The sequence below is a fragment of the Bombina bombina genome, chromosome 3 (assembly GCF_027579735.1).
Source record: "Bombina bombina isolate aBomBom1 chromosome 3, aBomBom1.pri, whole genome shotgun sequence".
Taxonomy (NCBI): domain Eukaryota; kingdom Metazoa; phylum Chordata; class Amphibia; order Anura; family Bombinatoridae; genus Bombina; species Bombina bombina.
The window spans coordinates 790,092,827-790,164,915 of NC_069501.1; the positions used below are offsets into that span (position 1 = coordinate 790,092,827).

General features: G+C 37.4%; 1 protein-coding gene across 1 annotated transcript; it reads right to left on the reverse strand.

Moving 5' to 3' along the window:
* Window positions 1-15,871: 15,871 nt before the first annotated feature.
* Window positions 15,872-53,640, reverse strand: LOC128651929 (lysozyme g-like). The gene is made up of 4 exons (XM_053704893.1): window positions 53,467-53,640; window positions 39,468-39,664; window positions 17,129-17,267; window positions 15,872-16,404 (listed from the first exon to the last, which is right to left on the reverse strand). The coding sequence occupies exons 1-4, from the start codon at window positions 53,552-53,554 to the stop codon at window positions 16,274-16,276; spliced, it is 555 nt and encodes a 184-aa protein (XP_053560868.1). The 5' UTR covers window positions 53,555-53,640; the 3' UTR covers window positions 15,872-16,273.
* Between the last annotated feature and the right edge of the window lie 18,449 nt (window positions 53,641-72,089).

The following is a 72,089-nucleotide window of genomic DNA, read 5'->3' on the forward strand; positions in this document are numbered from 1 at the left end:
TGATTGACAGAGGGTGACTGAGTCATCTTGAGAATGTAAAGAGTTAATATTTCTGACTGCAAATAAGAAAAGATGATTGACAGAGGGTGACTGAATCATCTTGAGAATGTAAAGGGTTGATATTTCTGACTTGCAAAAAGAATAGATTGTAAAATGTGATATAAGGTGGCACAATTTGACTTGCTATTCCAAATTGGATATATATCTAATTTTTAAATTTGCTGGTCATTAAACACACCTAAATCTAAATATTCCTCTTGGGAAAATGAGCGTAAAACATAGTTGATTCAAAAGGTATATACAGTTTTATTAATATTTCTTTTAAAACCAATAGTGTATCGCTATAAAACTAGACACCGGTGTCTTCTAAAATTCAGAGTATCAATGATAATAAAATATACAAATGTACCTTTATATCTTTTTTTTTTTTATAAACCTATACAAAGTTGCTAACAAAACCTTTTCCCTATAAGAATGGATTGAGCTCCAAATTTTATGCAATTTACACAATATATATTCTCAGAGTTAATATTGCAGTGAGTCCAGTTATTAGGGGCACACGTTTGTTAAAAGACCAATTGGTCCAATGTTACCTTATAGTGTATCTGACTGATTGCACTATACCGGTGAGTCTGTGGTTAAAAGCGGATTGTAGTGCAAATGATCCCCAACAGGTCTGGTGTGAGATGGTGTCTGAGCTTCTGCTTCTTAAGTTGGTATTACGGTTTTTATTTCACCGTTCCTTTTAGATCCTTGCTCAGTGAGTTTCAAATATAGATGATCCTCCTTTCGGTCAGTGACCGATCGCCTCCTGCTGATGTGAATTTCAAATATAGATGATCCTCCTTTCGGTCAGTGACCGATCGCCTCCTTCTGATGTGACCGCTCCTCCTGGGGTGTCTCTTGGCGGTTTTTCTTTCTGCGGTCTGTGGTTAACCGCTTTCTGTTACTGCTCCCGATTAGTGAGCCTTTTTTGTGTTAGGGGTCACTTGTTGCTCCTCAGTGCGGATAGGTGGTGTACTGCTAGTGGTTGGAACTAGCGGTAATTCTTACCAGACCTGGAAGATGTATATAAATTTTCAAAAGTGCACAAAATGCTCCGTTTGCTCCTTATTCACCTGTTCACCACAATCAGTGTGGCTGGTTCTCTGGTATCAATGCGTTTCGGCTTGGCAACCTTGAATCTCAGAATCTTGAACCTGCAAATTTTAAAAATTAGATATATATCCAATTGGGAATAGCAAGTCAAATTGCGCCACCTTATATCACATTTTACTTGCAAACATTTGGGATAACGTTTTTAAAGGTGAGCTATATATATATTTAGACTGTGTGATATATATCACACAGTCTAAACCTTTTTGTCCTAAGAAAAGATGATTGACAGAGGGTGACTAAGTCATTTTGAGAATGTAAAGGGTTAATTTTGTGACTGCAAATAAGAAAATATGATTGACAGTGGGTGAGTGAGTGATCTTGAGAATGTAAAGGGTTAATATTTCTGACTGCAAATAAGAAAGATGATTGACAGAGGGTGAGTGATCTTGTGAATGTAAAGGGTTAATATTTCTGAGTGGAAATAAGAAAAGATGATTAACAGAGGGTGACTGAGTCATCTTGAGAATGTAAAGGGTTAATATTTCTGAGGGGAAATAAGAAAAGATGATTAACAGAGGGTGACTGAGTCATCTTGAGAATGTAAAGGGTTAATATTTCTGACTGCAAATAAGAAAAGATGATTGACAGAGGGTGACTGAATGATTTTGAGAATGTAAAGGGTTAATATTTGTGACTGTGTAAATAAGAAAAGATGATTGACAGAGGGTGACTGGGTCATCTTGAGAATGTAAAGGGTTAATATTTCTGACTGTGCAAATAAAAAAAGATAATTGACAGAGGGTGACTGAGTGATCTTGAGAATGTAAAGGGTTAATATTTTTGACTGCAAAGAAGAAAAGATGATTGACAGAGGGTGACTGAGTGATCTTGAACCTGTGTACATTTGTGACTATAAATGTGTGTGACTAAAAATGTAATGGCTTCTCCAGGTACAATTACATTGTTATTGAAATGTGAGTGAGGGTATGTCTATGGAGCGCATGTGAGTAAGGGAGTGTGTGCCAGAGGCCAGCAATACTTTGCAAAGCAATAAGTTGAACCCCTTAAAGGGATAGTTGTTGGTATGAAACTATTTTACATTCTCTCAAGATAAGGCGATAACTTATTAACATTATTTTACTTCCAAAAATGTTATAGGGGTTTTAAATAAGGACTACCAACAATAGGGGAGCCATATTTTATGGTGTTAAATCCCTGTTTTAACCATGGACTTTCCCAAGCCAGCACTTACACATGAGCTGTGCTCACCTACATGATACAATGTATAAACCTTGAGCCTACAAATCTGTATACATTTAGCATGTTTCATACGTGTGTAACTGTTTGTTTTAAACAGAGATGTATGTCGTCAGGGGTTTAAAGCAGATGGAAGCGATCCTGATTGCTTCCATCCACTTTCAAGGTATTGCGTGATGCCTTAATATTGAGTCATTACTGCAATACCTTTTCTGTGGCCCTCTTTGCATCGACCAACGATGGTGCCGATCGTTGGTGGGTGGGAGCAGCTGCAGGGAGGCCGGGTTTAAAAAACCTGTAATACCAGCACTGTAGGTAAGTGAGCGGTGACAATAACGTGCAAGTTAGTACTGCGCCCCTCATAACGCAAAACTCGTAATCTAGCCGTATGTTTATACCACTTGTATAGAAACTTGATTTGAACTGTGTGTACTGTATATATAAGATTGCTGAATAATGAAAAATTTTAATATATATATTTCTACCATTTAGTTTCGGGGATTTCCATGTAGAATCTGTTGGCGCTTTATAAATAAATAATAATAATAATAGAATCCCAGTATAATTAGAAATTTAGGACACATTTCTAACGTAATTTTCAGTCAAGTAGTGGAATTAAAAAAGGATTTTTTTCTTTGACCTCTTTTATTTAAAAATCTCTTTGTGACTGAACATAGGGCATCTTTTTTGTCAGATATACATAGTAAATGTGAGTGTGTGCTTTTGTGTGTGTATGCAAGACTAAGTGCCTGTGATAATGTGTATGTGAGAGAAAGTGTGTGCCTGTGATCGTGTGTGTGTGAGAGAGTATTTGCATGATCTTGCGAGCAATGCACTTTTTTTATTACTACATTTTTACCTTATAATTATGTGGTGTCCTGCTATACAGATGATAAGGAGTAATTAACTCTTGCTTGCTTTTTTAGTACTTGCTGTAATGGTATTCTTATTATGCCAAATATGTGCTTGAGAGTAAGGGAGGTAATGAGGAGATTAATGATTTAACTTGCTGAGTGAAATCTCAGTGTTTTGGCAGAAACTAAAAACTGAATACTCAGAACTGAGGAAGAGTGCGCTCACAGAACTACTTCCTTTTGCCTTAATCTACTTATGTAAAACCAGTTTTTCGCTTATGTTGCAACTAAAAAGAAAAGCAAGAAATCGTTTGTGTCCTGAAAACAATCTAATTGTAGCTATAAGTAGCTTAAACCCAAGGTTTGATATGATTATGTCATCAAACCATATTTTATAAGCCTACGTTTTATATTCATGCTTAGGTTTTAGGTTTGTGAAAAAGTTTTGTTTTGATTACTGATAGTTGTTAGAGTATCAGTTCTATGATTAAAAATGCATTCTTTTTTGTTTTATTAATGTAGGTTGCAATATACTTTTTGGTGTAATATGATTAAAAGGAAGAAAAAATATAAATATAATTAAAAGATAAAGACCCCACTTTACCTTTGTGTATGCTCATTCTTGGCTATATATATTTGCATGCCTTTGACAGTTTGTGTGTATAATATTTCTATTGTGTCTTTTATACTACATATTAATAGTTTATATACTCCTCCTCCCTACATCATTTCATAGTTATTTAAAAAATATCCATTACTAACTTTAATCAGGATTTTTCTAGCGCTGCAGAATCTTTTGGCGCTCTACAAATAACCGATAATAGTAATAATAAATTATCCAATATGGTATTGATTTAAATATTAGTGTCTACTCATTCTAAATTATATGTCTGGAATTTAAAACAGTAGAAATGACTTTCCCAAGATAGGGGTACTTAGGATTTTTTTTAGAGATGAAGGGGTATTTCTCCTTAAAAGGTTTAGAAACACTGACTTACAGGAACACAGAACAGTAGTTGTTTGGCTGTGTAATAGTGAAAGTGAAACCAGTGAATGAAAGTATTTTGCAAGATAATTTGTTCTTATTCTGTCTTGCATTATCTCCTGGTACATTCCCAGACATCCCAACCTGTAAAATCTCATTTTAGGGAGGTACCCCCCACACCTTAAACCTGTTATTTAATAAATATAGAAATGATCCACAGAAACCATGCAAATCATTTGTTTAGATTTTTTATTGTGCAATTACACACAAACAATACATTAATAAGTAATACTCTAAGTAGTAAGCACACAATAGACAAAAGCTGCATTTAACACATACATGAAAATTAAATTATAATAGCAAAGATAATTTAACCATTTGTTTCCATGCACCTGTATGTTTTAGCAATCCCCCTATCAAATATCTCATTCTAAACTAAAGCCCCTTTGAATTTCATGTCACACTAGCCTCTTCAGGAAAGCAAGATAATATGTGTTAATGCAGCAGTGTAAGGGTTAAGGTAGAAGTTTTTCAATAATTACTTCTTACTCCATGATTGTAGTTGAGCTGTATTCCTTCAGTTGTCAACCTAGTGATTTATTTTATGCAGGAATTAAGTGAGGATTTTGAGGGGGGGAGTTCAGCTCACTGACATAAAGGGCTTCCACTGAGGGAGGCGGGTGAGTGGCCCATCACTTTCTCATTTCCGGACATTAGTCCACGGTGCGTGCGTGTATATCTCGAAAGACAGTGTACATTTTGTTAATGTAAGTAAATTGTACATTTGTTTCAAATTGCTGCTCTGTCGGACACAATCAATTAGATTGTTTTAGGCTAAGATACGCTCGTATTTCATCAGTATGTCTCATAACAATACATATTAAGTGCTAGTAGTGTCTGTAGTGCAGCTGCCCCCCCCCCCTCATTACCCTATCCCCCTCCCAGATCCCTTTCCCATACCCTATCCCCTCCCAGATCCCTTTCCCATACCCTTTCCCCTCCCAGATCCCTTTCTCACAATGGATCCAAGATAGGATACCCATCATTTCCCTTCCTCCTTCCTTCCCCCTCACTTACTTTTTTTTTCCCTTCTGTGTTGCGTGGCATAGTGGTCCTGCCCTCCTCCCGCCCCTCCAGCGATGGGCCGCCCACCGCCTCCCTTCTTACACTCCCACCCACCAACGATCGGCACCACCGCTCTCCGATGCAGAGAGGGCCACAGAGTGGCCCTCTCATCTTCGGTAACTCTGCAAATCAAATTCTGCAGTGCCTCACTCGTGGGGCATGCAGAAATAGTGTCATCTCGCTATTTTGAGCGAGATAACGTCAGGGTACATCGCTGGTCCTTAAGGGCATAACGACCAGCGTTGTACATTGTACGGCACTGGTCGTTAAGGGGTGAAATATATAAAATATAAATAAAAAAATTCTAGTGATGTGATCCGTTATTTGAATGAAATAGCCTCTACTTCTTATAGTTTGAGCTCTCAATTATATTTGCCTTTAAAAGATGTGCATTTTTTAAAATTAGGTTTATTGTGATGTGGGGGTTTGTCGGTTTAGGAGATAATATGTTAATTAGGTTTATTGCGATGTGGGGGTTTGTCGGTTTATGGGTTAATAGGTTAATTAGGTTTTTTGCGATATGGGGGTTTGTCGGTGTAGGGGTTAAAAGGTAAATTAGGTTTATTGCAATGTGGGTCATTGGCGGTTAAGGGGTTAATATTTTAATTATTTTATTTGCCGATTAGGGGTTAATTACTTTATTATTTTGCGATGTGGTGGTTTGCGGTTTAGGTGTTTGTTAATACTTCGTGCGGGAGGCTAGGTTTTTTTTGTTATACTTCGTGCTGGCGGTTACGTGTTTTTTATTTATTTCATGTGGGCAGTTACGTGTTTTTTATTTATTTTGTGCGGGCGGTTGCTTGTTTTTTTTTTTTTTGAGACTTTCAGTTTGCCTACGCTGCATCCAGGTGGATTCTTTTGGCTGCCTTGCGCAGCCAACATTCATTTGAGGATGTGTGCGCCACTGGCGACGGCAACGGACGCATTACGAACGCAATTATAGTATAGATTGTTCATCAGGGTAATCCAGTTTTGAGAATTCCCCCCTGTGTTCCTATCTGGTACTTAAGTGGTAATGCTTTAGACTCTCCCCTGTAGTGTTGTCATAACAAAGGGGAAATCATGTTCCATAGTAATTTTCTCTAACTTTTTGCAGGTCTTAAACTTACATGCTTTAATGAATCATTAACATATAATTTATTCAACTATAATGGCATTTTAATCATTCTAATTATTTGTAAAATTAAACAAGAGTTAAACGTAGTGAGTTGTAAACAGTTTAGAAAAATAATTTGGTGCTTGAATATCAAAATTATTGCACACGAAATTGAACCTACCACAAAGAGAGAATGTTATAGGTGCGATTAGCATTTGTAGAATTTCATCATAAAATAGGGGACCTAACACTAAGGAGAAGGACTGAACAGACCAGGCAGACTTGGGAAGACTTCATATACGCTGCGGAATCTGTTGCCGCTCTACAAATAACCGATAATAATAATAATAATATACTCTACACAAAAGATGCAGATGGAGGAGATAACCTCTTCTTGGCTAGGTGTAACTTAAAGGGACAGAGTACACCAATTTTCTTATAACTACATGTAATAGACACTACTATAAAGAAGAGTATGCACAGATACTGATTTTAAAAACTTACTTAGAAGCTCCCAGTTTAGTACCGTTGATGTGTTTAGGCTGGGACACATAGTGAAAGGGGATGGGAAAGCAAAAAGTGCAGACATCCCCCCCTCCCTTCCTGCATATAAAAATATAGATTACACAAACAATAATAGCAAGAATTTGTAGACCTGGGTCTACAATTGATACTTTGTGGCTTGGTTTGGAGTCTGAAAATCAGTACAATGTTATTAAAAAATAAGCAAAACAATACATGTTTACAAAAACACTCCCAGATGAGCTAAATAAATGGATCTACAAAACATTTATGCAAAGAAAAATCTAGTGTACAACGTCCCTTTAAGCTGACTACAAAATCTCCAGCATCACACACAGACTTGGGAGCTGATTTATTAAGGGCCGAATGTACCTGTTTCCATGCAAGCCTTCAGGCTCGCCGGAAACAGGAGTAAAGGGGATTGTCAACACCAGAATTTTTGTTCTTTTAAAAGATAGATAATCCCTTAATTACCAATTCCCCAGTTTTACATAACCAACACAGTTATAAGAACACGTTTTACCTCTGCAATTACCTTGTATCTAAGCCTCAGCAGACTGCCCCCTTATTTCAATTCTTTAGACATACTTGCATTTTAGCAAATTAGTGCTCATTCCTCGTTAAAATCACGTGCATGAGATCAATGTTATCTATATGAAACACATGAACAAACACCCTCTAGTGGTGAAAAATTGTCAAAATGCATTTAGATTAGAGGCGGCCTTCAGGGTCTAAGAAATTAGCATATGAACCTCCTAGGTTTAGCTTTCAACTAAGAATACCAAGAGAACAAAGCAAAATTGGTGATAAAAGTAAATTGGACCCAGTAAAATGCTACCAGAAAGGCACCTGGATGGATGGGTTGTTATAAATGTGGGGATTGTACCACATGCAACAGCATGCTTATGGGATCTCAGTTCCATCATCCTCGGACGGTGAAAAGTTATAAGATCTTTCACAGATTAACATGCACCAGCAGTTTTGTGATTTATATTTTGACATGTCCGTATTCTCTTGTATACGTTGGCAAGACCTCAACCACATTTAGAGAGAGGATGGCTAATCACTGCCATGCCATAAGAGTTGCTATTGATAAACATGTATCAGATCAACCTGTTGCCAAGAATTTTATGCAAGCAGGTCATACGGCTGCTAGCCTAAGAACCATGATAATTGATTATGTGCCCCACTGACTAGAGGTGGGGATAGGCACAGAAAGCTCCTAAAAGTTGAGGCTTCATGGATCTATCGACTAGATACTGTAGCACCCAGAGGTTTGAATGTACAACTGGACTATAATGTCTTCTTGTAGCTGGATCTTTCTATGACTGGACGGTCTAGGTCTCATCTGGCACAACTATAACAATAGAACTCTACCTCTGAAATCAATAACAGCCCTATTTACAATATGTATATATTACTTGGGCTATTCAGTTGATGAGTGTGTAATCCGCCTATGCGGGTTTCTACCATACTGCAATAAACATGAAGGGAATTTGGTACGACTTTGAAGTGTACTTTTTAATCCTATAGTGGCCTAATCTGAGTTATAGGGATTGCCTAAATTGTGTTTTTTTATATAAACTTGTGTAAAGTGTTTTTTAATATAGTAAGGGTTGATCTCTGTGATCGGTTGCGCTGTTGTGTGTCTATGCTGCAGTGAGTTGATTGTACTGTGACGTAGTTGGTTTTCATCACAGGGGGAGAGGCTATGCTAATTAGCCATGCGCCCTAATCGTAAGATGAGATATACGTCATTGGTGACATGGCAAGACCGCACTGGCTTAGCTGAACCGGAAGTCAGAGCACATTGGGGTTTAATAGGGAACGGGTGTGTGTGTGTTTGTTAGAGAGCACTTGGATACAGTTTGACTACCCATTGAGAAAGGTACCAGTTTGGTACCGAAATGTCTGGGCTTATTTGTACTTAACATGTTGATGTGATTAAATTGGATTATTCTCAAGATCGGTGAGTGTAGCGTTTTATTCTCTGGAAGGATAAAGGATATTTGTATGTATATATACATTTTTTTAGATGGTGGAATACCTTGGCAAATAATAGCATTGGGTAGAGAATTAGACTGCATGATCTCTGAACGTTATCTAGATAAAGCTATAACTCTTGCAAAACAGACATTGCAAGTCTAAAAGTATTACTGAAAACAGACCTTGCAAGTCTAAAAGTATTACTGAAGTGGCATAGCACAACTGTGAGACTTGCCCAGATATATTCAACATGCTCACCCCAATGTTGGAACACAATATTCTCACTGCTAGCGTCTCTTAGTATCCACACTGCCTCCTCCCCCTCTTGTGCTCTTTTCAATATCATAGATGGCAGAATCCCAGAAGCCCCCAAAAGGCTGATGATTTATATTTTAGTAGCATACCATAGAGAGATTTGTCTATAGGATGCAGGATAGAACAGATGCCTATTGGGAGGTATGGGATAAATGGTTATTATTATTATTATTATCGGTTATTTGTAGAGCGCCAACAGATTCCACAGCACTATAAACAAAGGGGGAGTACAACAAAACAATTACAGGGTAGAGGGCCCTGCCAAGAGTTGCACTGTTGTAGTCAGCTCTTAAGAAGGTGATCTGCAAACAGCTGGACTTTTAGGCTTACATGCTAAGAGGGTTCAGGGGATTGCAGTGGATGAGAGGAACTGGTATTAGGAAAGTTAGCGTAGGTTGTATGCGTCCCTGAACAGTAGAGTCTTTAGGGAGCACTTGAAGCTTTTAAAACTAGAAGAGAGTCTTGTGGAGCGAGGCAGAGAGTTCCACAAGATGGGAGCCAGTCTGGAGAAGTCCTGTAAACGGGAGTGTGATGAGGTGACAAGAGAGGTGGAGAGTAGGAGGTCATGAGTAGAGCGAAGGGGACGGGAGGGAGAGTATCTGGAGACAAGGTCTGAGATGTAGGGGGGAGCAGTGCAGTTGAGGGCTTTGTATGTCAGAGTGAGAGTTTTGTGTTTGATCCTGGAGGTAAGAGGAAGCCATTGAAGGGATTGGCAGAGAGGCGCAGCAGATGAAGAGCGACGTGTAAGGAAGACGAGTCTGGCAGAGGCATTCATTATGGATTGTAAAGGAGCTAGGCGGCAGGTGGGGAGACCAGAGAGGACAGAGTTGCAGTAATCAAGGCGGGAAAGAATGAGAGAGTGGATTAAAATCTTAGTTGTGTCTTGTGTAAGGAAGTGTCTAATTTTAGAGATGTTTTTAAGGTGGAAGCGGCAGGCTGTAGCCAAGGACTGAATGTGAGGAGTGAAGGAAAGATCTGAGTCAAATGTGACCCCGAGACATCGGGCATGCGGGGTAGGGGTAATGATGGAGTTGTCGACAGTTATAGAGATATTGGGGGTGGAGATTTTGGAAGAAGGGGGGGAAAATGAGGAGCTCAGTTTTGGAGAGATTTAGCTTGAGGTAGTGAGAGGACATCCAGGAAGAGATGTGAGAAAGACAGTTAGTGACATGGGTTAGCAAGGAAGGAGATAGTTCTGGTGCAGAGAAGTAGATTTGGGTGTCATCGGCATACAAATGATATTGGAAACCGTGGGACTTAATTAGGGAACCTAGTGATGACGTATAGATTGAGAAGAGAAGGGGACCGAGGACAGAGCCTTGCGGTACTCCGACAGAAAGTGGTGACGGGGCAGAGGAGGCCCCAGAGAAGGCTACACTGAAGGTACGGTTTGACAGGTAGGAAGAGAGCCACAAAAGGGCTGTGTCACAGATGCTGAAGGATTGGAGGGTTTGGAGCAAAAGAGGGTGGTCGGCAGTGTCAAAGGCTGCGGACAGATCAAGGAGGATAAGCAGAGAGAAGTGTCCTTTTGATTTAGCTGTAAGTAGGTCGTTGGTGACCTTAACAATAGCTGTCTCTGTGGAGTGATAGGGACGAAATCCAGATTGCAGCGGGTCAAGAAGGGAGTTTAACATAAGGAAATGGGATAGGCGTGCATATACTAGTTTTTCGAGAAGCTTTGAAGCAAGAGGGAGGAGGGAAATTGGGCGGTAGTTGGATGGGGAAGTAGGATCAAGGGAAGGTTTTTTGAGGATAGGTGTGACCAGTGCATGTTTCATCGATGAGGGAAATGTATCAGTGCTGAGGGAGAGGTTGAAAATGTGTGTTAGCATAGGGGTAAGGGTAGCAGAGAGAGAGGGAAGCAGCTGTGCGGGGATAGGGTCAAGGGGACAGGTAGTGAGGTGAGAGCGCAGTATAAGTGCTGAAACTTCGTCTTCAGTAACAGGGGAGAATGAACTAAGTTTCGGGTTATGAGGGTTGTGGTTGAGTGAGAGTATTTGAGGGGGGGAGAGAATGGAATTGTGTTGAGAGCTGATTTCATGTCTGATGGAGTCAATTTTGTTAGTGAAGTGACTGGCAAAGTCTTGAGCTGACAGAGAAGTTGTATTAGGAAGTGGGGGAGGGCGGAGGAGAGTATTGAAAGTGGCGAACAGACGTTTTGGGTTTGAAGAAAGATTAGAGATAAGAGTAGAGAAGTAGTGTTGCTTGTGGAGATTAAGGGCAGAGTAGTAGGAGTTCAAGATGAATTTGTAATGAAGAAAATCAGCTGAACTCCGTGATTTTCTCCAATGCCGTTCAGCAGTACGGGAACATCTGCGTAGGTACCGTGTCAGAGGAGTATGCCAGGGCTGGGGATGAGTGTGTGATTTCCTAGCAGTGGTAAGAGGGGCGAGATTGTCAAGGACGGATATAAGGGTGGAATTATAGTGGCAGATAGATTGTTCAGGGCAGGAAAAGGTGGAGAAGGATGAGAGGAGTGGTTGAAGGGAATTAGCAAGTTGTTGCTGATCTAAAGACCTAATGCTTCTGTGAAGTTTGGTGTGAGGAGTAGAAGGTGGGAGAGTTGTAGGAAGGGATGATATGTTGCAGGTAAGGAGATGGTGGTCAGAAAGAGGAAAAGGGGAGTTTGAGAAGTTTGAGAGAGTGCATCGATAGCTAAAGATCAGGTCAAGGGAGTGACCGTCTTTGTGAGTGGGAGAATCAGTCCATTGTGACAGACCAAAAGAGGAAGTGAGTTGCAGAAGTTGTTTAGCAGATGAGGCAGTGGGATTGTTAAGGGGGATGTTGAAGTCGCCAAGAATGAGGGCAGGGGTGTCTGAGGAAAGGAAGTAGGGTAGCCAGGCAGCCAAGTGATCTAGAAATTGAGTTGCGGAGCCAGGGGGTCGGTATATGACTGCAACACGTACAGAGAGAGGGGAGAATAAGCGAATCATGTGGGTTTCGAATGAGGGAAAAGTGAGGGAAGAGATAGGGTGTATTTGTTGGAAGGTGAAACGAGAGGAAAGTAAAATACCTACACCACCTCCTTGTCTATTACCAGACCTAGGAGTGTGGCTGAAGTGGAGACCCCCATGTGACAGAGCAGCAGTGGATGCTGTGTCTAGGGGAGAGAGCCAGGTTTCTGTTAGGGCCAGAAGGTTGAGGGAGTGGGAGATGAAGAGGTCATGTATAGAAGTGAGTTTGTTGCAAACAGAGCGAGAGTTCCAGCGTGCACAGGTGAAAGGCGTAGTGGCTTTAGATGCAAGAGGAATGTGAGTAAGGTGTGCAGAGTTTTGTTTCTGAGTCTATGGGATGGTACACATGGATGTGCACGGCTTGTCAGTGGTTGGGGACCAGGATTAGGGGAGATGTCACCAGCAGTAAGTAGAAGCAAGAGGGAGAGTGACATGAGATGAGATACAGATTTGCAGTAGTGAGACTGCTTTTGAGATGAGCTGCAGGGGGTAGAGAGAGTGTTTAGGAATAGGTAAAGTTCATGAGTAGAAAAGTAAGGTGAGTTTAAGAGAGATGGGCTAATGAACAGTGCAGGTGGAGAGGGAGAAGGAGTAATTGAATAGTGTAGTTTGTTATAGAGACAAAGGGTAGCGAAAAGGAATATAAATATATTGAGCATTTTTACAGAATTGGGAACCAGTTAAAAATATAAGACACAGAATTACTGTAACAATTGCATAACGGAACAAAAGGTAGGTGAAACATAATATAATAAAAGTACTGTGTATTCTATGGGGTTAAGGGAATGGAAGGATGTGCTGATCAGTGTTTGCACCTGTCATTTTAGGAGAGTTAAAGTTGTGTGGGAGACTATCTATAAATGAGGAAATGAGCTTGGGGTGGGTGGTGTGAGGGGTAGGGTGGGAGGGAAGCTGTTTTCCAGAAGGCTACCTGTAGAAAGTTAGATGGCTATTGCAGCAATTGAGTGAAAAGGTCTGTGGGTTTTTTTCTGTGTTCTGGGAGAGACTGTGTAAAGGGAGAGAGATAAATTGGTTAATGATGGCCCAGAGAAAGTGTGTTAAAATGGTTTCATATATATATTTAGGGCCTATTGACTGCTTCCAATTACCATCCTCCTGTTGCACAGTAGATAATGCTTAGTTTATTCCCTGCAAAATAATTTCAGTTCTAAGTGATGAATAGTCCCTCCCACCTGCTTCTCCCCCTCCCCCCTTTTTTTCTCCTCCTTTGCAATGTCTAGGGTTACATACCTTCTTTTTGCCCTGCTATGTTGTATTTTATCTCTCAGACTGGTGATTGTATACAGTGATTTACATTTTTTTTAAAGCTATACCTAGAATATCTATTTACATAGATGTTGGATACTTTTAACCTAAACTAATTATGTTGACTCTTTCACAGTTTATGCCACCATACAGAGTCAGTGAACTTTTCTTGTTTGTCTTATTTAAGTAATTATTTTAATGTTTTTAGTAGACCTTTTTTTCTGTACATACAACATTACTCAATGTCTTTCAGACCCAAAATAAGATTTGAGATCTTGCTAGATCAAATTCTTCAGATATAATTTTGTAATGTCAATGTTTTTATTACAGTATTAGTTTAAATTTCAATATTTAAAAAGATTTAAAAAGATGAATGAAATAAGAAATGTCCTTTAAAAGTTCAGCATTAAGTTATATAATTGCTTTTTAATTGTTTTATTAACCATAGTTTACACACAGACATTCAATAACAAATATTTCTCTATATTGTGACATACTTAAATTATTTTAAATGTCAGGGTTTGTTAGTTCATATAACCCCAAATATTTTCTTTTTTTTAAGAACAAAAGTAAATTAATTTTAATATTAAAAAAAATAAAAAGCAAAATCAACATTACATGTAAATCATTAAGGACCAGATTACAAGTGGAGCAGTATTTTACACTCCCGCTCGAGTGTTAACTCCGCTAGAAGTAAGGTATTTAGGCTTGTCAGGTAGCGCTCTTATTACAAGTTGAAAATAAACTGTTTTTGCTTGAGCGCTTAATCAACGTGCAGAAAAAGACGACCTTAGAAAATTGTGTGCAAACTCCTACTCGCATGCAAACCGGATCGTATATTTTAAAAAGCGATAACCCAACATGAAAATATGGATATTTCACATTCAAATGTTCTTCACATAGCAGCATATGTTCTATTTATTTATAAATACATATTTCTACATATTTCTGATGGTATTTTGCACAAATATATGTATTATATTTATATATTTATATACATACCCATTATTATATATAGGTATAGATATATACAGATATATAGGAATATCTATTTATAAATACATTTCTATATATTTCTGATGGTATTTTGCACACATATATTTATTATATGTATTTATATATATATATATATATATATATAAATATATACATATACTCATTATTATATATAGGTATAGATATATACAGATATATAGGAATATCTATTTATACATACATATTTCTATATATTTATGATGGTATTTTGCACACATATATTTATTATATGTATTTATATATATATATATATATATATATATATATATATATATATATATATACACATACACTCATTATTATATATAGGTATAGATTTATACAGATATATAGGAATATCTATTTATAAATACATAGAACATATTCTATATTATATATATATATATATATATATATTTATATATATATATATATATATATATATATATATATATATATATATATATATATATATATATATATGTGTGCGTGTGTGTGTTTTAGCACACCTTACAAAAAGTTTATATATACATCTTTTGGGAGTGCTGCCAATATGACCCAGAAATTATACAACAAAAAGGTATTGTTACACCTCCATTATCAAAAGCACAACATATTTTTTAAACTGCTGCAAAGAAATACCTGCAAACAACTATCCTTTTTAAATAAAATTGGGATCTTAGTCACACAATATGGCCATATTTTGCTTAGCCAGTCATCACTTACAAGGTGTCCCAATATAGACTGGTCCTAACACTGCAGTTCTTTTGCCACAGAATCATTCCTGCTTTAACTCCTCATAATAGAATTAGACTCCCTGGTTCACAACTCTGTTACACAGTCCTGAGCACACCTGAACTTGGGTGGGGTGCTTAAACAAATGGGAGATGGTCAGTCTCCCTAATTAAATACAAATACAATATGTTTTTTTAGTACACCTTACAAAAAGTTTATATACACATCTTTTGGGAGTGCTGCCAATATGACCCAATCATTATACAACAAAAAGGTATTGGCACACCTCCATTATCAAAAGCACAACATATATACTGTATATATATACTGTATATGTATACATATGTATCTATGTATTTATGTGTTTATATGTGTATATTTGCTTGTAAATATGCATAAATACATATATACACATACCTGCATATATATATATATATATATATATATATATATATATATATATATATATATATATACACACACACACATAAACATATATATATATATATATATATATATATATATATATATACATATACACACACACACACACACATAAACATATATATATATATATATATATATATATACACAAACATATATATATAATGTATATATATATATATATATACACACACACCTTTAGACATGTATATGTATGTATCTCTATGTTAAAACTTTGTCTTCCACCTGAGACCTCATATCTTTGAGCCTTTATAACTTTTTTTGTGCAATATTTTTAAAAATAATTTTTATTAGATGGTGTTATTATGAGGTAACTGTACTTTGTAGTGTTTTTTTTTTATGTGTTTTGTGACACTTTTTTCGTTTTGTGAAACAGTTAACCAGAGTTTTGAGGACGTGGTAATTATTCTAGGGTAAATCACTATTGCGCTCGAGTGATTACATTTAATTTCAACTTGTAATACGAGTGGTAAACTCGATGCGCACAAACACCCGTGATAAACACGTTTTGCTTGCGCATAACTTTTAGTGCTCCACTCATAATCTGGCCCTCAATGTGTTATCTTGAGAACTGCTCAGAGGAAAGATCTCCATTTTTTAATTAATATCCATGTTGCTTAAAACGCTGTGCCCTAGCAATAACATCATTGGCATAGTCTCGATCAAAGGTGTATTTGTCTATATTTTCATCCACCACTTTGTCAGGACCAGCGTTATAAGCTGCAAGAGCACCTGTAATAAAAAATAAAGAGATCAAATAGCATATAGCTTTAATATGGTAATCAGGACTTTTTCCGAGTTGCTACATTTTTAATAAAATAGTTGTGTTACAATTTTATTTTTTTAAATGTTAAGTTGTATTGGTATAAAATGTGCAGTATTCTGATATTCTGTAATTCTGAATAAGTTTTATAATAGGCAATATGATACAATATAATATAATGTAATATGTATCATGAACAGATTTGTATACATCCACCCAAAATGATTTATATTAAATTGTATTGCATATTAATGGGAAATGTAATAATGTATTATTTATCTACTAGACAAAGAAAAAAGCCTCTCTATTGGATAATAAAAGAATATCACTGTTATTTTACGCTAAAGGGACATGTTACTCATATGCTAAATTACTTAAGAGATGTAGCACATCTGTAAAAACTGATTAGAAAACAAATCACATGAACATTTCTATGTAAAAAAGATATTTGACCTCAAAATGTCCTCAGGTCACCAGGGTAAAGGCTCTGTGAGCAGTTATTCTTTAGCTTATCTTTCATAAGGGGAAAAAAACAGCCAGTCAGCATTATCAGTGCTGGTTTCACACTTTGCTTTGCTGTGATCCTGTGGGATTTCACCAACATTTAGCAAAATGTCATAGTAAACTGCCTTAATCCCCCAACATATACCTCTCTGATAATCTTGTACTAAACACTGTCAAACTCAAACAGACCTTTGAGACGTAGCTGGGCGTTCCAGTGTGGGAATTTTTTATCAATGGCATCTATCATGTAAATCAGTATCTCTGTGGCCTGATTAAGGTGTTCTTCACTGTCCCATGCTCCACGAGGCTTGTGCCATATGTTGCTAACCTAGAAACAGCAACAACAACAAAATAAAAAAAATAAAACTATATTCTATTGGAATAAAGATGCTCATAAGCTTAGACTAATGATATGCTTAATTGGTATGGTAAAATGCCATTGATTCTATACCCCCTAGTATACCATATTTGACTGACTCCAGCCTCCTAACTCTTTAAGGGTATTTCTAATTGTACGTAAACGTTCTCTGTTGGGAGGGGACCTAGTTAAACCCAAAAAGTATATCCTCATGAACAAGCGTTACTTTCCAATTTGGGATCATTCCTTCTGATTCTACTTATAAACTATTTTTTTTTCTGGCTCTTAGATGGACAAAATTTGGTTATATTCATAATATTTTTTGATAATCTAGCTGTCCTATTTTTCTGCAACATTTTATTATCATTCTGTGTTTGGATACTTAAATGACAGCTTTCCCTAAACAGAGCTCTAGCCCCCTATGGCTGAAGATTTGGGCATCAGATAAAGGCTCTAAACAATTGTTAGAAACATTCAGTTAAGGAAAAAAAAAAATGTAATGCTGTTATTATAGAAATTACAGAATGGTAATGGTTCCTTTCTTCTTATGAGTGAAACGTCAAGCCTCTGGTTGGTTTCTTTCAACCTTTATTTTGGTAAGTCTTCCTATAAGTTCAGATCTTCCAAGAAATCATATGATCAAGCCCAAAATGGACCTTATGCTCAATCTATTTACATGCAGTTTCCACATTTAGAAAACTGGAGTCAGACTTCAATTTTCCAGACCTGTTAAAAATATATTCTCTCTCTCCTGTCCCTTACGATAGAGGGAAAGAAAGGACCTTTTAAGATGATCAAGATCTTTTCAATTTTCCCAGAAGGTCATCCTGTTCCCTACCCATAACAGAGAAAATGTCAATTTCTTCCAGTTCTAAACTTGAAACAAATACATTAATGAACATTCCTCTTGATAATGGAAACATTTTTCTTTAGTTATACTTCCACTGGAACTTTATTATCAGACTAGGCGATAAGCCTGCCCAGAGGGCAGTCTATTTAAAAAAAGAAACTACAACACCCAAAACTAAAAATACAAAAAATAAAAAATGTAAAAATACAGAAAAAAATAAACAAAGCTATCCAAAATAAAAATGTAAACTCTATGCCCCCTATTTATCAAAGGTCTTGCGGACCTGATCCGACAGTGCGGATCAGGTCCGCAAGACCTCGCTGAATGCGGACAGCAATACGCTCTCCGCATTTAACATCGCGGCCAATCGGCCACCAGCAGGGTGGTGTCAATCAACCCGAGCGTACTCCATCGGGTTGATTTCCGGCGATTCCTGTCCACCTCATCAGAGCAGGCGGACAGGGTTATGGAGCAGCTGTCTTTACAGGATTAGAGCTACTGAAATCCTATTAGCTGTTCAAATCAGTCAATAAAATTTCGGTAGCTCTCATCCTATTGTCTGATTTAAAAATTTCAGCCAATAGGAATGCAAGGTACCCCAATAAATATGAGGTACCTTGCATTCAATCTTAAGTGTGCGAAAGGCGATCGCATGAAGAGTGAGCCTCCACGCCGCTGAGAATCGCTGCTGACTAGGACCACTGCTGAGGATCCCCGCGTCAGGGAAGCCAGCTCCGCACCTCCGCTCCACGCCGCTTTCGCTCCAGATGAAGATAGAAGATGATGGAGCCGCCTGGAAGAAGACCTTCTCCGCCGGACTTCAGGAATGGTGAGTACCTATTTGGGACTTAGTGCTAGGATTTTTTTTGCGATGTGGGGGTTTGTCGATTTAGGGGTTAATAGGTTAATTAGGATTATTGGGATGTGGGGGTTTGTTGGTTTAGGAGTTGATAGGTTAATTAGGTTTATTGCGATGTGGGGGTTTGTCGGTTTAGGGGTTAATAGGTTAATTAGGTTTATAGTGATATGGGGGTTTGTTGGTGTAGGGGTTAATAGGTAAATTAGGTTTATTGCAATGTGGGTGGTTGGCGGTTAAGGGGTTATTATTTTAATTATTTTATTTGCCGATTAGGGGTTAATTACTTTATTATTTTGCGATGTGGGGGTTTGCGGTTTAGGTGTTTGTTAATACTTTGTGCGGGAAGCTAGTTTTTTTTTGTTATACTTTGTGCGGGCGGTTACGTGTTTTTTATTTATTTCATGTGGGCAGTTACGTGTTTTTTATTTATTTTGTGCGGGTGGTTCTTGTTTTTTTTTTGTTTTTTTTTAAGACTTTCGGTTTGCCTACGCTGCATGCAGGTGGATTCTTTTGGCTGCCTTGCGCAGCCAACATTCCTTTGAGGATGTGTGTGCACTGGCGACGGCAACGGACGCATTATGATTTATGAACGCGATTATAGTATAGATTGTTCATCAGAGTAATTCAGTTTTGAGGATTCCCCCCTGTGTTCCTATCTGGTACTTAAGTGGTAATGCTTTAGACTCTCCCCTGTAGTGTTGTCATAACAAAGGGGAAATCATTTTCCATAGTAATTTTCTATAACTTTTTGCAGGTATTAAACTTACATGCTTTAATGAATTATTAACATGTAATTTATTCAACTATAATGGCATTTTAATAATTCTAATTATTTGTAAAATAAAGCAAAATTAAGCAAGACATTGAACCTACCACAAAGAGAGAATGTTATAGGTGTGATTAGCATTTGTAGAATTTCATCATAAAATAGGGGACCTAACACTAAGGAGAAGGACTGAACAGACCAGGCAGACTTCGAAAGACTTCATATACGCTGCAGAATCTGTTGGCGCTCTACAAATAACCGATAATAATAATAATAATAATAATAATAATAATAATAATAATAATAATAATAATATACTCTACACAAAAGATGCAGATGGAGGAGATAACCCCTTCTTGGCTAGGTGTAACTTAAAGGGACAGAGTTCACCAATTTTCTTATAACTACATGTAATAGACACTACTATAAAGAAGAGTATGCACAGATACTGATTTTAAAAACTTACTTAGAAGCTCCCGGTTTAGCACCGTTGATGTGTTTAGGCTGGGACACCTAGTGAAAGGGGCTGGGATAACAAAAAGTGCAGACATCCCCCCCTCCCTTCCTGCATATAAAAATATAGATTACACAAACAATAACAGCAAGAATTTGTAGACCTGGGTCTACAATTGATACTTTGCGGATTGGTTAGGAGTCTGAAAATCAGTACAATGTTATTAAAAAATAAGCAAAACAATACATGTTTACAAAAACACTCCGAGATGGGTTAATAAATGGATCTAAAAAACATTTATGCAAAGAAAAATCTAGTGTACAACGTCCCTTTAAGCTGACTACAAAATCTCCAGCATCACACACAGACTTGGGGACTGATTTATTAAGGGCCGAATGGCCCTGAATGTATCTGTTTCCATGCCAGCCTTCAGGCCCACCGGAAACAGGAGTAAAGGGGACAGTCAACACCAGAATTTTTGTTCTTTTAAAAGATAGATAATTCCTTAATTACCTATTCCCCAGTTTTGCATAACCAACACAGTTATAATAATACACGTTTTACCTCTGCAATTACCTTGTATCTAAGCCTCAGCAGACTGCCCCCTTATTTCAGTTCTTTTGACATACTTGCATTTTAGCCTATCAGTGCTCATTCCTCGGTAAATTCATGTGCATGAGATCAATGTTACATGAACAAACTCCCTCTAGTGGTGAAAAATTGTCAAAATGCATTTAGATTAGAGGCGGCTTTTCAAGGTCTTTCCTAGGTTTAGCTTTCAACTAAGAATACCAAGAGAACAAAGCAAAATTGGTGATAAAAGTAAATTGGAAAGTTGTTTAAAATTGCATGCCCTATTTGAAACATGAAAGTTTTTTTTGGACTTGACTGTCCCTTTAAGAAGCATCGGTCTTACACTGCTACTCCGTAACTTGTACGTCTCCTCTGAGGTGGGGGACATTAATCCGCACAATCGCATACGATCAGGTTAATTGACACCCCCTGCTAACGGCCAATTGGCCACGAATCTGCAGGGGGCAGCATTGCACAAGCAGTTCACCAGACATCAGCGATGTCGGGCGGCCATGATTCACTACAGCAGATCATGTCCGTCCGACAAATGATAAATCAGCCCCTAAGTATATATCTTCCTTTAACAGACACATTGAGGCCTATTTATTAAAGGTCTGTCGGACCTGATCCGACAGTGCGGATCAGGTCCGACAGACCGCGCTGAATGCGGAGAGCAATACGCTCTCCATATTTAGCATTGCACCCTGCCGCAAGCAGGGGAGTGTCAATCAACCCGATCGTACTCGATCAGGTTGAATTGTGGCGACCTCTGTCCGCCTGCTCAGAGCAGGCGGACAGGGTTATGGAGCAGAGGTCTTTAGACCGCTGCTTCATAACTGCTGTTTCTGGTGAGCCTGCAGGCTCACAAGAAACACGGGCCCTCAAGCTCCATTCGAAGCTTGATAAATGGGCCTCATTGCTTTTTATATAATCCTACATATAACTTCTCACATGGGACTATTGCTGCAAAATAATACAAATGCATTTATTTATTTTCTTTATTCCAATCTAAATAAGGACAATAATTACATCTACACGTATGTTTTCTACAGGGTCAAGGAAATAAACAACCCACAATGCCCGTAATTTCACCTCGTACATCGGGGTATTACATATAGGGTGCCGACAGTTCATAAAGTGCCGTAAGTCGGATAAACTAGCGATATCCAGAAATGTTTGTAAATACTAATTTCTGGAGTCGCTAGGGACTTACGGCACTTTAGGAACTGCCGGCGCCTAAGAAAAATAAAATATATATCGAATCTCCCATAAACGTCTAACACGCCTCCCAAAAATAAACCCGAATGTAAAACCCCTATATCAGCCATATTATTATTTTATTTTGGGGTGCTTTTTTGGTTTTCATAGGGATTAGGCTTAATTTATTTTTGATCATTTGTTTTTTATTTTCTGTAATTTTAGCTTAATTTAAAATTAGTTTTTTTTATTTTTAAAGTAATGTTAGGTTTTTGCTTATTTTAATTTTAATTTAATTTTAGTTTATTTTATGTAATGGGTTTAGTTTAGGGCAGGGGTGGACAAGAGGTAGATCGTGGTCTACTAGTGGACCGCGAGTGAATTTTGAGGTGACCGTCTGGAAGTTTTCAAAAGTCTGCATAATAAGAGAAATATTTCTCACACATCTAGATTCTGAGTGAAGAGCTTCGCCACTGTAGATGTATGAGAAATGTTTCACTTATGCAGACTTTTAAAATCGGTTTTGAGTCTATTATGGTGGTATGTGTACTTTAGCATGCGCGAGGCGGCTGTAGCTGAATTCGCTGCCCCAGCTTTGGTTACTGTCTGTCCCAAATTCTCCTACTTTTTGTCTCAAGAGCGGTCAGTCCATAGTACAGACTCTTCATGCGCCAGGCTGAGATGCTGCTTGGTATCCCTGGGTTTGGCAGTTCCGGGTCCTGCTCGGTCTGATATTCTGCTGCTGCTTTCTAGTTCTCTCCTCCGTTACTTGTCACCAGGCTATGCTGGGTGAATGGTCTGGTGTTGTTTTTTCTCAGGGTCTGTTACTCCCCTTAGGTTATTTTACCTCTGTACCAGGCTTTGATGCTGCTGTCTGATACTTTCTCTGACACACTAATATTAGCTATACTTTGTGCTAGTTTCTGCAGGTTCTGCCCCAGAATTTGTTGTCACCAAATTGTGCAGGTCAGTGCTGTTGCTACTATACCAGTCTCTTGTTGCTGTGTAAGGTGGTACAGAACCTGCAGGTCCTGCCGCTGTCACTGTCCCAACTATTTGCAGTAGTCTTCAGCTAGTAGCGGACGGATGGAGAGGAGTCAAAAGGACCTGCCCCCTAATCAACCTGACATGGCGTCCAGCCAATAAAATTACCTTGTAGAATGAGTCTGTCTATGATTGGCTGAGAATAGTTAATTGTCATCGTTGTACCTGAGCTGTGGGTTTCCCATGTGTTCCAGGCTTGACTACTCCGCAAGCCCTAGACTCGAGCCGTCTTGATTGTGAGACTTCTTATTCATACGCAGGTGCGGTAAACATATAAGGTTGCTTGATGGTCCCACCGTGACGTAAAGAGAATGCTCTTGCAGAAAGTAAAGAACACAGCTGTATTTATTATTAAAGACTGCCGCTGATTTTTAAAGCTGTATTATTTGTGGAAAAAAATAAAATTTTCAGCCAGCAGGTGCTATTTGAGGCAAAAATTAAATTTTCAGCCAGCAGGTCCTATTTGTGTCAAAAATACAATTTTCAGCCAGCAGGTCCTATTTGTGACAAAAATACAATTTTCAGCCAGCGACTGGTGTGTTTTTTTTAGTTAGGTGACCACGTAACTTGGAATAAAATTAGAGGTAGCCCTTGTATTGCAAAAGTCTGCCCACCCCTGGTTTAGGGGGTGTTAGGTTAGGCTGCTTAGTGTTTAATTATTTGCGTTGTGGGCTTTGGCGGTTTAGGGGTTAATAGATTTATTAACATTGCGTTGTGGGCTTTGGCGGGTTAGGGGTTAATACTTTAATATCTTTATTGTGTTGTGGGTTAATGGCGGATAAGGGGTTAATAGTTTTATTAGGTAGTTTGCTATGTTGGGGTTGGCAGATTTAGGGGTTAATGCTTTAATTATTAGTTGCAATATGGGTTTGATGGCGGATATAATGGTTAATACTTTAATTATTAGTTGTGATGTGGGTTTGATGGCAGATATAGGGGGGTTAATATACTTTTTCCTAGATTACGAGTTTTGCGGTAACAAGGGTGAGGTATTAACTTGCAAGTTATTCTCACCGCTCACTTTCATGCAACACTGGTATTACGAGTTTTCAGAAATCCGGCGTTAAAAGACAAAAAGTGAGCATAGAGCACTACATACATTATACTTATTAACCCCTAATCTGCTGCCCCCAACATCACCACCACCTACATTATATTTATTAACCCCCTAATCTGCCGCCCCCTATGTTGCTGCAACTTACCTACATTTATTAACCCCTAATCTGCAGCCCGAACGTCGCCGCCACTATAATAAACATATTAACCCATAAACTGCCGCACTCCCACCTCGCAAACATTAGTTAAATATAATTAACCCCTAATCTGCCATCCCTAACATCGCCGCCACCTACCTATATTTATTAACCTCTAATCTGCCGCCCCCAACGTCGCCGCCACTATATTAAATGTATTAACCCCTAAACCTAAGTCTAACCCTAACACCCCCTAACTTAAATATAATTGAAATAAATCTAAATAAAATTACTATCAGTAACTAAATAATTCCTATTTAAAACTAAATACTTACCTATAAAATAAATCCTAAGCTAGCTACAATATAACTAATAGTTACATTGTATCTATCTTAGGTTTTATTTTTATTTCACAAGCAAGTTTGGATTTATTTTAACTAGGTAGAATAGTTATTAAATAGTTATTAACTATATAATAACTACCTAGCTAAAATAAATACAAAAGTACCTGTAAAATAAAACTTAACCTAAGTTACATTACCACCTAACACTACACTATAATTAAATAAATTAAATAAATTAAATACAATTACCTAAATTAAATTAAATTAGCTAAAGTACAACAAAAACAAAACACTAAATTACAGAAAATAATAATCAAATTACAGATATTTAAACTAATTACACCTAATCTGATAGCCCCCCAAAATAAAAAAAAACCCTAGCCTAAACTAAACTACCAATAGCCCTTAAAAGGGCATTTTGCAGGGCATTGCCCCAAAGTAATCAGGTCTTTTACCTGTAAAAAAAAATACAAACAACCCCCCCAACAGTAAAACCCACCACCCACACAACCAACCCCCCAAATAAAAACCTAAAAAAAAAACATAAGCTCCCCATTGCCCTGAAAAGGCATTTGGATGAGCAGTTAGCTCTTTTGCCGCCCAAACCCTAACCTAAAAAACAAACAAACCTACCCAATACACCCTTAAAAAAAACTAACACTAACCCCCTGAAGATCGACTTACCCGGAGACGTCTTCATCCAATCCGGGCCGAAGTCCTCAACGAAGCCGGGAGAAGTCTTCATCCAAGCCGGGCGAAGTGGTCATCCAGATGGGCAGAAGTCTTCATCCAGGCGGCATCTTCTATCTTCAGCCATTCGGAGTGGGTCCATCTTCAAAACATCCGACGCAGAGCATCCTCTTCTGGTGACGACTAAAGCTGAATGAAGGTACCTTTAAGTGACGTCATCCAAGATGGCGTCCCTTAGATTCCAATTGGCGGCTGATAGATTTCTATCAGCCAATCGGAATTAAGGTAGAAAAAATGCTATTGGCTGATGCAATCAGCCAATAGGATTTAAGTTCAATCCTATTGGCTGATCCAATCAGCCAATAGGATTGAGCTTGCATTCTATTGGCTGTTCCAACCAGGGGTTTAGTGTTAGGTTTTTTTAAGGTTGTATTGGGTGGGGGGGGGTTTAGGTAAGGGTTTGGGCGGCAAAAGAGCTAACTGCCCTTTTAAGGGCAATGCCCATTCATAAACCCTTTTCAGGGCAATGGGGAGCTTAGGTTTTTTTTATTTAGGTTTTTATTTTGGGGGTTGGTTGTGTGGGTGGTGGGTTTTACTGTTGGGGGGGTTGTTTGTATTTTTTTACAGGTAAAAGAGCTGATTACTTGGGGCAATGCCCCGCAAAAGACCCTTTTAAGGGCTATTGGTAGTTTAGTTTAGGCTAGGGGCTTTTTTTATTTTGGGGGGGCTTTTTTTATTTTAATAGGGCTATAAGATTAGGTGTAATTAGTTTAAATATCTGTAATTTGTTTATTATTTTCTGTAATTTAGTGTGTTTTTTTGCTCTTTAGCTAATTTAATTTAATTTAGGTAATTGTATTTAATTTATTTAATTATAGTGTAGTGTTAGGTGTTAGTGTAACTTAGGTTAGGTTTTATTTTACAGGTACTTTTGTATTTTTTTTTAGCTAGGTAGTTATTAAATAGTTCATAACTATTTAATAACTATTCTACCTAGTTAAAATAAATACAAACTTGCCTGTGAAATAAAAATAAAACCCAAGATAGATACAATGTAACTATTAGTTATATTGTAGCTAGCTTAGGGTTTATTTTATAGGTAAGTATTTAGTTTTAAATAGGAATTATTTAGTTACTGATAGTAATTTTATTTAGATTTATTTAAATTATATTTAAGTTAGGGGGTGTTAGGGTTAGACTTAGGTTTAGGGGTTAATACATTTAATATAGTGGCAGTGACATTGGGGGCAGCAGATTAGGGGTTAATAAATGTAGGTAGGTGGTGGCGATGTTAGGGACGGCAGATTAGGGGTTAATTATATTGAACTAATGTTTGTGAGGCGGGAATGTGGTGGTTTAGGGGTTAATATGTTTATTATAGTGGCAGTGACGTTGGGGCAGCAGATTAGGGGTTAATAAATGTAGGTAGGTTGCGGCAACATAGGGGGCAACAGATTAGGGGTTAATAAATATAATGTAGGTGGCAGCGATGTTGGGGGCAGCAGATTAGGGGTTAATAAGTATCATGTAGGTGGCGGCGGTGTCCGGAGCGGCAGATTAAGGGTTAATAATTATAATGTAGGTGGCAGCGGTGTCCGGAGCGGCAGATTAGGGGTTAAAAAATGTATTATAGTGTTTGCTATGCGGGAGGGCCTCGGTTTAGGAGTTAATAGGTAGTTTATGGGTGTTAGTGTACTTTTTAGCACTTTAGTAATGAGTTTTATGCTACCGCGTTGTACATAAAACTCATAACTACTGACTTTCAAATGCGGTAGGAATCTTGACAGGAGAGGGTGTACCGCTCACTTTTTGGCCTCCCAGGACAGACTCGTAATACCAGCTCTATGAAAGTCCCATAGAAAAAAGACTTTACAAAGTTTACGTAGTCGTTTTCCGGTAAGGCAAAAAAAGTGTGTGGTGACCCTAAACCTGCAAGACTCGTAATACCAGCAGTAGTAAAAAAGCAGTGTTAGCACCTGTTAACGGTGCTTTTTCAGCTACCGCAAAACTCGTAATCTAGGCCCCAATTAGTTATTGCAGTGGGGGAATGCAGTTGACAGGTAGATAGATATTGAGCATGCATTAGGTGTTAGTTTATATTTTCAGGAAGTTACAGGAGTTACGGTGCTCACATACTTGCTTGCTGCGACTGCCTTTGTGTGGCGAGGTGAAAATGGAGTAAAATTTCTCCATTTTTGCCAAGTAAGTCCTTGCGCTGAATATGTGATACCGATTTGCGACGCGGTCCCATGTTAGCTTATGGGAGTAAAAATTTCGGCCGCCGGGTGAAATCTATGTGCCGCATTTATAGGCGGCAATGTATATTGGATATCAAAACCGCGTAAAAAGCGGTGGCGTCAACTTTTGCAGGCGACGCCCCATATGTAATGGAGCCCCATAATTGTTTCTAGTAGTGGTGAGGGCACATTTCCACTAAGCCAAGGGTAAATTTCCAACTGAATTGTACAACCAAACTACATCACACAGATACTTGTGGAATTACTGTTTTAATTTGCATTTTTATAAAACCATTGCATTTCTTTCAATGTTTGTCTCTGCAAAATACAAGTAATATTAACCTTACAATTGTTATTAGGGAATAGGTTTGCCAGTGGTATACTCACACTTGTTGCATTATACTGATATTACATAGCATACAGGTGAAACTCGAAAAATTAGAATATCGTGCAAAAGTTCATTTATTTCACTAATGCAACTTAAAAGGTGAAACTAATATTAGAGATAGGCTCATTACATGCAAAGCAAGATAGTTCAAGCTGTGATTTGTCATAATTGTGATGATTATGGCTTACAGCTCATGAAAACCCCAAATCCACAATCTCAGAAAATTAGAATATTGTGAAAGGTGCAATATTCTAGGTTTAAAGTGTCCCACTCTATTCAGCTAATTAAGCCATAACACCTGCAAAGGGTTCCTGAGCCTTTAAAAAGTCTCTCAATCTGGTTCAGTAGGAATTACAATCATGGGAAAGACTGCTGACCTAACAGTTGTGCGGAAAACCATCATTGACACCCTCCATATGGAGGGAAAGCCTCAAAAGGTAATTGCAAAAGAAGTTGGATGTTCCCAAAGTGCTGTAGCAAAGCACATTAATAGAAAGTTATATGGAAGGGAAAAGTGTGGAAGAAAAAGGTGCACATGCAGCAGGGATGACCGCAGCCTGGAGAGGATTGTCAGGAAAAGGCCATTCAAAAGTGTTGGGGACTTTCACAAGAGCCACCACACACAGACTGATCCTGTACAAGGGCTTCAAATGTCATATTCCTCTTGTCAAGCCACTCCTGAACAACAAACAATGTCAGAAGCGTCTTACCTGGGATAAAGAAAAACAGACCTGGTCTGTTGCTCAGTGGTCCAAAGTCCTCTTTTCTGATGAGAGCAAATTTTGCATCTAATTTGGAAACCAAGGACCCAGAGTATGGAAGAAGAATGGAGAGGCACACACTGCAAGAAACTTGAAGTCCAGTGTGAAGTTTCCACAGTCTGTGTTGATTTGGGGAGCCATGTCATCTGCTGGTGTTGGTCCACTGTGCTTCATTAAGTCCAGGGTCAACTCAGCCATCTACCAGGAGATTTTGGAGCAATTCATGCTTCCTTCTGCAGACGAGCTCTATGGGGACGCTGACTTCATTTTCCAGCCCACCCTGCCAAAAGCAGCAAAACCTGGTTCAATGACCGTGGGATTACTGTGCTTGATTGACCAGTAAACTTACCTGACCTCAACCCCATAGAGAATCTATGGGGCATTGCCAAGAGAAAGATGAGAGACATGAGACCAAACAATGCAGAAGAGCTGAAGGCCGCTATTGAAGCATCCTGGTCTTCCATAACACCTCAGCAGTGCCACAGGCTGATAGCTTCTAAACCACGCCGCATTGAGGCAGTAATTGCTGCAAAAGGGGCCCAAACCAAGTACTGAGTACATACAGTATGCATGCTTATACTTTTCAGAGGTCCGATATTGTTCTATGTACAATCCTTGTTTTATTGATTGCATGTAATATTCTGATTTTCTGAGATTGTGGATTTGGGGTTTTCATGAGCTGTAAGCCATAATCATCACAATTATGACAAATCACAACTTGAACTATCTTGCTTTGCATGTAATGAGTCTATCTCATTTATTAGTTTCACCTTTTAAGTTGTATTAGTGAAATAAATTACCTTTTGCACGATATTCTAATTTTTCGAGTTTGACCTGTACGTTTGCTAATCACTGATTTATTAACACGATTATTTTTGCTATTGCTGTTTGAATGCCGCTTTATTATTGTTTCACTGTTAATAAATTGTATTTTAATTTATGACTAACATTATCCTATGTTAATTACACTTTGGGGGCACTTACAAAAAGAGTATAGGAATATTTTTGTTTAGAGAGTGTTGTCTTATCCAGAGTACTAGTATATGTGTTTATTCTATTTTATTAAAGGTACAAATACCATTGTGAATTGTTCCTATTTAGACTATCTGGAACTTTCACTATTACAGCTTAGGCAATGCCACCTCTCACTAGCTTTATTACTCCTGCTCCCTCTAGCAAAATGGGTGAACTACTGCTTCACCACTGTCCTCTGACATTTCAGCTACTCCTTTGTCTAGGGGTATAATAAGTAATATTTGGTGCGTGCATTGCCAGTAATTAGTGGCATATAATTATATCACTGAGAACATTATACACAGTGAGGTCACAAAAAGTAAAAGCACTTAAAGGGACAGTCTACACGAGAATTTGTATTGTTTTAAAAGATAATCACTTTATTATCCATTTCCCAGTTTTGCATAACCAACACAGTTATATTAATATACTTTGTACATCTATGATTACCTTGTATCTAAGCCACTGCATACTGCCCCCTTATTTTAGTTATTTTGACAGACATGCATTTTAGCCAATCAGTGCAGACTCCTAGGTAACTCCACGTGCGTGAGCACAATATTATCTATAGAGCACACATGAACTAACACCCTCTAGTTGTGAAAACTGTCAAAATGCATTCAGATAAGAGGCAGCCTTCAAGGGCTATTAAATTATCATATGACCTACCTAGCTTTAGCTTTCAACTAAGAATACCAAGCGAACAAAGCAAAATTGATGATAAAAGTGAATTGGAAACATGCCCTGTTGAGGTTTCCGGAGGAGGAGCACAGGTGTGTGATCAGGTGCTGCACCTGTTCTGATCTCTCCTACCTACAAGCTGTTGGTGTGGAACCGCGCCTAAAACCCTCTAGTTTAGGGTGGCTTGTATTGCTGAATATCACCGCTGCTGGAAACTCCATAGTGCCTTGACAATGCACTAAATAGCTGCAGGTAGCAGCCCTGAAAAAGGACTTATCACTACACTAATATCTTTTAAAATAAAAAAAAAAAATGGTTGTTGTCACACAGTCTCTCTATCAAGCCGAGGCAACCCAAGAAAAAGTGCTCAGCTAAATCGACAGGCAAGTTAAATTCCTGATTATTGCTGAATAATCTGAAACGGAGGACGGAGGTGAGAGGCGCTGCACTTATTCCAAGTTGTCTGGATTCTGAGAACTTACCTGTCTCCTGTTTACAGCTTAATTGAATACTCAGGAGTTGGAGCCGGAGCTCCCTGTACATCATACCGGCATTTGCGGCTGGAGCAGTGGGTGCGGATGGTGTAGCCTGCTGTTTTTTCTTTGTGTATTCCTGTGTTGAAGTGGCATTCCCCCTCCCACCGGTGCTGCGTGAGGGGGGGCCACCGCCGGAGGAGACGGGTCGATCCCTGACGCAGTGTTGGTTCCGGGGAGGATAACGCGGAGCTGCTGCAGCGGTAGTTGTGGCTGCCTTCCCCCCCCGCTCTGCCCACTTTATTCCGTCTCTAGCCAAAGTGACGAGACTCAGGAGTGATATTGATGTCGGCTGGTGGCGTGATTGTAGTAACATATGAGTCATACCTTTGAGAATAGCTGACCTGCTTTTTTGAAACAAACGCAAGAGCCGAGGATATTGGTACCCTTGTGTCACAGACTGTTGATTTGTTTCCCGGCACTCGCTGTTCCCTCGATCTGGAAGACGCTCCCCTTCCCACCGATGCTGCGTGAGGGGGGGCTGAGGATGAGGTTCGCTGGCTGTCCCCTGCTCAAAAATTAGTCTATCTGTTATGGGTAACGTAGAACTCTTGGGATAAAATTTGCAGTTTTGTCTTCTCTATCAGCTGCCTCTACCCTGGAATGACTTGGCTCAGTACTGGACCTTTATTATTTGCTCTTTTTTTTCCCTTTTTTGGGGGTTTTCCAAATGATATTAATGTACATAACCTATAAGCTATGATAGTTGGCCTGACCCTGATTTAAATAACAGCTATTGGCCTGCAAGCGTTGTATAACACCTAAACTTGTTAGGTTTCTTTCTCTTTAGCTTGTATTCACGATAAGTTAAAACCTAGAACCCTCTAGTTTTTAACTGGTATATATTTCTCCCTGAAACCGTATGCTGTTAATATGTAGCAGCAAAATGTGAAACATTGTATTATCATATTTCCTGAACCATTTAGACTGTTACTAACTGTCTGGGGGTTTTCATTTGTTTCTCTTCTAGACCCACAGCAAAGGTACTATAACACTGGATTACTTTATATAGCTTTGTTTAAGTTCTGAAGCTACATCCAGTTGTATTAAAATACACCATGAGTATTGGTTTCATAGAAGTAAAATATATTTATTTTAGAGGTGTGTTTGACCCTGATATAAATAACGGCTATTGGCCTATCCCCCTAGTTTCTAATTGGTATACATTTCCTTTGGATACTGTATGTTGTTAATGTGTAGCAGCAAAATGTGAAACATTGTATTATCATATTTCCTGAACCATATAGACTGCTACTAAATGACTGGGGTTTTTTTTTTCTTTTTTCTTTCTCAGACCCACAGCAAATGTATTATAACATAGGATTACTCTACATAGCTTTGTTTAAGTTTTAAAGTTACATTAACTTGTGTTAAAATATACCACGAGCATTGGTTTCATAGAAGTGTATTATACTCATTCTAGAGGTGTGTTAATAGCCTACAAGTAATCTTGTGTGCTAGACACACACAGGTAAAACAATCTGAGTATCAACTAGTTTAAAAGTACCTTAAAAGCTGATTTTTTCTAAAATTTATAAAATATTGAACTGATGGCCTCGGACTAGGAGGCCTGTGTTGTTAAATACTGTTTTTTCTGTTCTTAGCTGAAGATTTAAAACGGTATTTTAATTACTAATTGAGGACCTTCTCAAAGGTTAGAAAGCTGCAGGCTCCAAAGTAGGACCCCTTTTCTGTGTTATGATACATCTTACCCTGTCACCAGCATGACTGAACCTGACTCACTTAGTTCACGGTTATTCTTTTTTTTTTCTCTCTCCCTTCAGAGGAGAAGATAAACTTAAACAATACACAAAAGAGTGCACCTTTTTTTTTTATCACATATCCTTCTCACTTCCCTCCCTTCTTCAGTAGATTAGTTTGTCTCTTTCTTCTTTTTCCTCTCCCCCACAATTCATTCCCATTATTTTATGGATAAATTTCTACATACACAATCTCGCACATCACCTTCAGTCATGTCGGCTAGACAGAAGGATAAAAAACACAGACTTAATCCAGAGCCTGCGGGTGAGCCACAATTGGTAACCCAAGAATCGTCAAATTTACTTGATTCTGCTGATACACAGTCTCTAGTCTTAAATATCTCTGCTGCTCTTGCACCCAAGTTTGATTCACTCAGAATAGAAATCAAACAAGATATTGTGCAGCTTGCTACAGAAGTCAAACAATTTTCAGAAAGATTTTCTGAAGTTGAACAGAGAGTCTCTGACTTAGAAGATCTCACTCTAGCCCAAAACAGTAAAATAGAAGCCACTTCCTCAGCCCTTGCTAAATTGCAAAATAAAGTAGAAGACTTGGAAAATCGCGCTAGGCGCAATAACCTGAAAGTAGTGGGGGTACCTGAGGGGAAGCAGTTTGAGGATCTAAATAAATTTATAACACAAACATTACCAGCATTGCTTAATATACCTCAAACTCAGCCAGTTATAGAAAGGGTACACAGGTTAGGGCCACCACCTTTATCTAAAGAAAATATGAGGCCGAGGCCAATTATAGCTAAATTCCTGAACTACCAGGACAAGATTACATTCTTGCAAGCATTTCGGAAAAATCAACCTATATTACTGGAAGGTACAAAAATCCTATTATTTCAGGACTATGCAGCTGAAACTGCCTCAAAAAGAAGGCAGTTGGCTCCGATAAGTACTAGGTTCATACAGCAGGGGCTGCGAGCGACAATTTTACATCCTGCCAGGTTGCGACTTGTGTGTAACAACACTTTGCATTTTTTTTATTCTGCCCGCACGGCAGAATCTTTTTTCACCAAAAACTGCACACCTGAGCAGTTGAGGTGACACACTATTTAGTTTCCTTCTCCCTGGTAAAAATTAGAATAGATCTGATATTTTTTCTCTCTCTTCTAAGATGGGCCCTTTTCAGCAAATGGGCAACAGACGGCTCAGGTGGACTGGCCGTATGCTTTGGGGTTTTTCTTCTTCCTTTTTTTTTTTTTTTTTTTTTTTTTTTCTTCTTCCCCTTTCTCCCTCACCATCTTCCCTTCTTGAACATAGATACCTATTATAATGTCTGGGATTACATTTACTTCATGGAACATAGGGGGGCTAACTTCTCCTATTAAGAGAAAAACGATAATTTCTTATTTGAAGAAAATAGGTACTGCTATTGCTTTTCTACAAGAAACCCATTTAAAGACTCAAGAAATTCTTAAACTAAAATCTTCTTGGGTTAAGGAGGTCTTTTTTTCATCTAGTTCTAGCCGAAAAGGCGGAGTTGCTATTCTTCTGGGTAAAAAAATTAATTATGAGATAATACACAGTGAATCAGATGAGGAGGGGAGATATATCATACTGAAAATTAAGGCTGCTAATGTTTTGTATACTTTATGCAATGTATATGCTCCAAATGTTTTCAATCTCTCATTTTGGGATACACTTCAGGCCAGGCTTATGACATGTGCAGAGGGTTTTTTAATTTTAGCCGGTGATTTTAATATGGCTCCTCAATACCCAATTGATAGAATGAGGCAGCAGCCATTAGTCAAAAAAACTAAAAGAGACAATCTCGAGGCAAAGTTGTTTTCCAGGATCTTTTCTAATTTGAGAGTTAAGGATATTTGGAGGATATTGAATCCGGATACACGTGATTTTACATGTCTCTCAAAAGCACATAAATCATTGTCACGGATTGATTTATTTTTGGTTGATGAAAGACTTTGTAAACACAAAGTATCAGCTCAAATTTTGCCTATTGCAGTATCTGACCATGCTCCAATATGCTTCGAGATTTATACGTCTGGCCTTTCACATACAAGTACTCGTTTTTTTTTCCCTAAATATTTGTCTGCTGATTGTGGATTTAGAGGCTTCCTCGAAACTAAGTTTCTGGACTTTGCCTTGTTCAATGCGGAGGCTAGAGCCTGTCCTTCTTTGTTCTGGGAAACTGCTAAAGCAGTGCTGAGGGGGGAAATCCTGGCATATACCATTAGGCGCACCAAGAAATTTAAAAAACGTGAAACTGAACTCCTTTGTGCAGTTACAAATGCTTATAACTCATATCTATTAGAAAAGACGTCTCAGAAATGGGCTAAATATATTACTGCATTAGAAGAGAGAGATTCATTTCTACTTTATAAATCCACTCAGCAGGAAGTTCGGTTTTCTGCGAAACTTTATAAATATGGGAATAAGACTGGAAAACTCTTGGCTAGATTGGTAAGGCAGGACTTGGGTTCTCAACTAATAGATTCCTTAGAAAAAGAGGGTCAGATGTTTAGTTCCTCTCAGGATCTTGTTCAGATTTTCTATGATTACTACAAGGGAATATACTCCCCCAGGATTTCTGACTTCACAGAACGTCAAAAATTTTGGGAAGAAATCTCTTCTCCATTATTAACACCTAGTCTAATTGAGGAACTTGAATCCCCCATTACGGAAATAGAAGTTGCAAAGGCAATTAAAAATCTGGCATATAACAAAGCACCCGGTCCGGATGGAATACCTAATGAGTTCTATAAAATGATACCTTCCACCGTAATACCTGATTTAACTTCATTATTTAACTATATATATATATAGAGGGAAATGAACCCTCATCTAATTTTACAGCTTCACACACGTCTTTAATCTTAAAAAAGGGCAAAGATGCAAGTATGGTGGAATCATATAGACCCATAGCTTTGATGAACACCGATTATAAATTGTTGACTATGATTCTCGCCCAGAGGCTCCAGTCCCTTCTTCCTTTGATTATTAGCCCAGATCAGGCTGGGTTTATGAAGAATAGGAATTCTGCGGCCAAAATAAGGGAACTCCTGCTCACCCTGGATTACTTTTCGAATGGTATCGATGCTGATTGTCCAGAGGAGGGAGGTATTTCAGACTTTGCAATTTTGGCTATAGACGCCGAAAAGGCCTTTGACTCAGTTTATCATGATCATCTTCTATTTTCTTTAGAACAATTTGGGCTAAAAGGTAATTTTGCTAAGTTCATTGAAAAATTATATCGCACAGCCTCCACAAGAATGATAGTAAATGGCCAGCTGTCCCCAGAAATAATCTTGCATAGGGGGACTAGGCAGGGGTGTCCCCTCTCCCCGCTCCTTTTCAATATTGCTATAGAACCCTTTGCTATAATGATAAGACAGAGATTGGAGGGGATTGGGGTGGCTGGGCGGGAGTTGAAAATAGCATTATATGCTGATGATATTCTCATTTATCTTTCTAATTTACGTAGAAATTTACCTATTCTCTTATCAACTATACAACAATTTGGTTCCTTCTCAGGATATAAGGTAAATATAAAGAAATCTGAACTTCTCTGGATAAGGCACACAGACAGCTCTCCTATAAATGTACCCTTCTCTATAGTGAATGACTCATTTAGATATTTGGGTATAAATGTCTCAAGTAATCCTGATTCTTGGTACTCCCTGAACATTCTTCCTGTGTTGAATAAGGTCAAATCAGTTTTTAAGAATTGGCAGACTTTACCGTTGTCCTTGTCCGGACGCATAGCAGCCTATAAGATGATCTTATTGCCAAAAATACTATATGTCCTGCAAAATACTCCTTTGATTTTAAGGAAGAACGATTTGAGTTTGTTCAATTCACAGCTCCGGTTTTTCCTGTGGCAGGGTAGGAAACCCAGAATATCACTTGCAAAACTCTCCCTTCCAATAGGATCCGGAGGCTTGGCTTTACCTGATTTACGAGTTTATAATTATGTATTTCTGGTTCGTATTCTGGCAGATTGGCTTTTTGCTCATAACTATGTTACAAACAATGATTTAGAGAGAAGTATTTTGTATCCTTTTTCACCTATTGCGCTGATTCATCTCGACACTACTCACATCCCACCCCAAGTTAAACGTTGTAGATCTATATATAATATAATTCTAGCTTGGAAAAAGATATGTACTTTGTTAGGAATAGAACACCGGGTGTCGAGATTCCTAGGTTTTCTGGGGAACCCACAATTTCAGTTAGGAACACCATCTTCAATCTTTTTAGAGTGGAAGACCCAAGGGCTTGTTAATGTTTTTCAGATGCTTGACATAGAAAAAAGATGTGTGAAATCATTTGATGCTCTTAGGGTGGAATTCAATATCTCCCAGAGAAACTTTTTTGCCTATCTTCAGGCTAGACACTATGCTATGAAGTTAGTGAATGAGTACGGCTGGAACTGGTCACTGGGGCATATAGAGAACTGGTTTACTCTGGCAAAAAATGGACTTATGTCAATATCTCCATGCTATCTGATTATTGTCTCAGATAGGGGTACAATTAATCTTGATAAAATTGCTATTAACTGGGCAACATTGTTATCTCAGGAAGTAGAATCTAAAATACCTTCTCTCTCGATTCGAAAGGTTTCTCAAACAACCCTTTCTGCCACATGGAGAGAATCTCATTTGAAGTTGTTACATATGACATATTTTACACCAGAAAAAGGAGCGAGATGCGGCAGTATGAATTTTACTATATGTCCTAAATGCTCGTTTCCCTATGCAAATCTTCTGCACATGTTATGTACCTGCCCTAAAATTAAAAACGTATGGTCCAAAGTCCAATTTTGGCTATGCAAGATACTAAAACTCTCATCATTAAATTTGACAAGCAGACACATAATTTTCCTCTATCTTGACCCAGAAGATAGACAACTCAATGTGAAGTTTATTAATATAACTATACTGGCTGTTAGATATCTTATTTTTAAAAAATGGAAAACACTCACGGTCCCTAGCATATCAGAAATGAAAAACTGTCTAAAAAAACAATGTATTCTTGAACAATACAATATTAGCGTTGATAATGATGTCCAGGTTGTTAAATTCTTTCTCAAATGGTCAGCATTCATAAAAGCTTTTTCTCCTACGGAAATTGAATATTTGATACATCCCTTACGTAATTCTGAACTAGTTCTGCTGGGGAGATGGTGAAGGGTTCTCTTTCCCCCCCCCCTTTTTTTTTTTTTTTTTCTCTCTCTATTATTTTTTTTTTTTTTTTTTTTTGGGGCGCTGTGTTGTTTTTCTATGTAAAAATAAAAACTCAACAAGGTATAGAGTATTAAGAAGCATAGTGTTATCACATGGGTTATTCTTATTATTTATATAAGGCACATTCAAAGAGTTGATGTATAGCTATAACATAGTATTGAATGTGCAATATTTTGTATACTATATGTACATTTGTTATACCCAAGCTATGCTTTGGAAAAAGCTTTACTTGTGTTTATACTCAATGGCTATGTTTCTTTTATTATTATCTGATTGTTATGGGTCCTTGTTGGATATAAATAAATATTTTTAAAAAAAAAATGACATGCCCTATCTGAATCATGAAAGTTTATTTTTGACTAGACTGTCCATTTAAGTACTTTTGTTAAGGGTATTTGGGTTCAGTATCTGTCCCTTTAACTTGTAATACGACTGCAATAAGCGTGTTAATAGCACTAACTATGCTATCCATTAAAAGTATAGGAAGCGCTAAAAAAAGTATGGCCCACATTAAGATGCTTTGGTTAAAAATGGTAATTATCCACTTCAAATACCTGATTGTGCGTTGTTTGTAGAGGGAGCCTAAGCGCAAGATAGCGCCTCCTGTGCTATTGATTGTGCTCCACTTGTAATCTAGCCCTATATGTATAACACAAATATAGATTTTTTTTTCTTTTAAAGTGCACTTCTTTCTAAATAACCCCTTATTACCCTAGCTGCTATATCCCAATAATAGCCTTAATGAAACTTAACTATGCCCTAGTTACTAAAATGTGTTTTAGTGTATTTGTGGCTTCAGTAGAGGGTAGGGAAATTCTCAGCAATACAAAGGTAAAAGAAAATCTAAGAGCAGGAGGCCCAGCTAAATAAGGTACACTTGACTGGAAGATACACATCACTTCTGTCTCTTTAACCCCTTGTTTAGTGGATAGGACACCAATGCAACCCTCTCTGGCAGCTAAGGGGTTATACACACATATGAAACAAGCACATCTAGCAAGATTACAGTGTACTACACTTACCAAATGAGCACATTGTAGAGACATTGAACGGTGGGAAGCAGACTGATAGAAAGGCATGTGGGCCCTATTTTATTATTGTCCATCTTGTCATCCTCTAAGCAAATAATGCTTTTCCAAACAGAAGCTCAGGAGTGGTGCTGAAGGAAATGGTCAACTCAATTATCATTTAGGGATATATTTATTATAGTGCGAGCGGACATGATACGATGAAGCGTATCATGTCAGCTGCACGTCGATAAATGCTGACAGCATACGCTGTTAGCATTTATCATTGCACCAGCAGTTCTTGTGTGGTGCAATGCCACCCCCTGCAGATTCGCGGCCAATCGGCCACTAGCAGGGGGTGTCAATCAACGCAATCGTATTCGATTGGGTTGATTTCTGTCCGCAGTCGCAGAGCAGGTGGACAAGTTATGAAGCAGCGGTCATACGGAGCTTGATAAATCAGCCCCATAGAGTGTAGAATTCCTCACTTAATACAAATCAGCTGCATAGTGGATGATATTGCATGTAATGGATTATTATGTATGATACTGATGCAAAATCGTCAAGCAGCCACTCCACAATCATTTTTACAATTGTATTTCTTACCTGCATTAGACCAAAGCATGTCCCATCGTCACTCCATCCATTTTTATGATAATTCCCACTACGGGTCTCACGAGAAGTTATTCCACCAAGCAGAGCTGGATCCACTCTATGCCTTCTAGCAACATTATTGATTCTTGTCTTATATTTATTCAGACTTTGGAGATCATCGTCTGCCATACGATGAGAAGCTTTCACACCTTTAAAAGTAAAGGCGCATAATGAAAAGTAAAGTAACACTATATAGAGACCAACTGCACCAACAAGCAAGAGAGCATTTTAGGAGGAAGAATGAGTGATACAAATAACATTGGTGAAATATGTCATTTGTATTAATTGTATCTGCTGAGTACTGTCAGTGGCATTATGCATCACATCACAAACAGCACTCAGAGCATGCATGGGAGGCAAATACTTATAACCAATATTGCATCATCAAAAAATGATCACTTTTGCATGGATAACTTAACCACAGCATTTCGGCACATAATGCTATTCTGCAAAATATGTTTGAATTTAAAATTCATATGTAACTGCCACTTTAAGCTTTTTAGGCCCTTATATTTTCATGTTGTTATTGCACTAATGTTATAATATGCATTACTGCACTGTTGCCATATAGGCACATGCATGCTCCGAAGTCTACCTATGCTCTACAACAAAGGATACCAAGAAAATAAAGACAATTTGATAAAGGAAGAGTATTGGGGACATTTTTTTAATTGCATGCTCTGTCTAAACAATGAAAGTTTAATTTTGACTTTCATATAACTTTTATTATACTATATAATTTACTTTATTCTCTTGGTATCTTTTTTTAACATACATAGGTAGGCACAGGATCAGGAATGCACTAGTGGGATCTAGCTGATGATTGGTGGCTGCACATTTATGCTTAATTTCATTGGATTACCCAATGTGTTCAGCTAGCACCCAGTAGTGCATTACTGCTCCTTTAACCCCTTAACGACCAAGGACGTACGCCACACGTCCTCAAAAAAAAGTCAGTTAATGACCGAGGACGTGTGGCGTACGTCCTTGGTCTGGAAAGCAGCTGGAAGCGATCCTGCTCGCTTCCAGCTGCTTTCCGGTTATTGCAGTGATGCCTCGATATGGAGGCATCCTGCAATAACCCCCCTTGGCCATCCGATGCAGAGAGAGCCACTCTGTGGCCCTCTCTGCACCGGACATCGATGGCCGGTATCGTTGGTGGGTGGGAGCTTACGTGGGAGGCGGGTGGCGGCCATCGGTGCGCTATGTGGAGTGGAGGGGGGCGGGATCGGGGGGCGGGAGCTACGGGGGTGCGCACGGGAGCGCGCGCGTGCACGGGGGTGGTGGGCAGGCGCGTGCACGGGGCGGGAGCGGGTGGGAACCGCTACACTACAGAAAAAAAAAAGTTAAAAAGTTGAAAAAACCCCCCACTAAAATGCAATCTAAGGGTCCTGGAAGGGGTTGGGGGTTGGTCTCGGTGGGGGGGGAAAGCTACACTACAGAAAAGGGAATTAAAAAAAAAAAAGGCACATTTTGTTACAAAACTGGGTACTGGCAGACAGCTGCCAGTACCCAAGATGGCGCCCATTATTGCAGAGGGGAAGGGTTAGAGAGCAGTTTGGTGGGGGATCAGTGAGGTTGGGGTCTAAGGGGGGATCCTACACATCAGCATATGTAAATATGCTTTTTTTTTTTTTTAAAAAAAGGGCCAAATACCTTTTATTTTAGTACTGGCAGAGTTTCTGCCAGTACTTAAGATGGCGGGGACAATTGTGGGGTGGGGGAGGGAAGAGAGCTGTTTGGGAGGGATCAGGGGGTCTGATGTTTCAGGTGGGAGGCTGAGCTCTACACTAAAGCTAAAATTAACCCTGCAAGCTCCCTACAAGCTACATAATTAACCCCTTCACTGCTAGCCATAATACACGTGTGATGCGCAGCGGCATTTAGAGGCCTTCTAATTACCAAAAAGCAATGCCAAAGCCATATATGTCTGCTATTTCTGAACAAAGGGGATCCCAGAGAAGCATTTACAACCATTTGTGCCATAATTGCAGAAGGTGTTTGTAAATAATTTCAGTGAGAAACCTAAAATTGAGAAAAAATTAACGTTTCTTTTAATTTGATCGCATTTAGCAGTGAAATGGTGGCATGAAATATACCAAAATTGGCCTAGATCAATACTTGGGGTTGTCTACTACACTACACTAAAGCTAAAACTACCCCAAAAAGCTCCCTACATGCTCCCTAATTAACCCCTTCACTGCTGGGCATAATACACGTGTGGTGCGCAGTAGCATTTAGCGGCCTTCTAATTACCAAAAAGCAACACCAAAGTCATATATGTCTGCTATTTCTGAACAAAGGGGATCCCAGAGAAGAATTTACAACCATTTATGCCATAATTGCACAAGCTGTTTGTAAATAATTTAAGTTAGAAACCAAAAGTTTATGAAAAAATTTGTGAAAAGTGAACAATTTTTTCTATTTGATTGCATTTGGCGGTGAAATGGTGGCATGAAATATACCAAAATGGGCCTAGATCAATACTTTGGGTTGTCTACTAAAAAAAAATATATACATGTCAATGAGTCAGATTTTGGGGGTCAAAGTTAGAAAAAGTGTGTTTTTTTCCATTTTTTCCTCATATTTTATAATTTTTTTTATAGTAAATTATAAGATATGATGAAAATAATGGTATCTTTAGAAAGTTCATTTAATGGCGAGAAAAACGGTATATAATATGTGTGGGTACAGTAAATGAGTAAGAGGAAAATTACAGCTAAACACAAACACCTCAAAAATGTAAAAATAGCCTTGGTCCCAAACGGACAGAAAATGGAAAAGTGATGTGGTCATTAAGGGGTTAACCCCTTAATGACCGGACCATTTTTCAATTTTCTTACCCTTAATGACAATGGCTATTTTTACATTTCTGCAGTGTTTGTGTTTAGCTGTAATTTCCCTCTTACTCATTTACTGTACCCACACATATTATATACCGTTTTTCTCGCCATTAAATGGACTTTCTAAGGATACCATTATTTTCATCATATCTTATAATTTCCTATAAAAAAAATATAAAATATGAGGAAAAAATTGAAAAAAACACACTTTTTCTAACTTTGACCCCCAAAATCTGTTACACATCTACAATCACCAAAAAACACCTATGCTAAATAGTTTCTAAATTTTGTCCTGAGTTTAGAAATACCCAATGTTTACATGTTCTTTACTTTTTTTGCAAGTTATAGGGCCATAAATACAAGTAGTACTTTGCTATTTCCAAACAACTTTTTTTCAAAATTAGCGCTAGTTACATTGGAACCCTGATATCTGTCAGGAATACCTGAATATCCCTTGACATGTATATATTTTTTTTTAGAAGACAACCCAAAGTATTGATCTAGGCCCATTTTGGTATATTTCATGCCACCATTTCACCGCCAAATGTCATCAAATAAAAAAAAAAGTTCACTTTTTCACAAATTTTGTCACAAACTTTAGGTTTCCCACTGAAATTATTTACAAACAGCTTCTGCAATTAAGGCACAAATGGTTGTAAATGCTTCTTTGGGATCCCCTTTGTTCAGAAATAGCAGACTTATATGGCTTTGGGGTTGCTTTTTGGTAAGTAGAAGGCCGCTAAATGCTGCTGCGCACCACACGTAAATTATGCCCAGCAGTTAAGGGGTTAAATTAGGTAGCTTGTAGGGAGCTTGCAGGGTTAATTTTAGCTTTAGGGTAGAGATCAGCCTCCCACCTGACACATCCCACCCCCTGATCCCTCCCAAACAGTTCTCTTCCCTCCCCCACCCCACAATTGTCCCCGCCATCTTAAGTACTGGCAGAAAGTCTGCCAGTACTAAATAAAAGGAGTTTTTCTTTTTTTTAATAAAAAAAAATAAAATGTTTTAGCTGTGATGGACTCCTGCCTTAGCCCCAACCTCCATGATCCCCCCCCCAGCTCTCTAACCCTCTCCTCTACCTAATTGCCGCCATCTTGGGTACTGGCAGCTGTCTGCCAGTACCCAATTTGCCCCCCAAAAAAGTGGTTTTTTTATTATTTTTTATTTCCATTTTAATTTTTTCTGTAGTGTAGCAGCCCCCCACAATACCCCAACCCCCTCCCCCTCCCAGATCCTCATATATTTATTATTATATTATTACTTTCCCCCCCCTCTTCCCACTCATTGGTGTCAGTGTGGGTAGGTAATCGCGCGCACGCGCACGCGCATGCGCGCCCCTGCACGCTCCCGGCACCCGGCGTGCACATTGCACTAACAGGAGCCGGATGCCGGGTAGCGATGGGCCGCCCACCCGCCTCCCTGTTGCGCTCCCACCCACCAACGAACCGGCCGCATCGCTACCGGTGCAGAGAGGGCCACAGAGTGGCTCTCTCTGCATCGGATGTTTCTAAAGGGTATTGCAGGATGCCTCAATATCGAGGCATCACTGCAATACCCTGAGAGCTGCTGGAAGCGATTGCGATCGCTTCCAGCACTCTCTTAGACAAGTGACGTACCAGGTACGTCCATTGTCACTAACTGCAAGTTTTTGCAGGACGTACCTGGTACGTCACTTGTCATTAAGGGGTTAACCCCTTAATGACAAGTGACGTACCAGGTACGTCCTGCAAAAACTTGCAGTTAGTGACAATGGACGTACCTGGTACGTCACTTGTCTAAGAGAGTGCTGGAAGCGATCGCAATCGCTTCCAGCAGCTCTCAGGGTATTGCAGTGATGCCTCGATATTGAGGCATCCTGCAATACCCTTAGAAAGCATCCGATGCAGAGAGAGCCACTCTGTGGCCCTCTCTGCACCGGTAGCGATGCGGCCGGTTCGTTGGTGGGTGGGAGCGCAACAGGGAGGCGGGTGGGCGGCCCATCGCTACCCGGCATCCGGCTCCTGTTAGTGCAATGTGCACGCCGGGTGCCGGGAGCGTGCGGGGGCGCGCATGCGCGTGCGCGTGCGCGCGCGGGTGCGCGCGCACGCCCGCGATCACCTAAACACACTGACACCAATGAGTGGGAAGAGGGGGGGGGAATATATATATATGAGGATCTGGGAGGGGGAGGGGGTTGGGGTATTGTGGGGGGCTGCTACACTACAGAAAAAAATAAATTAGAAATAAAAAATAATAATTAAAAACACTTTTTTGGGGGGCAAATTGGGTACTGGCAGACAACTGCCAGTACCCAAGATGGCGGCAATTAGGTAGGGGAGAGGGTTAGATTGCTGGGGGGGGGGGATCATGGAGGTTGGGGCTAAGGCAGGAGTCCATCACAGCTAAAACATTTTATTTTTTTTTATTAAAAAAAATAAAAACTCCTTTTATTTAGTACTGGCAGACTTTCTGCCAGTACTTAAGATGGCGGGGACAATTGTGGGGTGGGGGAGGGAAGAGAACTGTTTGGGAGGGATCAGGGGGTGGGATGTGTCAGGTGGGAGGCTGATCTCTACCCTAAAGCTAAAATTAACCCTGCAAGCTCCCTACAAGCTACCTAATTTAACCCCTTAACTGCTGGGCATAATTTACGTGTGGTGCGCAGCAGCATTTAGCGGCCTTCTACTTACCAAAAAGCAACCACAAAGCCATATAAGTCTGCTATTTCTGAACAAAGGGGATCCCAAAGAAGCATTTACAACCATTTGTGCCTTAATTGCAGAAGCTGTTTGTAAATAATTTCAGTGGGAAACCTAAAGTTTGTGACAAAATTTGTGAAAAAGTGAACTTTTTTTTTTATTTGATGACATTTGGCGGTGAAATGGTGGCATGAAATATACCAAAATGGGCCTAGATCAATACTTTGGGTTGTCTTCTAAAAAAAAATATATACATGTCAAGGGATATTCAGGTATTCCTGACAGATATCAGGGTTCCAATGTAACTAGCGCTAATTTTGAAAAAAAGTTGTTTGGAAATAGCAAAGTGCTACTTGTATTTATGGCCCTATAACTTGCAAAAAAAGTAAAGAACATGTAAACATTGGGTATTTCTAAACTCAGGACAAAATTTAGAAACTATTTAGCATAGGTGTTTTTTGGTGATTGTAGATGTGTAACAGATTTTGGGGGTCAAAGTTAGAAAAAGTGTGTTTTTTTCAATTTTTTCCTCATATTTTATATTTTTTTTTATAGGAAATTATAAGATATGATGAAAATAATGGTATCCTTAGAAAGTCCATTTAATGGCGAGAAAAACGGTATATAATATGTGTGGGTACGGTAAATGAGTAAGAGGAAAATTACAGCTAAACACAAACACTGCAGAAATGTAAAAATAGCCATTGTCATTAAGGGTAAGAAAATTGAAAAATGGTCCGGTCATTAAGGGGTTAAAGGAATACTAAACCCATTTTTTTTTCTTTCTCAATCCAGATAGAGCATATAATTCTAATCAACTTTCTAATTTATTCCTATTACCAAATTGTCTTCGTTCTCTTGCTATCTTTATTTGAAAAAGCAGGAATCTAAGCTTAGGAGCTGGTCCATATTTGGTTAAGCGCTCTGTATAGCGCTTGCTGAATGGTGGCACAAAGGCAAAGTCACAAGGAGGGGCAGGCATATTGAAATCAAATCGCACAGGACCCTTCTGATATCTATCTAGGGAGAAGGTCTGAAAGTGTTGCCTGTTGATAGCCCCTGGTACCCCAGACGGACATTTATTGCCTTTCTATTTTGCAAGGACTTTGTTTTTTAAAGAATCTTAGTTTTTAACACGTTTGTATTTTTGTTATTAAATATTGGAACCCCCTACAACAAATACAGTCTTGGATCCATTTGTTACTGAGCGCATCACTTAGAGCTATAGTAGCTCAAAATCATGTGAGTAGTTTTCCTGTTGTGCTTTAAGGGATATTCTGGTATGGTTTGGCACTCTGAAAGTTTCTCTCCATTTTCTTTGAGGTACGACGAAGATCACCTTTTGTATACTATCCCATGACCTTATAGTGCACGGTGTTGTATGGGATAATTTCCTTCTTTTTTCAAAATTATAATCATTGTTTACATAATGTGTCACAGAGATTGGGCCCATCCGCCGGTGGGTTGGCAAAACCTTGCCGGATAGCCAGGCTCCTGGAAATCGGTGTCAGACCGGAATTGACCGCCAGTCTGCCGCTTCTTAAAAGGGATGTCGATTGAGCAGGGTTCCGGGGATCAAGTCTCCCTTATAGTATCTTGTCGTCAATTTCATGAGGCACCTAAGGATACCACTTGTTTGGGGGTGGTACCTTTTGGGAGGAATGGGGGACCAGAAATAAAGTGCCCCCTTACTCCCAGAAGGTAGCATTCATATCAGATTTCTGGTTAATGAAAAAAAAAATGTCCCCCGATTTACCCCAAAATAAAGTGGACATATCCTTTTTAAAATTAAAAAAATAGCTTTTTTAAAAATAAATAAATAACTGCACAAAGCAGGTTAAAGTAAGAGGGTGTGGGGTGTTAGAAAAAATGTAATTAATATTGCTTGTTGTGTTTATTATTTGATAACTGCATGAGTGTTATGTAAAAAAATATACTTTAATGCTACTGACTACTATAAAATAATATATATATATATCAACATATATATCTATGTTATCACTAACAAACACAACAAGCTAATTGCATTATGCAATATACATGCATAACAATTTAAATATTAAATATCAATGTAAGGCCTAACTACATTATATCAATAATGTTTGAAATGAAAGGCATGGTTACGTATAATGTATATTAGTTTAAAGGGACATGAAACACACATTTCTTCTTTCATGATTTGGAAACATCATGTAATTTTAAACAGCTTTCTAATTTATTTATACTATCTATTTTGCTTCATTCTCTTGATATCCTTTGCTGAAAAGAATATCTAGATATGCTTAGTGGCTACTGATTGGTGGCTGCAGATGACTCGTGTGATTGGCTCACTCATGTCCATTGCTATTTCTTTAGCAAAGAATAGCTAAAGAATAAAGCAATTTCTATAATAGAAGTAAATTGGAATGTTGTTTAAAATTGTATTCTCTACCTGAATCATGAAAGAAAAAATTTGTGTTTAGTGTCCCTTTAAGTATTGGCTATATACATTAAAATGTAGATGTTCTTGCTTGATGTGTTTATTATTTTAAATATATCTGTAAAATAGATATTTATGTTATAAAAGACAGTTGCATTATAATTATAATATTACATAACTGCATGACTGTTATGTAATAATAAAATTGTAATATTAGCACCTTTTTAAACAAATATACATTTTAGAATATATATTTATGCTTACAATAAAAAACACAAGAAAAAATAAATGCATATTTGCTTATATACAATAGTTTAAAGAATATGCATGTTACATATAAAAGCATAATATTTTAAATATATTGTAGATAAATGCACTATTAACCCATAAGATTCCCTAACCTAATCACCTAATAAACCACATACAGGTATTAGAGTGGTTAGGAGATTAAGGCCTAATAAATGGTAACCATCAATAATCACCTAATCAACCCCCATATAGGTATGGGGAGTGGGTAGGAGATTAAGGCCTACTAAATGCTAACCATCAATAATCACCTAATCAACCCCCACACTGGTATGGGAGGTGGTAAGGAGAGTAAAGCCTAAACCGCCACCTACCAATGCAAGCTAATATCAGGGTATTTATATTTTCAGTATTTTGTCACAACCTCACCACCTTTTCATTTGTAAAAACGAGTGAGAACTGCAGGGACGAAATGTTTTGAGAATAACGCTGGAATTTAAGAGAAAAATTTAAACACGCCCATGGAACCCACATGTTCAACCCATTTTACGAAAAAATTATGTTTTGTATTTTATACTAATATGTACAATTGTATGTGTTTTTGCACTTCCGGTGTACTTAAATTAGATTTTACAGTGCACATATGTAATATGATAGATTCCTGTGTAATTTACAAATGTTATGTTTTGTTATAAAAGGGGCTTTATATAATTCCATCAGGGAAATAGAAGGACTGACATTTTTTTAATAATGTTGCCAGCCAAATAAAACCAAATATTTTATTGAATAAACCTCCAGGTAAAAGTATAATCAGCCTGCTATCTCTCCCCTCCCTCTGTGTAGCTTGTTATTTACATTTATAAACCTGCCAGTTGCCGTGCACTCACACAACTTAGGAATGTAACAGGGAAAAATAAACTTTTTTACATAGAAAACAATCAGCCAGATTACGAGTTTTGCTTTATGGCTGCCTTGCTTCTAACTTGCAAGTTATTTCAACCGCTCACCTTTAACAGCGCTGGTATTACAGGTTTTCAAAAGCTCGGCGTTAGCAGGCAATATGGCAGCGTTGAGCTCCATACCGAACCCAAATACCAGCGCTGCTGTGAGCTGCTTTTATGTGCTCGAGCAAGATTTGCCCATAGAAGAAAAAGCCTAACACCTGCAATACTGGAGCATAAAGCTCCGTAACACAGCCCCATTGATTCCTATGGGGAAAGAAAATATATGTTTAAACCTAACACCCTAACATAAACCCCCGAGTATTAACACCCCTAATCTGCCACCCCCGACATTGCCGCCACCTACATTACACTTATTAAACCCTAATCTGCTGCCCCCAATGTCGCCGCCACCTACATTACATTTATTAATCCCTAATCTGCCGCCTCAAATGTCGCCGCCACCTACATTACACTTATTAACCCCTAATCTGCCGCCCCAATGTCACCACCACCTACATTACACTTATTAACCCCTAATCTGCCAACCCCAATGTCGCCGCCTCCTACCTAAACTTATTAACCCCTAATCTTCCGCCCCCAACATCGCCGCCACCACTTTACTAAAGTTATAAACCCCCTAAACCTCTGGCCTCACACATCACTAACACTAAATAAATACGTTAACCCCTAAACCTAACCCTACGTCTAACCCTAACCCTAACAACCCTAACTTTAATATAATTAAAATAAATCAAAATTACTATTATTACCTAAATAATACCTATTTAAGACTAAATACTTACATGTAAAATAAACCTAAGCTAGCTACAATATAATTAATAGTTATATTGTATCTAGCTTAGGTTTTATTTTTATTTTACAGGTAAGTTTGTATTTATTTTAACTAGGTAGAGTTAAACCTAACATTACACTATAATTAAATAAATTAAATTACAAAAAAACATTTATCTAAATTACAAAAAATAATAAACTGTTACAAAAAATAAACTCTGTTACAAAAAATAATAAACTCTAAATTACAAAAAACAATATACACTAAATTACACAAAATAAAAAAGAAATGATCAAATATTTAAACTAATTACACCTAATCTAATAGCCCTATCAAAATTAAAAAGCCCCCCAAAATAAAAAAAACCTAACCTACACTAAACTGCCAATGGCCCTTAAAAGGATCTTTTGCAGGGCATTGTCCCAAAGCAATCAATTCTTTTACCTGTAATAAAAAATACAAACTACCCCCCAACAGTTAAACCCACCACCCACACAACAAACCACCCCAAATAAAAACCTACCTAAAAAACCTAAGCTCCCCATTGCCCTGAAAAGGGCATTTGGATGGGCATTGCCCTTAGCTGGGTTTTATTTTTAGATTAGGGTTTGGGCAACGTAAAAGAGCTAAATGCCCTGACTTCTGCCGTATGGAGGACCACTTGTGCCCGGCTGGGTGAAGACGGCTCAAGGTAGGGTGATCTTCAGGGGGTTAGTGTTAGGTTTTTTTAAGTGGGGATTGGGTAGGTTTTAGAGTAGGGGTGTGTGGGTGGTGGGTTGTAATGTTGGGGGGATTATTGTATTTTCTTTTTACAGGTAAAAGAGCTGATTACTTTGGGGCAATGCCCCGCAAAAGGCCCTTTTAAGGACTATTTGTAATTTAGTATAGGGTAGGGAATTTTATTATTTTGGGGGCTTTTTTATTTATTAGGGGGATTCGATTAGGTTTAATTAGTTTAAAAAATTGTAATTTCTTTTTTATTTTCTGTAATTTAGTGGTTTTTTTTTTCGTAATTTAGTTTATTTAATTTAATTGTAATTAGTTTAATTTAATTGAGTTAATTAATTTATTTATAGAGTAGTGTTAGGTGTAATTGTAACTTAGGTTAGGTTTTATTTTACAGGTGATTTTGTATTTATTTTAGCTAGGTAGTTATTAAATAGTTAATAACTATTTAATAACTATTCTACCTAGTTAAAATAAATACAAAGTTGCCTGTAAAATAAAAATAAATCCTAAGCTAGATACAATGTAACTATTAGTTACAGTTACATTAGGGTTTATTTTATAGGTAAGTATTTAGTTTTAAATTGGATTAATTTATTTAGTTATAGTAATTTTATTTATATTTATTTAAATTATATTTAAGTTAGGGGGGGTGTTAGGGTTAGGGTTAGAATTAGGTTTAGGGGTTAATACATTTAGTTAAAGTGGTGGCGACGTTGGGGGCAGCAGATTAGGGGTTAATAATTGTAGGTAGGTGACGGCGACATTGGGGTTGGCAGATTAGGAGTTAATAAATATAATGTAGGTGTCGGCGATGTTAGGGGCAGCAGATTAGGGGTTCATAGTTATAATGTAAGTGGCAGTGGTGTCCGGAGCGGCAGATTAGGGGTTAATAGTATAATGCAGGTGGCAACGATGTCGGGGGCAGCAGATTAGGGGTTAATAAGTGTAAGATTAGGGGTGTTTAGACTCGGGGTTCATGTTAGGGTGTTAGGTGTAGACATATTTTTTATTTTCCCATAGGAAACAATGGGGCTGCGTTAGAAGCTGGACGCTGCTTTTTTGCAGGTGTTAGGTTTTTATTCAGCCGTCTCAGACCCATTGTTTCCTATGGGGAAATCGTGCACGAGCACTTTACACCAGCTTACCGCTGACTTAAGCAACGCTGGTATTACAGTGAGATGTGCAGCTAAACTTTGCTCAACGCTCACTTTTCTGAGGCTAACGCGGCCATTCAGATAACTTGTAATACCAGCGTTGTCTTAAGTGAGCGCTGAAAAAAAAAGGCTCGTTAGCAACGCACCCCTGTTACCGCAAAACTTGTAATCTAGGCTTTTATTAACATTCTACTTCAAAAGACAAAATGAATAATGATGAAAGTATATTGCAAGGTTTTTATCACACATAATTAAACATTTTATAAACTAAATGGTTTTCTAAAAAAAAGACCCAGATGTTTTTGTGTAAAACATTCTTGAATCCAGCAGTGTCTGGATGTGTTTGTGTGAAAAAATATATAAAAAAAAAAAAAAGGAAGCACCAAAAAATAAGGCTCTGGTGTGTGAGATAAAAATAAAATGTACTTTTAGAAACACAAAGATCACAATTTACCACAGGGGTACAGTTTACCCTTGCAAAAACAGTTGTGTATCTAATAGTAAAGAAACGTGTTACACAATGATAAATCAATGTGATATTAAAAAACAATATCAAACATTACTTATAATAGTGTCCAAAAGTTCATAAGATATCACTGTTGTGTAGGATAGTGTAGGATAAATATTCTTATGTGTCCCCAAATTACTCCAAAGGATAATGAACCAGTCTCCAAGGTAAAAAGTGCAAAATCATAGCCTAAAAAAAAGTACTAACATAGTGCACTTTGTTATAACAAAATAAAACCTACTAACAAAATTGTGCTTACCAACAAGTAATAAGGCATGCATCGACCCCAGGTAACTGTTGTTTTTGTGTTTCGGCTGTAACAAGAGCCTTTTTTAAGATTGTTTCATTATCCTTTTGAGTAATTTGGGGACACATGTGAAGATCTATCCTACACAATGAAATTATTACTTTTGAACACTATTATACAGTATGGTATCTTTAATATTACTTTATCACATTGATTTATTATTTTTTAACACATTTCTGCACTAGTATCATTTTATAGTACAATATCAAAGTATTTAATGTCCCTTTAAAAGGGCCTTTTGTAGGGCATTGTCCTAAAGTGTTAGCTCTTTTTCTGAAATAAAAAAAGTCTACAAACCTCTTCAAGTAACAACCCCCCAAAAAAAAAGTCTATCTAAAAAAAAATTACTCTAAAAATAGTCTGTTTTGGGGTAACTTAGGGGGTGTTAGGTTAGGGGTTTAGATGTTAGTGAGTTACTTTGTGATGGGTGGTGTGGCAGTTTAGGGGTTAATAGTGTAATGTGTTACTTTGTGATGGGGTGTGTGGCAGTTTAGGGGTTAATAGTGTAGTGGGTTATTATGCAATAGGGGTGGCAGTTCAATGGTTAACAATGTAGTTTAGTGCAATTGTTTTTTTTCCAGCCAAACTAGGTTGTGTAATAAGTTTGAGAGGCAAATGCGATTGCGTTCGGACATATTGCTGCTCAACGCTACCCATAGAAAATATGGGAAGCGTAAATTACTGCAATTTTGCACAAAAAGGAATTGCTGTAATTTACACAGCCCGCCCTTTGTATTATAGATTTGAGCGTAAATAAAGGGGTTCCACTCGTAATCTGGTCCTTTTTGTGAATAGTGTTTAATATTTTCTTGCTCTATGTTTTTAACTCATTTGTATTTTCACACAAAATAAGTCCTATTCTGCTTACATCAGTAGTGGACCTACTCAACAGAGGGCCCTGCTGCAAGATTTTTTGGGGCCTCCCCAAAGGTAACTCAATAAAAAGCAAACGTAATAAAATACATTCTGGTCAATATAATGATATTGAGGATACATAAATGGACCTGCAACTTGCACTAATGAAAGGCTTCCCTGCATTAGGATTGTACACATTCTGCTTACGCCTATGTATCGCTGGCTTTTATGGGCCCCCTGCAGCTCTTGGGCCCTGGAGACACTACACCTGCTGCACCAATGGTAGTTCTGCCCCTGGTTTACATTTAACTGATTTAAGTTACATTTTAGTTGAAAATTGTATGAGTCAAAATTATTTTTATAATTTTGATCTTCTTACAGCAACAAAAAATGAAACAAAAAGAATATGGCTATAAAACATAAGTGCTAATTTTCATGTATACTGGGGGAAAACAGTGCAGGGAGTACTCACCCTTAAAGGAAAGTTTGTCATATCCTGCAGTTTTAGCTGATGCCCCTGTTGTAGGAACAGTCATTATATCAGCATGCCGTAAAGCCATAGCTTCCTTGTGCTGGATCACCGGTGCTATATATCACACAGAGATAAATCTGTAGCACACAAAGAGCAGAAATGTTCTGATTATCTTTTCTGGCCTTCACTATTCCTTTAAATAGCACAAATACTGTTTGATCCTGCCCCTTTCAGGGAGGAAAACAAGAATATCATGCAGTGCCAGGAAATTAGAACAATAATAGCATGCAGTACCAGGAATATCATGCAGTACCAGGAATACCATGCTGTACCAGGAGATAAAACAAGAATATCCTGCAGTACCAGGAAATAATAACAAGACAAAATAAGAACCAATCATCTTGCAAAATACTTTCATTCACTGGTTTCACTTTCACTATTACACAGCCAACCAACTACTGTTCTGTGTTCCTGTAAGTAATAGCACTCATAATGAAACTGAGGATAAAGTTGTTTTCTTGGAATTTATAACATTTAGTGCCAGATAAAGTGGGTTTATCGCGGGTGATTGCACGTGTCAGGTGTACTGCTTCTATTAAAAGTTTAAAGTAAATGCGTGAGCAAAAGGGTCAGCTGCTCCGGGCCCAGTCTTTGTTGTGGGGCCCAAAGCAGCTGCCCATTTATCCCTGCGCTGCCTTCAAATAGTTTTCCAGGTGTTTTAAAAATGTCCTGGACCCATAGGACCCGGGTCACCGGAAGTGGCATCAGCTGTTGGATGTGTGCACTGCCGCTTTCACAGGGTGCATGGTTTCCCTCCTCTGGTAAAGTTCAGTAGTCCAGGCCAGAAGCTGGAGCCACAGTCATGACCCGCACTGGTCGGTGTTCTAAGATAAGTTGTCTACCGTGTAGGAATGTGTCTACCATGTCACTTCCGATTAACATGAATCAGCTGCTGGAGGTTTGTGGCACTCACTGTGCATGCGCTAGAGGCCCAACCTCCTTAAAAAAGCTGATTTACACGGGTCAAGGAATTATATGGTACGCGCACATTACTGGTTGCAAAATCAGACGGAACAATCTGTCTGTCATCGAAGTTTGTAACCAGAAAGTGCCCCAGACGGGTTGCAGAATCTGTATACCACCACACAATGGCTGCAACGACTTGCACAGCTGTTGACCCCTTATACTCAGTCACCAAGTTCAGTCAGTCCCTTTACTGTGTAACAATCTGAGGGGGGGAGTATTTGAAAGAAGTTATTTATTTTTGTGAGTCTGTAAATGTATGAGAGAATGTAAAGCCTAAATATTTCTGACTTTGCAAATAAGAAAAGATGATTGACAGAGGGGGACTGAGTGATCTTGAGAATGTAAAAGGTTAATATTTGTGACTGTGCAAATAAGAAAAGATGATTGACAGAGGGTGAGTGAGTGATCTTGAGAATGTAAAGGGTTAATATTTTTGACTGCAAATAAGAAAGATAATTGATAGAGGGTGACTGAATGATCTTGAGGATGTAAAGGGTTAATATTTCTGACTGTGCAAATAAAAAAAGATGATTGACAGAGGGTGACTAAGTCATCTTGAGAATGTAAAGGGTTAATATTTCTGACTGTGCAAATAAGAAAAGATGATTGACAGAGGGTGACTGTGATCTAGAGACTGTAAAGGGTTAATATTTCTGACTTTGCAAATAAAAAAAGATGATTCACAAAGGTTGACTGGGTGATCTTGAGAATGTAAAGGGTCAATATTTCTGACTGTGCAAATAAGAAAAGATGAATGACAGAGGGTAACTGTGATCATTAGAATGTAAAGGGTTAATATTTCTGACTTTGCAAATAAGAAAAGATGATTCACAAAGGGTGACTGAGTCATCTTATGAATGTAAAGGGTTAATATTTCTGACTGCAAATAAGAAAAGATGAATGACAGAGGGTGACTGAATCATCTTTAGAATGTAAAGGGTTAATATTTCTGACTGCAAATAAGAAAAAAATAATTGACAGAAGGTGACAGAGTAATATTGAGAATGTAAAGGGTTAATATTTCTGACTGCAAATGAGAAAAGATGATTGACAGAGGGTGACTTACTCATCTCGAGAATGTAAAGGGTTAATATTTTTGACTGGGCAAATAAGAAAATATGATTGACAGAGGGTGACTAAGTCATTTTGAGAATGTAAAGGGTTAATATTTCTGACTGTGCAAATAAGAAAATATGATTGACAGAGGGTGAGTGAGTGATCTTGAGAATGTAAAGGGTTAATATTTCTGACTCTGCAAATAAGAAAAGATGATTGACAGATGGTGAGTGAGTGACTTTGAACTTTTTTTAATTTAGAATAGGGTAGGGAATTTTTTTATTTTGGGGGGCTTTATTATTTTATTAGGGTGCTTAGAATAGGTGTAATTAGCTTAAAAATCTTGTAATCTTTTTTTTATTTTTTGTAATTTAGTGTTTGTTGTTTTTGTAATTTAGTTTAGTTTATTTAATTGTATTTTTAGATAGATATTTGTAGTTTATTTAATTTATTGATAGTGTAGGTGTATTTGTAACTTAGGTTAGGATTTATTTTACAGGTAATTGGGTAATTATTTTAACTAGGTAGCTATTAAATAGTTCATAACTATTTCATAGCTATTATACCTAGTTAAAATAATTAACTATTTACCTGTAAAATAAATATAAACCCTAACATAGCTATAATGTAATTATTAATTATATTGTAGCTATCTTAGGGTTTATTTTATAGGTAAGTGTTTAGATTTAAATAGGAATATTTTAATTAATAATATTAATATTAGATTTATTTTAATAAGAGTTTAGTTAGGATGTTAGAGTTAGATAGGGTTATTATACTTAATATATATATAATTATAATAACGATATTAACTATATGAACCCTAATATAATTAGGGTTAATATAGTTAATATATATAATATAATAACTAAATTAACTATATTAACCCTAATATAATTAGGGTTAATATAGTTAATATAGCTGGCGGCGGTGTAGGGGGATTAGATTAGGGGTTAATACATTTATTATAGGTGGCCGCGGTGTAGGGGGATGTAGATTGTAGGCAAAAGAGCAGTTTACTTTGTGACAAAGCCCCGCCAAAAGCCCTTTTAAGGGCTGGCAAAAGAGCTGTTACTTTGACTTAGGCTTAGTGGTAGGGATAGTTTAGTATTTTAGGGGTTGAATAATTTAATATAGATGGCGGCGGGGTAGGGGGATTAGATTAGGGGTTAATAATTTTAAAATAGATAGCGGCGGGGTAGGGGCTCACTTTAGGGGGTAGGTAAGGTAGATGGCGGCGGTGTTAGGGGCTCACTTTAGGGGGTTATAGATTTAATATAGCTGGTGGCGGTTTAGGGGTTAATAACTTTATTAGGTAGCGGCGGGCTCCGCGAGCGGCAGTTTAGGGGTTATTACATATTTTATTGTTAGGCTAGTGAGGGGGGATAGCGGATAGAGAGTTAGACGTGTCGGGCTATGTTAGGGAGGCGTGTTAGACAGTGCGGGTGATTTAGACTTTAGTCAGGTTTTGTAGGCGCCGGCAGTTTCTAACGTGCCGCAAGTCACTGGCTACGCCAGAAATTTGTACTTGCGCAGATTTCTGGACATCGCTGGTTTGTCAGACTTACGGCACATTAGCATCTGACGGCGACATATATGGGATAGCTCGAGTTGCGAGCGGAAACTGCGGGCGACGCGGGTTCCCTCGCTTGCGCCGCAAACTACGATCTATATGGGATCGCGCCCATGATTCACAAAGGGTGACAGAGTCATCTTGTGAATGTAAAGGGTTAATATTTCTGACTGCAATTGGAAAACTATGAATGACAGAGGGTGACTGAATGATCTTGAGAATGTAAAGGGTTAATATGTCTGACTTTGCAAATAAGAAAAGATGATTGACAGAGGGTGACTGTGATCTAAAGAATGTAAAGGGTTAATATTTCTGACTGCAAATAAGAAAAGATGATTGACAGAGTGTGACTGAATTATCTTGAGAATGTAAAGGGTTAATATTTCTGACTGTGCAAATAAGAAAAGTTGATTGACAGAGTGATCTTGAAAATGTAAAGGGTTAATATTTCTGACTGCAAATAAGAAAATATGATTGACAGAGTGTGACTGAGTCATCTTGAGAATGTAAAGGGTTAATATTTCTGACTGGGCAAATAAGAAAAGATGATTGACAGAGGGTGACTAAGTCATTTCGAGAATGTAAAGGGTTAATATGTCTGACTGTGCAAATAAGAAAATATGATTGACAGAGGGTGAGTGAGTGATCTTAAGAATGGAAAGGGTAAATATTTCTGTCTGTGCAAATAAGAAAAGATGATTGACAGAGGGTGAGTGAGTGATCTTGTGAATGTAAAGGGTTAATATTTCTGACTGCAAATAAGAAAAGATGAATGACAGAGGGTGACTGAGTTATCTTGAGAATGTAAAGGGTTAATATTTCTGACTGTGCAAATAAAAAAAGATGATTGACAGAGGGTTACTGTGATCTAGAGAATGTAAAGGGTTAATATTTCTGACTGTGCAAATAAGAAAAAGATGATTGACAGAGGGTGACTGTGATATAGAGACTGTAAAGGGTTAATATTTCTGACTTTGCAAATAAGAAAAGATGATTGACAGAGGGTGACGGTGATCTTGAGAATGTAAAGGGTTAATATTTCTGACTTTGCAAATAAGAAAAGATGATTCACAAAGGGTGATTGAGTCATTTTGTGAATGTAAAGGGTTAATATTTCTGACTGCAAATAAGAAAATATGAATGACAGAGGGTGACTGAATGATCTTGAGAATGTAAAGGGTTAATATTTCTGACTTTGCAAATAAGAAAAGATGATTGACAAAGGGTGACTGAGTCATCTTGAGAATGTAAAGGGTTAATATTTCTGACTGCAAATAAGAAAAGATGATTGACAGAGGGTGACTGTGATCTAAAGAATGCAAAGGGTTAATATTTCTGACTGCAAATAAGAAAAGATGATTGACAGAGGGTGACTGAATTATCTTGAGAATGTAAAGGGTTAATATTTCTGACTGTGCAACTAAGAAAAGATGATTGACAGAAGGTGACTGAGTGATCTTGAGAATGGAAAGGGTTAATATTTCTGACTGTGCAAATAAAAAAAGATGATTGACAGAGGGTGACTGTGATCTAGAGACTGTAAAGGGTTAATATTTCTGACTTTGCAAATAAGAAAATATGATTCACAAAGGGTGACTGAGTGATCTTGAGAATGTAAAGGGTTAATATTTCTGACTGTGCAAATAAGAAAAGATGATTAACAGAGGGTGACGGTGATCTTGAGAATGTAAAGGGTTAATATTTCTGACTTTGGAAATAAGAAAAGATGATTCATAAAGGGTGACTGAGTCATCTTGTGAATGTAAAGGGTTAATATTTCTGACTGCAAATGAGAAAATATGAATGACAGAGGGTGATTGAATGATCTTGAGACTGTAAAGGGTTAATATGTCTGACTTTGCAAATAAGAAAAGATGATTGACAAAGGGTGACTGAGTCATCTTGAGAATGTAAAGGGTTAATATTTCTGACTGCAAATAAGAAAAGATGATTGACAGAGGGTGACTGTGATCTAAAGAATGTAAAGGGTTGATATTTCTGACTGCAAATAAGAAAAGATGATTGACATAGGGTGACTGAATTGTTTTGAGAATTTAAAGGGTTAATATTTCTGACTGTGCAAATAAGAAAAGATGATTGACAGAAGGTGTCTGAGTGATCTTGCTAATGTAAATGGTTAATATTTCTGACTGTGCAAAAAAAAAAAGATGATTGACAGAGGGTGACTGTGATCTAGAGACTGTAAAGGGTTAATATTTCTGACTTTGCAAATAAGAAAAGATGATTCCCAAAGGTGACTGAGTGATCTTGAGAATGTAAAGGGTTAATATTTCTGACTGTGCAAATAAAAAAAGATGATTGACAGAGGGTGACTGTGATCTAGAGACTGTAAAGGGTTAATATTTCTGACTTTGCAAATAAGAAAAGATGATTCCCAAAGGTGACTGAGTGATCTTGAGAATGTAAAGGGTTAATATTTCTGACTGTGCAAATAAAAAAAGATGATTGACAGAGGGTGACGGTGATCTTGAAAATGTAAAGGGTTAATATTTATGACTTTGCAAATAAGAAAAGATAATTCACAAAGGCTTAATATGTCTGACTGTGCAAATAAGAAAATTTGATTGACAGAGGGTGAGTGAGTGATCTTGAGAATTGAAAGGGTAAATATTTGTGACTGTGCAAATAAGAAAAGATGATTGACAGAGGTTGAGTGAGTGATCTTGTGAATGTAAAGGGTTAATATTTCTGACTGCAAATAAGAAAAGATGAATGACAGAGGGTGACTGAGTGATCTTGTGAATGTAAAGGGTTAAAATTTCTGACTTTGCAAATAAGAAAAGATGATTGACAAAGGGTGACTGAGTCATATTGAGAGTGTAAAGGGTTAATATATCTGACTGCAAATAAGGAAAGATGATTGACAGAGGGGTACTGTGATCTAGAGAATGTAAAGGGTTAATATATCTGACTGCAAATAAGAAAAGATAATTGACAGAGGGTGACTGATCTTGAGAATGTAAAGGGTTAATATTTCTGACTGTGCAAATAAAAAAAGATGATTGACAGAGGGTGACTGTGATCTAGAGACTGTAAAGGGTTAATATTTCTGACTTTGCAAATAAGAAAAGATGATTCACAAAGGGTGACTGAGTGATCTTGATAATGTAAAGGGTTAATATTTCTGATTGTGCAAATAAGAAAAGATGACTGACAGAGGGTGACTGTGATCTAGAGAATGTAAAGGGTTAATATTTCTGACTTTGGAAATAAGAAAAGATGATTCACAAAGGGTGACTGAGTCATCTTGTGAATGTAAAGGATTAATATTTCTGACTGCAATTAAGAAATTATCAATGACAGAGGGTGACTGAATGATCTTGAGAATGTAAGGGGTTAATATGTCTGACTTTGCAAATAAGAAAAGATGATTGACAGAGGGTGACTGAGTCATCTTGAGAATGTAAAGGGTTAATATTTCTGACTGCAAATAAGAAAAGATGATTCACAGAGGGTGATTGTGATCTAGAGAATGTAAAGGGTTAATATTTCTGACTTTGCAAATAAGAAAAGATGATTGACAGATGGTGACTGAATGATCTTGAGCATGTAAAAGGTTAATATTTGTGACTCTGTAAATAAGAAAAGATGATTGACACAGGTTGACTGAGTTTTCTTGAGAATGTAAAGGTTTAATATTTCTGACTGTAAATAGGAAAAGATGATTGACAGAGGGTGACTGAGTGATCTTGAGAATGTAAAGAGTTAATATTTCTGACTGTGCAAATAAGAAAAGATGATTGACAGAGGGTGACTGAATGATCTTGAGAATGTAAAGGGTTAATATTTCTGACTGTGCAAATATGAAAAGATGATTGACAGAGGGTGACTGAGTGATCTTGAAAATGTAAAGGGTTAATAATTCTAACTGTAAATAAGAAAAGATGATTGACAGAGGGTAACTGATAGATCTTGAGAATGTAAAGGGTTAATATTTTGACTGTGCAAATAAGAAAAGTTGATTGACAGAGGGTGACTGAGTGATCTTGAGAATGTAAAGGGTTAATATTTCTGACTGGGCAAATAAGAAAAGATGATTGACAGAGGGTGAGTGTGTGATCTCGAGAATATAAAGGGTTAATATTTCTGACTGCAAATAAGAAAAGATGATTGACAGAGGATGAGTGAGTGATCTTGAGAATATAAAGGGTTAATATTTCTGACTGCAAATAAGAAAGCATGATTGACAGAGGGTGACTGAGTCATCTTGAGAATGTAAACGGTTAATATTTCTGACTGTGCAAAAAAGAAAAGATGATTGACAGAGGGTGAGTGAGTCATCTTGAGAATATAAAGGGTTAATATTTCTGACTGTGCAAATAAGAAAAGATGATTGACAGAGGGTGAGTGTGTGATCTCGAGAATATAAAGGGTTAATATTTCTGACTGCAAATAAGAAAAGATGATTGACAGAGGATGAGTGAGTGATCTTGAGAATATAAAGGGTTAATATTTCTGACTGCAAATAAGAAAGCATGATTGACAGAGGGTGACTGAGTCATCTTGAGAATGTAAACGGTTAATATTTCTGACTGTGCAAAAAAGAAAAGATGATTGACAGAGGGTGACTGAGTCATCTTGAGAATGTAAAGGGTTAATATTTCTGACTGTGCAAATAAGAAAAGATGATTGACAGAGGGGGACTGAGTGATCTTGAGAATGTAAAGGGTTAATATTTCTGACTGTGCAAATAAGAAAAGATGATTGACAGAGGGTGAGTGAGTGATCTTGTGAAAGTAAAGGGTTAAAATGTTTGACTGCAAATAAGAAAATATGATTGAAAGAGAGTGACTGAATGATCTTGAGAATGTAAAGGGTTATTATTTCTGACTGTGTAAATAAGAAAAGATGATTGACAGAGGGTGACTGAGTCATCTTGAGAATGTAAAGGGTTACTATTTCTGACTGCAAATAAGAAAAGATGATTGACAGAGGGTGATTGTGATCTAGAGAATGTAAAGGGTTAATATTTCTGACTTTGCAAATAAGAAAAGATGATTGACAGAGTGACTGAATGATCTTGAACATGTAAAGGGTTAATATTTGTGACTGTGTAAATAAGAAAAGATGATTGACAGAGGGTGATTGGGTCATATTGAGAATGAAAAGGGTTAATATTTCTGAGTGTGCAAATAAGAAAAGATGATTGACACAGGGTGACGGAGTGATCTTGAGAATGTAAAGGGTTAATATTTCTGACTTTTAATAAGAAAAGATGATTGACAGAGGGTGACTGAGTGATCTTGAGAATGTAAAGGGTTAATAGTTCTGACTGCAAATAAGAAAAGATGATTGACAGAGGGTGACTGAGTGATCTTGAGAATGTAAAGGGTTAATATTTCTGACTTTGCAAATAAGAAAAGATGATTGACATAGGGTGACTGAATGATCTTGAGCATGTGAAGGGTTAATATTTGTGACTGTGTAAATAAGAAAAGATGATTGACAGAGTGTGATTGGGTCATCTTAAGAATGTAAAGGGTAAATATTTCTGACTGTGCAAATAAGAAAGAATGATTGACACAAGGTGAATGAGTGATCTTGAGAATGTAAAGGGTTAATATTTCTGACTGTGCAAATAAGAAATGATGATTGACAGAGGGTGAGTGAGTGATCTTGTAAATATAAAGGGGTCAATATTTCTGACTGCAAATAAGAAAAGAGGATTGACAGAGGGTGACTGTCATCTTGAGAATAAAAAGGGTTAATATTTCTGACTGTGCAAATAAGAAAAGATGATTGACACATGGTGACTGAGTGATCTTGAGAATGTAAAGGGTTAATATTTCTGACTGTAAATAAGAAAAGATGATTGACAGAGGGTGATTGAGTGATCTTGAGAATGTAAAGGGTTAATATTTCTGACTGTGCAAATAAGAAAAGATGATTGACAGAGGGTGACTGAGTTATCTTGAGTATGTAAAGGATTAATATTTCTGACGGTGAAAATAAGAAAAGATGATTCACAGAGGGTGACTGAATGATCTTGAGAATGTAAAGGGTTAATATTTCTGACTGCAAATAAGAAAAGATGATTGACAGAGGGTGACTGAGTCATCTTGAGAATGTAAAGGGTTAATATTTCTGACTAGGCAAATAAGAAAATATGATTGACAGAGGGTAAGTGAGTGATCTTGAGAATGTAAATGGTTAATATTTCTGACTGCAAATAAGAAAAGATGATTGACTGAGGGTGACTGAGTGATCTTGAGAATGTAAAGGGTTAATATTTCTGACTGGGCAAATAAGAAAAGATGATTGACAGAGGGTGACTAAGTCATTTTGAGAATGTATAGGGTTAATATTTCTGACTGTGCAAATAAGAAAAGATGATTGACAGAGGGTGAGTGAGTGATCTTGTGAAAGTAAAGGGTTAAAAGTTTTGACTGCAAATAAGAAAATATGATTGAAAGAGGGTGACTGAATGATCTTGAGAATGTAAAGGGTTAATATTTCTGACTGTGTAAATAAGAAAAGATGATTGACAGAGGGTGACTGAGTCATCTTGAGAATGTAAAGGGTTACTATTTCTGACTGCAAATAAGAAAAGATGATTGACAGAGGGTGATTGGGATCTAGAGAATGTAAAGGGTTAATATTTCTGACTTTGCAAATAAGAAAAGATGATTGACAGAGTGACTGAATGATCTTGAACATGTAAAGGGTTAATATTTGTGACTGTGTAAATAAGAAAAGATGATTGACAGAGGGTGACTGGGTCATATTGAGAATGAAAAGGGTTAATATTTCTGAGTGTGCAAATAAGAAAAGATGATTGACACAGGGTGACGGAGTGATCTTGAGAATGTAAAGGGTTAATATTTCTGACTGTAAATAAGAAAAGATGATTGACACAGGGTGACGGAGTGATCTTGAGAATGTAAAGGGTTAATAGTTCTGACTGCAAATAAGAAAAGATGATTGACAGAGGGTGACTGAGTGATCTTGAGAATGTAAAGGGTTAATATTTCTGACTGTGCAAATAAGAAAAGATGATTGACAGAGGGTGACTGAGTTATCTTGAGAATGTAAAGGGTTAATATTTCTGACTGGGCAAATAAGACAAGATGATTGACAGAGGGTGACTAAGTCATTTTGAGAATGTAAAGGGTTAATATTTCTGACTGTGCAAATAAGAAAATATGATTGACAGAGGGTGAGTGAGTGATCTTGAGAATGTAAAGGGTTAATATTTCTGACTTTGCAAATAAGAAAAGATGATTGACATAGGGTGACTGAATGATCTTGAGCATGTAAAGGGTTAATATTTGTGACTGTGTAAATAGGAAAAGATGATTGACAGAGTGTGATTGGGTCATCTTAAGGGACAGTATACACTCATTTTCATATAACTGCATGTAATAGACACTACTATAAAGAATAATATGCACAGATACTGATATAAAAATTCAGTATAAAACTGTTTAAAAACTTACTTAGAAGCTGTCAGTTTACCTCTGTTGAAAAGGTAGCTGGAAAGCCCACTGCAAGTGGCAAATAAGACACTCCCCCCCACCTCCCCCTTCTTTTGCATATGAAAAGACCCTTTACACAAACAGGAGCAAGCTGGAGTAGGTAGTCGAGCATATTCACATAAAACTTTGGGGCTTGGTTAGGAGTCTGAAAATCAGAGCAATGTTATTTAAAAATAAGCAAAACTATACATTAATTAAAAAAAAAAAACTTTATGGGCTATATAAATAGATTATCTACAAAACATTTATGCAAAGAAAAAATGAGTGTATAATGTCCTAAAGGGTAAATATTTCTGACTGTGCAAATAAGAAAAGATGATTGACACAAGGTGAATGAGTGATCTTGAGAATGTAAAGGGTTAATATTTCTGACTGTGCAAATAAGAAAAGATGATTGACATAGGGTGACTGAATGATCTTGAGCATGTAAAGGGTTAATATTTGTGACTGTAAATAAGAAAAGATGATTGACAGAGTGTGATTGGGTCATCTTAAGAATGTAAAGGGTTAATATTTCTGACTGTGCAAATAAGAAAAGATGATTGACATATGGTGACTGAGTGATCTTGAGAATGTAAAGGGTTAATATTTCTGACTGTAAATAAGAAAAGATGATTGACAGAGGGTGACTGAGTGATCTTGAGTATGTAAAGGTTAATATTTCTGACTGTGCAAATAAGAAAAGATGATTGATAGAGGGTGACTGAGTGATCTTGAGAATGTAAAGGGTTAATATTTCTGACTGTGCAAATAAGAAAAGATGATTGATAGAGGGTGACTGAGTGATCTTGAGAATGTAAAGAGTTAATATTTCTAACTGCAAATAAGAAAAGATGATTGACAGAGGGTGACTGAGTCATCTTGAGAATGTAAAGGGTTGATATTTCTGACTTGCAAAAAGAATAGATGATTGTAAAATGTGATATAAGGTGGCACAATTTGATTTGCTATTCCAAATTGGATATATATCTAATTTTTAAAATTTGCTGGTCATTAAACACACCTAAATCTAAATATTCCTCTTGGGAAAATTAGCGTAAAACATAGTTGATTCAAAAGGTGTTTAGAGTTTTATTAATATTTCTTTTAAAACCAATAGTGTATCGCTATAAATCTAGACACCGGTGTCTTCTAAAATTCAGAGTATCAATGATAATAAAATATACAAATGTACCTTTATATCTTTTTTTTTTTATAAACCTATACAAAGTTGCTAACAAAACCTTTTCCCTATAAGAATGGCTTGAGCTCCAAATTTTATGCAATTTACACAATATATATTCTCAGAGTTAATATTGCAGTGAGTCCAGTTATTAGGGGAACACGTTTGTTAAAAGACCAATTGGTCCAATGTTACCTTATAGTGTATCTGACTGATTGCACTATACCGGTGAGTCCGTGGTTAAAAGCGGATTGTAGTGCAAATGATCCCCAACAGGTCTGGTGTGAGATGGTGTCTGAGCTTCTGCTTCTTAAGTTGGTATTACGGTTTTTATTTCACCGTTCCTTTTAGATCCTTGCTCAGTGAGTTTCAAATATAGATGATCCTCCTTTGTAACAGAACAGAAAGCGGTCTGTGGTTAACCGCTTTCTGTTACTGCTCCCGATTAGTGAGCCTTTTTAGTGTTAGGGGTCACTTGTTGCTCCTCAGTGCGGATAGGTGGTGTACTGCTAGTGGTTGGAACTAGCGGTAATTCTTACCAGACCTGGAAGATGTATATAAATTTTCAAAAGTGCACAAAATGCTCCGTTTGCTCCTTATTCACCTGTTCACCACAATCAGTGTGGCTGGTTCTCTGGTATCAATGCGTTTCGGCTTGGCAACCTTGAATCTCAGAATCTTGAACCTGCAAATTTTAAAAATTAGATATATATCCAATTGGGAATAGCAAGTCAAATTGCGCCACCTTATATCACATTTTACTTGCAAACATTTGGGATAACGTTTTTAAAGGTGAGCTATATATATATTTAGACTGTGTGATATATATCACACAGTCTAAACCTTTTTGTCCTAAGAAAAGATGATTGACAGAGGGTGACTAAGTCATTTTGAGAATGTAAAGGGTTAATTTTTGTGACTGCAAATAAGAAAATATGATTGACAGAGGGTGAGTGAGTGATCTTGAGAATGTAAAGGGTTAATATTTCTGACTTTGCAAATAAGAAAAGATGATTGACATAGGGTGACTGAATGATCTTGAGCATGTAAAGGGTTAATATTTGTGACTGTAAATAAGAAAAGATGATTGACAGAGTGTGATTGGGTCATCTTAAGAATGTAAAGGGTTAATATTTCTGACTGTGCAAATAAGAAAAGATGATTGACACATGGTGACTGAGTGATCTTGAGAATGTAAAGGGTTAATATTTCTGACTGTAAATAAGAAAAGATGATTGACAGAGGGTGACTGAGTGATCTTGAGTATGTAAAGGTTAATATTTCTGACTGTGCAAATAAGAAAAGATGATTGATAGAGGGTGACTGAGTGATCTTGAGAATGTAAAGGGTTAATATTTCTGACTGTGCAAATAAGAAAAGATGATTGATAGAGGGTGACTGAGTGATCTTGAGAATGTAAAGAGTTAATATTTCTAACTGCAAATAAGAAAAGATGATTGACAGAGGGTGACTGAGTCATCTTGAGAATGTAAAGGGTTGATATTTCTGACTTGCAAAAAGAATAGATGATTGTAAAATGTGATATAAGGTGGCACAATTTGATTTGCTATTCCAAATTGGATATATATCTAATTTTTAAAATTTGCTGGTCATTAAACACACCTAAATCTAAATATTCCTCTTGGGAAAATGAGCGTAAAACATAGTTGATTCAAAAGGTATATAGAGTTTTATTAATATTTCTTTTAAAACCAATAGTGTATCGCTATAAATCTAGACACCGGTGTCTTCTAAAATTCAGAGTATCAATGATAATAAAATATACAAATGTACCTTTATATCTTTTTTTTTTTTATAAACCTATACAAAGTTGCTAACAAAACCTTTTCCCTATAAGAATGGCTTGAGCTCCAAATTTTATGCAATTTACACAATATATCTTCTCAGAGTTAATATTGCAGTGAGTCCAGTTATTAGGGGCACACGTTTGTTAAAAGACCAATTGGTCCAATGTTACCTTATAGTGTATCTGACTGATTGCACTATACCGGTGAGTCCGTGGTTAAAAGTGGATTGTAGTGCAAATGATCCCCAACAGGTCTGGTGTGAGATGGTGTCTGAGCTTCTGCTTCTTAAGTTGGTATTACGGTTTTTATTTCACCGTTCCTTTTAGATCCTTGCTCAGTGAGTTTCAAATATAGATGATCCTCCTTTGTAACAGAACAGAAAGCGGTCTGTGGTTAACCGCTTTCTGTTACTGCTCCCGATTAGTGAGCCTTTTTAGTGTTAGGGGTCACTTGTTGCTCCTCAGTGCGGATAGGTGGTGTACTGCTAGTGGTTGGAACTAGCGGTAATTCTTACCAGACCTGGAAGATGTATATAAATTTTCAAAAGTGCACAAAATGCTCCGTTTGCTCCTTATTCACCTGTTCACCACAATCAGTGTGGCTGGTTCTCTGGTATCAATGCGTTTCGGCTTGGCAACCTTGAATCTCAGAATCTTGAACCTGCAAATTTTAAAAATTAGATATATATCCAATTGGGAATAGCAAGTCAAATTGCGCCACCTTATATCACATTTTACTTGCAAACATTTGGGATAACGTTTTTAAAGGTGAGCTATATATATATTTAGACTGTGTGATATATATCACACAGTCTAAACCTTTTTGTCCTAAGAAAAGATGATTGACAGAGGGTGACTAAGTCATTTTGAGAATGTAAAGGGTTAATTTTTGTGACTGCAAATAAGAAAATATGATTGACAGAGGGTGAGTGAGTGATCTTGAGAATGTAAAGGGTTAATATTTCTGACTGCAAATAAGAAAGATGATTGACAGAGGGTGAGTGATCTTGTGAATGTAAAGGGTTAATATTTCTGAGTGGAAATAAGAAAAGATGATTAACAGAGGGTGACTGAGTCATCTTGAGAATGTAAAGGGTTAATATTTCTGACTGCAAATAAGAAAAGATGATTGACAGAGGGTGACTGAATGATTTTGAGAATGTAAAGGGTTAATATTTGTGACTGTGTAAATAAGAAAAGATGATTGACAGAAGGTGACTGGGTCATCTTGAGAATGTAAAGGGTTAATATTTCTGACTGTGCAAATAAAAAAAGATGATTGACAGAGGGTGACTGAGTGATCTTGAGAATGTAAAGGGTTAATATTTTTGACTGCAAAGAAGAAAAGATGATTGACAGAGGGTGACTGAGTGATCTTGAACCTGTGTACATTTGTGACTCTAAATGTGTGTCTGTGTGTCACTAAAAATGTAATGGCTTCTCCAGGTACAATTACATTGTTATTGAAATGTGAGTGAGGGTATGTCTATGGAGCGCATGTGAGTAAGGGAGTGTGTGCCAGAGGCCAGCAATACTTTGCAATGCAATAAGTTGAACCCCTTAAAGGGATAGTTGTTGGTATGAAACTATTTTACATTCTCTCAAGATAAGGCGATAACTTATTAACATTATTTTACTTCCAAAAATGTTATAGGGGTTTTAAATAAGGACTACCAACAATAGGGGAGCCATATTTTATGGTGTTAAATCCCTGTTTTAACCATGGACTTTCCCAAGCCAGCACTTACACATGAGCTGTGCTCACCTACATGATACAATGTATAAACCTTGAGCCTACAAATCTGTATACATTTAGCATGTTTCATACGTGTGTAACTGTTTGTTTTAAACAGAGATGTATGTCGTCAGGGGTTTAAAGCAGATGGAAGCAATCCTGATTGCTTCCATCTGATTTCAAGGTATTGCGTGATTCCTTAATATTGAGTCATTACTGCAATACCTTTTCTGTGGCCCTCTTTGCATCGACCAACGATGGTGCCGATCGTTGGTGGGTGGGAGCAGCTGCAGGGAGGCCGGGTTTAAAAAACCTGTAATACCAGCACTGTAGGTAAGTGAGCGGTGACAATAACGTGCAAGTTAGTACTGCGCCCCTCATAACGCAAAACTCGTAATCTAGCCGTATGTTTATACCACTTGTATAGAAACTTGATTTGAACTGTGTGTACTGTATATATAAGATTGCTGAATAATGAAAAATTTTAATATATATATTTCTACCATTTAGTTTCGGGGATTTCCATGTAGAATCTGTTGGCGCTTTATAAATAAATAATAATAATAATAGAATCCCAGTATAATTAGAAATTCAGGACACATTTCTAACGTAATTTTCAGTCAAGTAGTGGAATTAAAAAAGGATTTTTTTCTTTGATCTCTTTTATTTAAAAATCTCTTTGTGACTGAACATCGGGCATCTTTTTTGTCAGATATACATAGTAAATGTGAGTGTGTGCTTTTGTGTGTGTATGCAAGAGTAAGTGCCTGTGATAATGTGTATGTGAGAGAAAGTGTGTGCCTGTGATCGTGTGTGTGTGAGAGAGTATTTGCATGATCTTGCGAGCAATGCACTTTTTTTATTACTACATTTTTACCTTATAATTATGTGGTGTCCTGCTATACAGATGATAAGGAGTTAATAATTTAACTCTTGCTTGCTTTTTTTAGTACTTGCTGTAATGGTATTCTTATTATGCCAAATATGTGCTTGAGAGTAAGGGAGGTAATGAGGAGATTAATGATTTAACCTGCTGAGTGAAATCTCAGTGTTTTGGCAGAAACTAAAAACTGAATACTCAGAACTGAGGAAGAGTGCGCTCACAGAACTACTTCCTTTTGCCTTAATCTACTTATGTAAAACCAGTTTTTCGCTTATGTTGCAACTAAAAAGAAAAGCAAGAAATCGTTTGTGTCCTGAAAACAATCTAATTGTAGCTATAAGTAGCTTAAACCCAAGGTTTGATATGATTATGTCATCAAACCATATTTTATAAGCCTACATTTTATATTCATGCTTAGGTTTTAGGTTTGTGAAAAAGTTTTGTTTTGATTACTGATAGTTGTTAGAGTATCAGTTCTATGATTAAAAATGCATTCTTTTTTGTTTTATTAATGTAGGTTGCAATATACTTTTTGGTGTAATATGATTAAAAGGAAGAAAAAATATAAATATAATTAAAACATAAAGACCCCAATTTACCTTTGTGTATGCTCATTCTTGGCTATATATATTTGCATGCCTTTGACAGTTTGTGTGTATAATATTTCTATTGTGTCTTTTATACTACATATTAATAGTTTATATACTCCTCCTCCCTACATCATTTCATAGTTATTTAAAAAATATCCATTACTAACTTTAATCAGGATTTTTCTAGCGCTGCAGAATCTTTTGGCGCTCTACAAAAAACCGATAATAGTAATAATAAATTATCCAATATGCTATTGATTTAAATATTAGTGTCTACTCATTCTAAATTATATGTCTGGAATTTAAAACAGTAGAAATGACTTTCCCAAAATAGGGGTACTTAGGATTTTTTTAGAGATGAAGGGGTATTTCTCCTTAAAAGGTTTAGAAACACTGACTTACAGGAACACAGAACAGTAGTTGTTTGGCTGTGTAATAGTGAAAGTGAAACCAGTGAATGAAAGTATTTTGCAAGATAATTTGATCTTATTCTGTCTTGCATTATCTCCTGGTACATTCCCAGACATCCCAACCTGTAAAATCTCATTTTAGGGAGGTACCCCCCACACCTTAAACCTGTTATTTAATAAATATAGAAATGATCCACAGAAACCATGCAAATCATTTGTTTAGATTTTTTTATTGTGCAATTACACACAAACAATACATTAATAAGTAATACTCTAAGTAGTAAGCACACAATAGACAAAAGCTGCATTTAACACATACATGAAAATTAAATTATAATAGCAAAGATAATTTAACCATTTGTTTCCATGCACCTGTATGTTTTAGCAATCCCCCTATCAAATATCTCATTCTAAACTAAAGCCCCTTTGAATTTCATGTCACACTAGCCTCTTCAGGAAAGCAAGATAATATGTGTTAATGCAGCAGTGTAAGGGTTAAGATAGAAGTTTTTCAATAATTACTTCTTACTCCATGATTGTAGTTGAGCTGTATTCCTGCAGTTGTCAACCTAGTGATTTATTTTATGCAGGAATTAAGTGAGGATTTTGAGGGGGGAGTTCAGCTCACTGACATAAAGGGCTTCCACTGAGGGAGGCGGGTGAGTGGCCCATCACTTTCTCATTTCCGGACATTAGTCCATGGTGCGTGCGTGTATATCTCGAAAGACAGTGCACATTTTGTTAATGTAAGTAAATTGTACATTTGTTTCAAATTGCTGCTCTGTCGGACACAATCAATTAGATTGTTTTAGGCTAAGATACGCTCGTATTTCATCAGTATGTCTCATAACAATACATATTAAGTGCTAGTAGTGTCTGTAGTGC

Coding starts and splice junctions, on each gene's coding strand:
- LOC128651929 (XM_053704893.1), bottom strand. CDS start 53,554: ATGGCTTTACGGCATGCTGATATAATGACTGTTCCTACAACAGGGGCA. Junction 39,665..53,466: donor TGACAAACTTTCCTTTAAGG/GTGAGTACTCCC, acceptor TTACTTTTAAAG/GTGTGAAAGCTTCTCATCGT. Junction 17,268..39,467: donor CATGCTTTGGTCTAATGCAG/GTAAGAAATACA, acceptor TGCTGTTTCTAG/GTTAGCAACATATGGCACAA.